Below are 72,089 nucleotides of genomic sequence, written 5' to 3' on the forward strand. Positions count from 1 at the left end.
AAGAATCCGATAAATTGGGAGCAGGTAAATTTAAGTCTTTATGGATGGGCCCCTATATTGTTAAACGAGTGTTGGCAAAAGGAGCCTACGAGTTAATGGATTATGACGGAGTTCCACTGGCGCAACCTCGTAATGGGTTGTACCTCAACCGTTACTATGCTTAAATAGTAACCAATATTCTTTTGTTATATTTTGTTTTCGCTAAAATGTTTGTTTTAGTTGAGTAATCCACCTTTTTACATTTATTGCAGATGTCAAACCTTTTGGAGACATGTGTTGGATATGTCGACGGAGCGAGTCGTAGTTCGCGGAACATGTCCTCCGCAGCCTGGGCCATTTTTGATCCAAGCGGCGAGTTAGTAAGTTTCAGGGGTGTATGTATTGGTCAATCAACGAATAACATCGCTGAGTATAGCGCGTTGATAGAACTTCTCTCTGATGCCATCACCCATGGTATACGCCGACTAATTGTCAGGCTAGACTCACAACTCGTAATACTACAACTCAATGGTATATATTCCGTCCGAAACCCAGCTATTTATCGCATGTTCCTAAGGGTTAAGATTTTCAAAAGACAATTTGATCTTATTCAATACCAACATATTTCCATAAACTTAAACACATTAACCGACTCATTAGCAAACTATGTGTTAGATAGACATTTGCAACATTTATAAAAAGAAACACATCATCAATGTTTTACATGTGGATCATATAGCTCAACCAAAATAAAACCCCGAAAATCAAAATATATATAGCTGTTTATGGTTTACATATAATGTTCTATAACCAAGACAAAATCGGTCACATGACCCAAAAACTCAAAATGCTAGGGGGCACCCTAGTCTAATGATGCTCGTGATAGCAAGTCACAACCTGTGTGATCATGCGTAAGAGACGAGTCCATCGTCTGGGCACACCAGTAGTATGTCGTTGTAACTGCAAAGGTAGCTTGTCGATCCTCACATCTGGAATACCGAGAGTAAGGCTCTCAACCTGCTCCTGCACAGCTGTGAGAGTCTCGGCCACATCGAGGTCACGAAGAATAACCCTCCCGGCGGCCTCTCCTGCTGGGGCAACGGCTGGCACTCTCAGGCGAACTACTGGACGAACAGGACCAACATCTGCATGTACACATGAGTTTGATTAAAGTCTTGATAGAATAAAGCACAAGGACATTATAAATAAAAAACAGTAAACAGTGATATGGTCAAAGATTTTACCAATAGCACCCCACTGCTCGCCATCCAGCAGTACTAAATCTGGATCACTCCGGAAGTCCATACCAGCATATGGATACTCGGCATAAACCATCTCCTGACGATCAAACCACCTAAAGAAGGTATCAGGAAATGAAATCTGAGACTGGCCAGCATGCCTAGACATATGGTCAACCCATCTCTGCATACATGGTTCAGTAGGAGAAGGTAAGTCGAGTGCAATGTACTGCGGTTGAATCAGTGGTATCTTCTCCAAGGAAAAGGCGGTCAAAATAGAACCGAACCCAAAGTTCTTCAACCTCCCGTCCTTTATCTTGGTCAACTGATCTTTCATCACAAGAAGTACTGCGTCGCACCAGTTGAATACTTTCGGTTGGAGACATTCTAAGGCATGTTGCATATAGGATCTGTTGGCTACATGAAGAGACGCACTACCGGCCATCCTACCAAAAGTAAACAGGATAGACCTAAGGGACCTATCAGTGACATCACGGATGATGATCTTGCCGTCTTTACTCGGCTGAGATCCTTCCCTACAATACTGGCGAACATAATCTCTCACAGAGTCACCTCCTCGGGCCGAACCTGACAAAGAGATGGGGGCACCCCACCTCGACAAGCCAGTCAAGAAGTAAATGTCTACTGCAATCAAGGGGATAGATTTGCCCCTAATCTGGAAAACTTGATTGATAGGATCCCAAGCATCGAGCAAATACTGCAGTAGGATGATCTGCTGTCTCATGTTAGAGATGCGGAAGAACTTCAGCAAGCCACAGTTCCGCAGCGCGTTCACTGTAACCGGATCATGTAGGGCAATCATGTCCTCTTCTTCATGTTCTCGTTCTCGCCATGTAAGGGTCATCTTGCTCCGAGATCTCTGAAAAACAAACAAGAGAGGAGTTAGATCCTGATTTTGATGAGAAACAGGAAAAAAAATCATCAAAAACTGTGCAACAAATTCCCCTTCTGCGCCCAACGCACCTGCAGCAGTGTTCCACCTGCGTTGAATGTCAAACTGCCTTCATACTGGCCAACATTCAGCGCAGGTTTCGATGTACTCAGGGTGCGTTGATGGCAGAACGAACCCATCAAACCCCAAGGACTCAGAAAAGCAGGGAATGAAGCACAGAATGCAAAAAGGAAACCATGAAATGAAAGAGCTTGGGTTTAGCTCCTACTTGGTCCAGACAGCGCCGAGAATCGTCCACAGAATCTCCCGAAATCAGCTGATGAAAATCAAGGGGGAAAAGGCACCTCCAAAGCTCCAACAAACCAAGTTCAAATGAAATGGTAAAATGAGAGGTAAAAAACACTTTTTGATTTCTTTTACGTAGTTCAAAGTAAAATATTAGCGTTTTAATCTCATTTTCAAGCAAATATTGTTCATTTCTAACTAGTTTGATGAAGCAGTTGAAGATACAGTACTATCTTTGGAAAGACAAAGCTATTTATGGTAAAAATCGAAACAAGACCATCTAATCGAGTAGTTTTAGCACATAGTTCAAGATCGTTAAAAAATAAACATAAGACATGAGCAAGTGTTTCCACCCGCGTTTAAGCTCATTAAAAAATGAACTATTCCCCGGTAGATAACCACCGTGAATGAATATTTCAGCCATTAAAGCCTTGGTCGTGTTTGCACCATCACCTCCACTTTTCCATTGGCCGATCATTCACCTCCATTTGATTGTTTACCCATTTTGAGGAACAGCTGCGAAGAGTGATTTCACTAGCCATCCTTGTGACACTGCCGTGATTGGAAAATTCCAACCATTACCTGGAATCAGATGCTACCCATTTTATCACTCGTTCCTCAAAAGACGAGTCTTCTTTAAGCTCTTTTCAACTGACTTGTAAAATATGAAAAGATTGTCGAGTTTTGGCCTTCCAGCTCGTTAAAGCGACCGGAAGTGCTATCCCTCCTCTAGATTTTAATCTTTTTGGACCTGAGGGATTATTGCACAAAAAGATCGAGCGCTTGTTTTGTTCGGCTCGTTAAAACTATCGAAAATTCATCCCTTCTGTATTGTTTTATATTTTTTTCGGACTTAAGGGATTAGATGACGAAAAACGAATTTCGGAGTTACCTTTACGTACCTTTTCAGACTCTCTAAAATGAAAAGGATCGAGTTATCTTTGTCGTTAAACTCGTTAAAAAGATTAATAGCGACAAACTTGTCTTTAGACGAGAACGAGTTTCACTATCGCTAGGCTCGTTAAAACATAGCGATGGGTTTGCCCGAAGGGAAAATTATAGAACAAGCATATGTTATCCTCCTCAAGCTTGACAAAAATAAAGAGGTACTGGTCAGCAATGACTGGGGAAAAATTGGGAAGAAACTCAAAGAATCTTTATTGGTAGCAAGTCGCTCTTGAACATGACACTTCCACTCCGTGCCTGAGTCGGGTTGGGTTGTTTCATTCACCGGTCACATCACCATGGTCACGCCATACCATCCACATTTGGGATAAATGCTACCAATCCATCACATAAGTGTCGCTGACATGTTCAAGAGAAGTCATCCAGAGAAGTCACCCGTGTCCCATCCACTACCATACATTATACTTCATTCCTTCATGACCGCCATCCTGAACCATATATCATCAGATCGTTTTCACCTCCATCAAAATCATTTGCTCCGTTCCGTGTCATTGATGTGGGATTCATCAAGGCCCTCCTTTGACGGATCGCTTCTTGTCGACATCAGCTCATTATCCAAGAAGTTGATCTAGGAACACCCCATTCAGTACTTTGAAGCTTGCATGCCTCAATGGCAAGTTTCTCACTTCTGGCGACAGGTATACATCAATGACCTTCGACCGAAAGATTTTGCGTGGTGTTCGACGCCAAGTCCTTTATTCACACCACATGAATTGTACTGCAGTACCTTGAGGGTCATCATCATTATCGGTGATTCCTCTCGCGCTTGTTAACAGTTTACATCATCGACTGGTAATCAAGCGATGTCTTTCCATGTTCGACTTCAAAACATTTCTCACATGGATCGACTTGTACTTCGAGTGAAGATCGGACGAGATTGAAGACCCCAGATCTAGTTTCATCCATCCGGGCTGTGATATATATTCAGGAAAAATAAAAACATTGACATGTACAGCATTGCAGCACAGATAATCATCCTACCAAAAGGATGATGACTTCATCAGAATCATCAGTCTACCATCATACGATTGTCTGTCCTGTGTACATAAAAATGAATTTATAAAGCTGAGCATGGGAATGCCCGCCTCAGCTAGATCATGAAAACAGTATGAAGATAATGTATTGTATTGTATCTTATTACAGGTCTCCTCCCAGCATTGAAAGAACTTCGGATCCTCCTAATAAAGCATTTCACCCAATAAACGGCCTCATACTTTAGGGGGCAACTGTTATAGACATTTTTGTGCCTTACAGCTCTAAGCATGAAATGTCCATAAACCAAGGGATCCTAAGTCCCTAAAACTGTTGTTCCTACCCCTAGAGGAACAAGGTCAACCAATTACAGCTTCTCCCAGAAGTTCTCCACCAGAAACTGCTCAGAATCAGTCAAATCAGGATCATTTCAGCTGCTCCACTAGCTAGCTGCGTTGCATAGCACCCCAGTACACTAGCTAGGTGTGTTGCAATGCACCTAAATGCACTACCAGGGTGCGTTGAGCGGGAAATGACAAATGGCAGTGTCATTCCGCGAGGTGGACAGACAATGGAAGCTTCCAGAATCTTCCCCAATGACACTTGCCTCATTGAGTTCGACCAAGGATGAGTAAGAGGCTCTCAGTCTCCAAGTGGAAGCAAGAACTGACAGAGAGAGGCCACTAGTCAAATCATAAGCTGACTCATCCTCTTTGCATACATCTATATATGGATCCCTCACCCCAGAGATCCAGAGGCTGGAATTTTGTACATTGCAGAGAATTGTTGTTGGTTTTGAGATAGAGATCAGTGTATTGGGTGATTTATGCTTTGTTGGAGGTGAAGAGGGGATTCCTTTGTTGGGGGGTTGATGCTGGATCAGGAATCATCGGTTGTAACTCCTCCAGGACCTTCTTGTTATATCAATAAAACTATTTGAGTTTCTCCTACATGCTTGTGTACCAATGATGTTTTGTTATATTTGCATGTTTAGCTTAAATCTGATCCTAAGCTATTTATGAATATAAATCCATGTCTTTGTGTAGTTTTCCTCTTCTGTGATCTTGCAGGAACTTGGTGAAGCTGGGCAAGTAAGGGAGCAGGTAGCTGGAAGCTGTCAAAGAGGAGAGAGATTGGATCAAAGGACTAGCGCAAGACACAGGTTGGTTCATCCTATTCCTCTTCGTTTATAGTTCATAAAGAAGAATACGAAAGTAGTTTTCCTTGTTTGTTTCTAAGGTACTGTCACACCTTAGTGGGATAGGGGAGTTATGAGTAGACAATTTTCCCGTTAACAGTACCTCCTCACACAGAGAAGACAATGGCAACCACGAGGACAAGGTATGAATTCTAACATGCCATTTAATCGTTGGAATAATCATCCTCCTTTTCAAGCAAATTACCCAACCTTCAATCAAATGCAGTACCCACCCTTCAATCAGATGAATTTCCCACCCATGCAGCAACCGAATCCTCCTTTTGTTGATCCCACAATATGGAATCCCTGGGCTTTTCAGCAACCCTATCAATGGAACCCAAGTTGGACAGCTCTGCAGATCCCATTTCCAAACCAATTACCTCAATATTAGCAAACTCTCTCCTTATCATCAAATGCCCCACCTAATAATCAGACAATAAGACCTCAGCTGCCTGTACAACCTAACCCCAACCCGAATAATAATAAAGCTCTGCAAGTAATTGATGTTCAAAAACCAACTAGTTTCCACTCTGCAATGCAATGAAATTCATTTACGCTCAGGAAGAATACTTGAACCCATTATTGATGACATCTCTTCTGATTCAGATAAAGAAGAAATTAGAAAAGAAAAATCATCTAATGCTAAAACAGTTGGATCATCCTCTAATAATAAGGCCGAAACAGTTGAAACATCTTCTAAAAAGACTGCTGAAGCAGCAGAGCCACCATTCGTTGAACGTTTGGCTCTTACCAAAACTCTTGAGCCACCTGCTTTTAATTTGTTAGGAGAATTACAGAATTTGTATGTTAAAATTCCACTTTTACAAGCATTAAGAGAAATACCGATTTATGCTAGAACTATTAAAGATATTTGTATTAAGAAACCTGGAAGAAAAGCTAAAGACCCCCTCACAGTTCATGTGATGGGTGATCTAGCTGCTCTCATGTCAGAAAAAAACCCCCCTGTAAAATATGGTGACCCTGGTCACCCTACAGTTACAGTCCAGGTTGGTAAAACCTTTGTCTCTAGAGTTCTGGTAGATCTCGGTGCTGCAATAAACATCATGACACTTGAAACAGCACAGTTATTGCAGTTAAAAATTTTTATTAGGGAAACCCCAACCATTCTAGAGCTGGCTGACCGCTCCACAATTAAACCAGAAGGAGTCATTGAAGACCTGATAATTTCAGTAGAATCTTGGAACTACCCAGCTGATTTTGTCGTATTACAGACCAAAAATAAGTTGGGGGGTCATCCATTGATTTTAGGAAGGCCTTGGCTGGCTACAGCAGATGCCTTCATCAGCTGTAGGTCAGGATCAATGACAATCTCTAATGGATCTAAAACCAAGCAGCTTACTCTGTACCCTCATGCCACACCTATGATCAACAATGATAATTCAGTATGGTTAGATTATGAGGATGATGAAACTCAACCCATTTTGACTGTCGGACAAACCCTAACTTTTAAAATTCGACCAAAGATGAATTAATTAGTAGTTTTATTTCTGAACCTTCTTCGGTTAACTCTGAATTACATGACCACTTGACTGCAATCTTGGAATCTGAATCACAGCAGAATTTCAAAACTGAAAACCTGTCTCAGACATTAGCTGACACTCCCTCCAAAAGTATAGCAGTCGAAATCGAGCCTGGCAAAACATTAAATATAAACCCTAACCTAACAGATGCTGAAACACAACAGTTAATGAAGTTACTCCATGAAAATAAACAAGCATTTGCATGGGATTACACAGATATGAAGGGAATTTCTTCTGAATTATGTACTCACCGAATTTATATTAAAGAAGGGTCCCGCCCAGTCTGCCAGCCCCAACGACGAATGAATCCCAATCTAAGGGAAATTGTGAAAGAGGAACTTCAAAAACTGTTGAATGCAGGATTCATATATCCTATATCTGATAGCGAATGGGTTTCACCATTAGTGATAGTACCTAAGAAAAATGGAAAATGGAGAGTATGTGTGGACTATAGAGCTCTGAATAAGGCTACTCAGAAAGATCATTTTCCCTTACCATTTATTGATCAGGTGCTAGATAATTTGGCAGGTAAGAGGTTCTTTTCCTTTTTGGATGGGTTTAGTGGTTATAATCAGATCAAGATTGCACCCCAAGATCAAGACAAGACCACTTTTACTAGCCCCTGGGGAACTTTTGCCTATAAAGTTCTTCCATTTGGACTATGTAATGCCCCAGCAACATTTCAAAGGGCAGTGATAGGAATTTTTTCTGATATGCTTAATGATTCCTTAGAGATATTTATGGATGACTTTACTCCTTATGGTGTGACTTTTGAAGATGCCTTACAAAATCTTGAAAAAGTACTTAAAAGGTGTATAGAAGCACATCTTGCCTTAAGTACTGAAAAATGCCATATGATGATGAATCAAGGTATTGTTTTAGGACACTTCATTTCATTCCTAGGAATTCAAGTTGATCCAGCTAAGGTACAAGTAATTCAGACTTTGCCTATCCCAAAAACACAAACTGATGTAAGAAGTTTTTTAGGACATGCTGGATATTATAGAAGATTTATCAAAGATTTTTCTAAAATAGCTTCTCCCTTGTTTGTGTTACTTATGAAAAATGTTGAATTTAAGTGGACTGATGATTGTCAAAAAGCATTTAATGAACTCAAACATCAATTGTCTACAGCTCCCATTTTAAGAGGACCTGATTGGGCACTCCCCTTTCATATATCCTCTGATGCTTCAGACACTGCAATAGGAGCTGTCTTGGGTCAAGAAGAGAACAATCTTCCCTATGCAATCTATTTTATTAGTAAAAATATGACCCCTGCTGAACTTAATTATACGGTCACCGAGAAAGAATTCTTAGCAGTCATTTATGCTATTAACAAGTTTCGACATTACATTACTGGCTATACTACTTTTGTGCACACTGATCACTCGGCCATTAAATATTTAATGAACAAATCAGTTACAAATGCTTGAGTTACCATATGGTTATTATTATTACAAGAATTTGATATCACAATTGTAGATCGGCCAGGTAAACAAAATGTAGTTGCTGATTTTCTTTCCCGATTAAAGACTGATGAAAACATTCCAGTAGATGATTCTTTTCCTGATGAATACTTATTTGCAGTATCTGCTCACTCACCTTGGTATGCAGACATTGCCAATTATTTAGTTGCAGGAAAACTACCATCACATCTATCGCATAGAGAGAAAAGGAAGATCATTCAGCAAAGTACAGCTGGATAAGTGGGTGTCTCTTTCATACATGACTTGATCAGAAAATTCGAAGATGCATCAGAGAAGATGAAGTTTATGATATACTAAAGGCTTGCCACGATGGCCCTTGTGGAGGCCATTTTGCAGACAAAAGGACAGCACATAAAGTTCTCATAATGGGTTACTATTGGCCCTCACTTTTTAAGGATGCAAGGAAATATGTCAAGGCTTGTGATAGCTGTCAGAGAATGGGCCAGCCTAATCATAGGGATGAAATGCCTCTTAATCCCCAGGTAATACTTGAACCTTTTGAAAGATGGGCACTAGATTTTATAGGTCCCATCAATCCTCCATCCAATCAAAGAGTTTATATACTGGTTTGCACAGACTATATGACTAAGTGGGTAGAAGCTAAGGAACTTATCAAAGCTAATGAATAATCTGTGCTAAATTTTTTATTTGAAGAAATCTTTGTTAGGTTTGGTTTGCCTAGAGAGCTAGTCACAGATGAAGGACCTCCTTTTAATTCTCATGGCTTCAAAGATATGCTTCAGAAATATCACATTAAGCATAAGATGACTACACCTTATCACCCCCAAGAAAATGGGCAAGTAGAAAGTACAAACAAAGTCATAGAAGCCATTTTAACAAAGACAGTCAAGGAGAATAGGAGGGATTGGTTTCAAAGGTTTCCTGAGGCATTATGGGCTTACAGAACCACTTGGAGAAATACTACCGGTTTTTCACCCTATGAATTGGTCTATGGTAAAAATGTTGTTTTTCCTGTGGAATTTGAGATTAAAACCTTAAGGACTGCTTTAGCTGTTAACCTTGATTTGACATATGCACAAACAGCCAGGTTGCAGCAGCTTCAGGAATTGGATGAAAAAAGATTGGATGCCATCCATCAGACAACCATGATACAACAGCAAAGAACTAGGTGGCATGACAAAATTATTAAGCACAAGCAGTTCCAAAAAGGTAACTGGGCCTTACTATACGACTCCCATTTTGAAAACTTTCAAGGGAAATTAAGAACAAGGTGGCTAGGACCTTATGAAGTAGATGTTGTTTTTCCAAATGGAACAGTCAGACTCCTAATGATTTATGATAGCAGAACACCATTATTAGTGAATGGGTATCGACTCTGTTTGTATCAACGGCCTATTTCTAAGGAGGATTTCAAAGCCACTTGCATGACAGAGATACACTATACCTTTTTGGGGGAGTCTGCTATTCCTCAATGCACTTAATTTCCTGTTTATGTATTTATTTTTAGATTAGATTCTTTTTCAAACTAATAATCCCTGTCAAGTGTTGCCATGTTACAATTAATTATTTTGCAGATTTTAGTTTCGGAGGATCGCTGAGAACGAAAATTCCAAAAGAATCACTTTGCAGCCTGGGAACATCTTTCAGATCATAAATCGTTTCTCTCCCATTTTCCTGTTGCTGCAACACCATTTTCCCGTTGCTGCAACACCACTTCCTGTTGCTGCAACACCACTTTCCACTTCCTGTTGCTGCAACACCACTTCCCGTTGCAACACTATTTTCCCGTTGCTGCAACACCACTTCCTGTTGCTGCAACACCACTTTCCACTTCCTGTTGCTGCAACACCACTTCCCGTTGCAACACTATTTTCCCGTTGCTGCAACACCACTTCCCGTTGCAACACTATTTTCATGTTGCTGCAACACCACTTTCCGTTGCAACACCATTTCCCGTTGCTGAAACACTATATTCTAATGCTTAACACCAATCTTTTTCATTCTTTTATCAACCTCCTTATTTGTGTTCCCGAAAAATGAACCATTATTCTAATGGAACATATCATTCATCATCAAAGGAACCAGTCATGCACCCCGATAATTACATTTCCCTATTATCACTTCCTACCAATAATAAAGACCGCCCGTATTTTTATAAGTTTAGACCCTTTTTAATTATTATTGATCCAGCAAAAGACAAGATAAGACTTTATGACGCAAACAACTAAAGGTAAATATAAAGGTACACATGTTTAAGTGTGGGTATTAAATTATAGTTAATGTGGAGATGTTGATACGACTACCGAAATCATTGTACTACCAATCAGATCATTCGGCCGTAGATTTGGGGGGATTACCAAAATATTGTTATGATAACAAAACACGTCAACCACCGTCGCCCCTAATTCTCCCGATATTATCTAACTCACCTCGACTATACTGTACCGTGTCATAACCTCATTTGCAACGGTTTACTCTGTCTCGATCTCGGCTACTCGGCTCTGTACTGTGTTTGTGTCTGAACTAGCAAATATGGGAGGAAATCTAATTACGTATGAACCTGGTTCAACAGTATTGCTGGAACTCTACCCGGAAGCCTATCAAATTTTTCTTCAAGCAGGATGGGTAGAATATTTCAGAAGACTGCCGGATTTTAACTCACAGCAAGTTCTAGAGTTCGCATGCAACTTAAGAGAAGGATTTTCCATCGTCCAGGGAGTGCAAATTCTGGTGACAGAAGAAGCTATAGCCCAAGTCTCTAGGTTACCAACCAATGGTACGCGCTGGTTTAGTAGAAAACATCTTATTCTGAATGCGCAGCAAGACTTTCTCCTACTAGGCGAACATGTTGAAGCCAAAGGCAGAGGGGTTGCACTTCGGTCACTGCCACCACCGTGGCCAAAGGTTGCAGAGTTCGTTAAGCAATATTTGACAAGCGAAGGTCGTTATCAGGTAATTTACCAACACAAATTAATTTTGTTAAATCATTTGAGGCATGGTCAGTTAATAAATATGCCTTATTATCTATTGGGTTGTCTAAAAAATATGTCACGTTATACTGTAAATGCAAAGCATCAGCTCCTTTCCATGAAACACCATCGCTTAGCCCAACTTTTGATAAATAGAGGCTTTGCTCTAAACCACCCACCCCCCTCGTTAATCAACCATAGAAAATACCCCAGGAAATTCCCCAACAACCAGAACAAATACCCCAGGAAATTCCCCAACAACCAGAACAAATACCCCAGGAAATTCCCCAACAACCAGAGCAAATACCCCAGGAAATTCCCCAGCAATCAGAGCAAATATCCCAAGAAATTTCCCAACATGCGACTGAAAATCAACAATCAGCAGCAGAAACACCCCTGCAGAGGACCCCATCCCCCAATGAAGCTCAACCATCCACCCCTGTACTCCATATTTCCACTGATGATTCCAATGATAATAAACCCATCATCTTTCGCAAAAGGAAAAAGCAGCAGGAAATTGTAACCCCACCAAAAAGAAGAAGAACCAGGGCTTCACTTAAAGAAGCTGCTATTGCCGATAGTTCTCCTATTTTAAAAGAAAGTAGTGGCAAGAGAAAAATCATTGATTTTCCTATCTCCTTACCAAGACGACGGACAGGATCGTCTGTAGCAACTGAAACCATTACTCCTAGTTCCCCACCCATCATCCTAAAATCCCGCATCCTAACAAGCCCTGAACATTCATCTCCCTCACCCTCTGCGGCTGAAATGCAGAGCATTGACAGTTTTGTGACATTATTTTCTTCAAAAGAGGCAGCTGCTACACAAGAACCAGCCACTAACCCAACAGGTGATACACAAGAACCACATGTTGGAGAACAAGAAGATAATGACCTGCATGTGGCTGATACACAAGAACCAGCCACTGACCCAACAGGTGATACACAAGAACCACCTGTTGGGGATGCCAATGACCAAATTGATGATGAACAACAACCCCCGCCTCCACTTGAATCTGCAGATACACAAGCCCCGTCCACTTTAGCCTCCCCGCAGGAAGAAATTGAGTTTTTAAAGTCTCAAATTAAGGATTATCAGCAGGAGATAATAATGGTTAAGGAATCTTATCAAAATGAATTCAATCTGCACACCTTAGCACGGGTAGCCTCTGCAGCCGAAAAGAGCCAATATAATGAATACATGTGCAATGAGTGTGGTGAGCTTTACACTCAGGCGGGATACAAGATAGTCGAAGTTCCGATGGCTGGAACCAGCTCACAAACTCCCCCTGTTGTAGTCAAAACAGAAAAACCTGTTGTTACACAAGAACCAGCAGACCCTCTAAGAATGGCAAAACAAGAAATAGAACAACCTGCTGCTACACAAGAACCAGCAGACCCCTCAAGAATTGTAGAGAAGGATATAAAACCACCCCGGCCTACCCGAACCATTACAGAACAGAAATCCTTTACTGATGCCTTTACACAGACTGAATCTCCCAGTGTCAGCAATGCTCATACGGAGACCTTTAGTTTTCAAGAACTAAAGGATACATGGAGAACAGAATATGAGCTTTCACAAGGGAAAGCATTCCAACAGCAAAAGTCAACCTGGTTCAGCTATGCATACAAAAACTGGGATGCACTTGAACAGTTCCGAGCTCAACGCAAAGAAAACAGGAAATTAAAAGAAAAGTTGTCCAATATCTTTGACTTGGTCTAGAGGGTACTGGCTACAAGAAAACCCTCTTTCAACTATGCAACATTTTTAAGAGAACGCTTAGCGTTCTCACAAATAAAGGCAATCAAAGATGGAAGACCTTATCAAGTTGCTAGACCTGATCAATTTATTGAAACATTCACAGAAGCACTAAATAATGATCAAAATTTGCTCTGTGAACTCTATCTTCACAATGAGGCTATGCCTGAAGATAGAGTGATGAATATACTCCCCATCGCTGGTGATATCCAAATAAGGGCTTTCATCTCTTTCCTTGCCAACCAACTCACCTGGAAAAATGCTTTTATGTCTGCAACACATAATGAGCAGAATTTCCTCCTCTGGATTCGAAGTGAACCACGGAATGCAGCCCTCTTTATTGCACAACATCAACAGAATCTGACTAAACCCTGCATGCTTGATCATATGAGGCAACTACAAATAGCAGTCTTACAGGACTGCCAGCATTTTGTGAAAACAAAGGGAGATCTGGCCATCAAAGCAAACAATTTATTTTGGGAGCATTGTCTGAAAGAGAGACAGGAATATCATCCTTACAATCCCCTCAATCTTCCAGTAGCAATGTCACGAATACCCCATTATGTCAGATGTATGGAACAGTGTGCTGAAAAGTGGATTGGGTACTGTTTTCATTTTCCGCTCTTATGGATACCTGGTCAGCAATATAAGGCTCATTACAAACTGACCAAAAAGGAGGAGGTGGCAGTATGGCAGCAAATACAGAATGTCTGTGGGTTCAGAAGTAAGATGGACAACACCTTCTTTAGCTACTGTATCAGCAACTTACACTCTTCATCCCAGTATTCCGACTCTGATTCAGAATAAACGTTGTATGAGGACATGCAACCATTTCAGCTGGGGGGATGTTAGGACTCCATATTTGTCTACTTTTGACCTTGTATTTTGTTACTATATTACTCTCTTTAGCCCATAAGCTGAAAGCCTTGATAATATTTTGACCTAATTATTCCAAAGGTATGAAGTAACTCTCCTCATTACTATAAGTTTAATTATTCAACACATATTCATGTTATTTTTATAAGTAATCCTTGGAAGTTGACTGAGTTGTTTAAAGCCTGCATAATTATAATTCACAGTTGCTGGAACACCAGAAACAGCAACTGACTAAACCGAGTAAATCCTCATTTTGCAAAAGGCCGAGACATCTGGAACAGCAATTGCCCAGCAGGAGCAGTAACCATCTGAAGCGGCCAGAACAATACGTTGCAGATGCTGATATAGCATGATCAGCCACTGTCCAAAATTGACAAAACACAGTCGCAGATATTGGAACACCAGGAGCAGCACGAGAACTTCACGTGAACAGTTAAGATCTACTGGAACAGCCAAGGATTGTACGAGATCTCAAAGGGACGGTCGAAATCTACCAGCTTTGCAACAGCAAAAGGATCCGATTAACAAAGATGATAAAATTACATACTGTTGTAACAGCATGCTGTAACAAGAACCGATTTCCTATTTTTGTACAAAAGGGTCAACTAAACGGGTAACGACAATCTATTGTAATAGATGTCTCCTCTATAAAGAGGAGACATCTACATTAGGGAGGGGGGGAGTAACAGGGATATTGTATTACAGAGCAAGTCTAAACCTTTGTTGTAACCTGACATTTTGGCAGATGAATAAAGCATTATTCTGAGCATTTTCACTTAGTATCTGTGTCCTGGGGAATCTTGTGAGAGCGACAGGGCCCACCTTCTTCACAAGATTCACCCATTTCTTTTCTATTGAGTGTGTGTGTGAATTTTGTGTGGCATTGCTTCTGATATTTTCGTTTACTAATACTCTGTTTCCTTAATCAATTGGCGCTGTAAAAGAGTGTGTCACCGGTGATTAGGAATTGCAGTGTGCATTGGCAAATTGATCACAGGGGCAGGTGCTAAACATCCTTACCCTGAGGATAGGGTCCTGATCCTCTGTTACAGGACAACCATCATTTCTTTCAGCAGATTTGTTACCTTTAGTTTATTGTTTTCATTTCATTTCTGCAATAGATCATAACTATTGTAACACAGAGTAAGGGTTTGATAAAAAGTAGATTTATTCATACTACAGCTTTTAATACTTTTAGAATTAAGTGCATATAGTACGAGGTCACCTTTGAAATAAAAGGACTTTCCCGGGTTGACAATTCAATGTGGTACTCGACTGTTTAATAAATAAACAATTCGAGCAGCCAATAGTAGGAAGTCTCAACTACCTAACTACCACCAGACCAGACATTTCATTTGCTGTTGGAATCCTCTCCAGGTTTATGCAAAAGCCTTGTGAGGGACATTGGTCTGCTGCAAAAAGAGTTCTAAAGTACTTGAAGGGAACTCAAGACTTTGGAATCAAGTACACACGGGTGGATGACTTCAGCTTGATCAGATACTGATGAGCCCCAATTTTTGGTACAATTTGGGCTCATATTGGCCTACTTACCTTGTTCAACCATTCATCTTTTACCACTTATGCATTCATTTCTTAGTATATTCGTGTTGTTTGTAGGAAGAAGGGCAGGCATTATATCTATGTGACTAATACATGATGATTTCAGGTTCTTGGCATTAAAGAGAGCAAAAGACCACGCAAAAGGAGACAAGGAGACAGCAAAGGTGGCATTGCATGTTTATAGGGAGGTTGTCTACAGCTTTAAATGACTTCCCTTGTGCTTTTCACCTTAACTCCGAGCTCTAATAGCTCTCCCCACCGAGCTCAAAGGCAGCCAACACGTTCTACAGGATCAGCAGTTTTACAGCAGTTTGAATTTCAGTTAGACAGCCAAGCTCCACGAATGAAGGTAGCCAGCTTGATCCTCATTTTGCATAAATATGGAGGCCATAGCCTTTGTTAGAAGCTTTTTTGACTTTTGGAATTACGATTGTAATCTCTGAGCACGAGTTACAGCTCGGTTTTTGTTATTTTGTAAGCCAGTTTTGGCATGACATTAGACTTTTAATTATGAATAAAGGCAAGCAGATTTGGATCTAATTCTGAGTTTTTAAGGGAGCTATAGCTCTCAGGTTAGGGCCCAACCTGAGAGCAATAGACCTCCTCTGTTTTTGTAGTGTTATTTGCCTTTCGTTCCAGCACTTTGTTTCTTTACTTTGACATGCAATTCGAATTTACAGTCTGCTGATTTAGTTTTCGTGTGATTGAGTAGGATTAGCTTATGGTTACTTTGCTTTCAGTTGTTTAGATCAGAATAGGAGGTTTATAATCACTGGAGCTCCAAGAAAAAGGTTGTTAGAGATCACTGCCATCTCTGTTTAGGGATTGGGGTGTAGTCCATACCAACCACCAAAAAGAAACGCAGTCTTTTACTTCCATGCAAGCTGCAACATAGTCATTTTCGTTGAAGATCCATCCATGCACTTTTGATATTGAACCATACTTCTACATTTTTCATTCCATGCACGGCTTCTTTTCTCGGTTTTACATTGCTGTTCATAGGTTTTGTTATCACTGACAAAATTCCAATGCCAAATGTCTTACATTTGTTTGATGCTAAAGGTCGGTGCTAGTCTAAGTTTGAGTTTTTGTTTGCCTTAGAGTCTGAGTCTTATGAGTCAACTATGTATTCTCGTTCATCACCGGTCATTCTCATTCATCCCCGGTCTCATTTCCATGTGTCAACTCTGTTCAAAGGTTATTATGTGCTACAAAGCCCTTTAGGTAATTTCGTAGCGCATAAGTCAGTTTTAAAGTGATTTCGTAGCGCATAATTCATATTGTGTACTCGCTGCGCTACGAAATTGGGAATTTGTCTTAATCCACAGCCAATCTTACACAGCTGTCATATCCATCAAAATTCATTATCAGTGACTAGCTTATACCCTTTGCCTATCAATTCGATCGCCTATCCTTATCATTAGGTCATTAGGTGTCGTCGTAAGCTCAGGTTGCAAAATAGGTTCAGACAGATTTGAGAGAGATGTTGCAAGTTTCCAGGTGTGTTACATTTTTGAAGAATGTGAACAGGTTGCTAAGGAATTGCGGCAACGTGGTATATCGGCGGAGCATTATCATGCAGATATGGATGTTAAGGCTCGTGAAAGTGTTCATCTGCGTTGGAGTACAAACAAGTTACAAGTTATAGTAGGCACGGTTGCATTTGGCATGGGTATTAACAAGCCAGATGTTAGATTTTTCATTCACCACAGTCTTAGCAAATCATTGGAAACATATTATCAGGAAAGCGGCCGAGCAGGTCGTGATGGCCTTCCATCACATTGTTTACTATACTTCAGGCCAGCTGATCTTCCTCGACAGAGTTCGATGGTCTTCCATGAGCATGCTAGCTTGGAAAATCTTTATGCTATTGCTCGTTTTTGTCAGTCAAAGAGTAGGTGCCACCGCGTAGCATTTTTTGGTCACTTTGGGGAGTCATTACAGGAATGCAATGGAATGTGTGATAACTGTTCTTTTCCGAAGGAGATAAAGCATGTTGATGTCACTCCTCATGCAAGGTCTCTGGTATCCTTGGTGAATGAAATTCAAAATAATGACCAACGGGCTACTTTGCTGAAATTGGTTGATAACTGGAAGACAAAGTGCCGACAAGCAGGGACAAATGCATCTACAAAATATCTCGTCAAAGATATGCCCGGCTGCGCCACTGCGAGGAGGCTTTGAATCTATTCATGTAAATGCAACAGGCTAGCGTGAAACCCAGTAAGTTTACATATGCGAATGCACTATCTGCATGTGCTCACCTTACAGCTCTGGAATGGGGTATGCAAATCCATTCTCATATCATTCAAACTGGGTTCCAGTCTAATGTAATTGTTGGGAGTGGCCTTGTTGACATGTTTTCTAAGTGTGAGAGTATAGAGGAAGGTTTCTAAGTGTTTGATGGAATGCCAGAGAGAGATGTAGTTGCCTGGACTGCAGTGGTTGCGGGATATGTGAAATGTGGAAGCAGGGGATGCCAGTTCGATTAACTATTCCTTCATCTATTCACCGAGAAGCCCAATTCAGGGTAGACTTCCTCTTCGGCCTTTGGACTCATTTCCTTGAAAATTTACCATCTACATCTATGCTACACTGTCGTTTGGCTTTTGAATGCATAGCGCCGAACCCAATTCGGAATTTGAGAGCAGCAGGTAAACGGCAGATTTGATGTTATATTGTGTACTGGAATTTGAGGTTTCAAAGATTTCAATGGACAGCAAAATTGACTGGGAATTCGAAGCCTATCCCGAGGTTGGTGACCTTGCTATGGTGCCCATCTTCGTTGTTATGTTTCCAGTGGCCCACTTCTTGCTTGACAGATTACTATTTGAGAGATTGGGTAGACGGCTTGTGTTGAGCTCCTTTGAAGGCCTACGTCACAATGAACAAAAGCATCGTAAGAAACAGCATGTGAAAGCAGATCATGTAGTTTGCCGAGAAGGAGAGCTAATATTACCCGAAGCATCTCGCATACTACATTTAATGGGTGTTCAAATGGCTGCATTCCACCTCAACCTTGTATGCCGGTGGAGTCCTGATGAGTTTGAGAAATTAACAGGGGTTTAAGGCTTCGTCAATCTACTCAAATCTATAGTAATTCCATGCACGCTGATAAGCATGCCAGGTATGGAGAAAAAGTTGAAGAGGCTGTTAAATCCGAGGAGTGGAAGTGTCCAGAGTGCAGAAATATCTGCAATTACAGTATTTGCATGAAAAACAAGGTTGTGCTCCTATTGGAATGCTTGTGCATGCAGCTAAGGCTACAGGATTTGCTTTTGTTGCTGATTTACTCAAGTGTCAAGGTCTTTCTAAGGAACATGTCAATTCTTTGAATGTTTCCACAATTAACTGTCTTTTGAAACTTATTCGTTCTGGAAATGTTGATGTGAAAGACCTTGTCAAGAAATTGAAGCTTGTTCAGAGTTTCATGGCTTCTGAAGAAGCAACTGAAAGTTGTCCTCTAAAGGAGCAAAATAGTCCACCTCCCATGTCTCCATCAAAGGCTGGGAAATATAAAAATTCATTGGTCAAATCTTTCACTCCTTCAAAAGTTATCAAGTTGCAAAAGCCATTAGATGAATCCTCTACTCTTCCAAGAGCTGTTTCACAGCTTAAAAAAAGCAAAAACTCGAGCACTAGCTCTAAAACCATAGGTGACAAAGGTCTTGATCCACATAGAGAATCTGTTCCAGTTCTGAAAGGGGGAAAGAATCATAGGAGAATTAATATGGTAAACACGTAGGCCAATTTGAATGAGGGAAATCTGGATTGTGATATTGGCAAGGATGGGAAGAGGATATCTGATACACATGCTCTGAATGGCAAATTAATAATTACCAAAAGTAATTCCAAGAGAAAAAGCAATGTCAAGGCTGACACAGATCTTCCAAAAAAGGGTCTTTGTGAAAAAGGGGCAATTGGCAACTAACATTGTAAATGACAAAGAGACAAAGTCAGATACAACAGAATCCCCTTGCTTTACAAAAAATACAAATGATAACGTTAAAGATAAGGCCCTGTCTGCAAGTGAAGATGCACAAAATTTTTTGGCTATTCATGAAAGCACACAGGTGTATAATAGAAGAAAGGTTTCCAGAATGAAAGTAATGATAAACACATGCCATGGAATGAACATTCTGCACCAGCTGTGTGAAGTGAATTTTTAAAGGCAGGAGCATGAAGTACAGGAACTTGAGTATTAAGCAGAGTGATATCCAAGAATTCAACAAGCATGATAAGGACCTTTTCAATCTACTTGAACAAGTTTTTGGCAATCAAATGTTTGGATGATAAAAGTCTCGGGTCAAAGGCAAGCTGTTTCAAATGATTCAGCAGTTTCGTAGCGCGCTACGAAACTGCTGTAGGTGATGATTTTTGCGCAAGACAGGCAGTTTGGTATTATGAGCGGGAATTTTGAAAGAGAGACACCTAAAGGATATGCAAGATATCAGATGGAGCTACAATCACCATTCAGATCAAGACAGGTGTACTTTAAAAAAAAGGTGGAATATTTTAACTCAAGTTTAAATTTTTGTTATGAAGCCACTTTATCACCGTTCATAGGGTATTAAATGAGTTGCATACAAGGAACTTTGGCCTGCACACTTGTCCATCGATGAAGCCTCCAACACATCAGGAACATGGTAGTGTTCTATATTTTTGGGTTATTAAAGGCTAGAAGACATGTTGTTGTATATTCGAACAATTTGAGGAGAACTGGAACCGAGAAGCAAGGGACATCTCCTAACACCACTAAGCAGTTAAAGGATTCAGCGTTCAAGGTCGATATGGAGTATTAAACACCCAGCTCAGCCAAATCAAAAAGGGACCAGGTGTCAAAGAACAAGGAGAAATCGTTATGCATGGAAGATAGAGTTATAGTCATAGTCAAATTAGAACTCTTTAAAACTCCAGTTAGCACTTTATTGTATTTAATAGTTAGTTGCATAGCAGATAGGTGTCATCAAAAGTAGTTATCGAATTCCCCTCGTGCTGGAGGAGGAATCTCGAATTAGGTAGAATAAGAATTCTATATATAGCTAAGACAGTGATGTAATGGGGGTTGGATATTTTATAAAACAGAGTAATGTTTTGGCTTATGAAAAGACAGAATTCAGTAATATAAGTTGGCTGTTTTTCTTCTCAGGATTCATGAGGGATTTCCATGTTTAGAATGTGTGATTTTGTTCTTTCCTGAAAGTCTTTTACAGTTGCATATATGTGTAATCACTCAGAATTCATTGATCATGCTCTGACTTCCTGTATGCATGTATGAACTATGGTTTAATATGAGTTGTGTTCTGAACATCTAAATGCTAAATGCCTTGAATTCTATGTAAAGGCAGTCTCATTATTTACTGAAATATGATTGACTCCATAGGCCCGATGGAAACTAGTTTAATGTTTGTCCAGCCTTCATATTTGTCAATGTTATTCCACAAGAGTTAGCCATCTTATTATTAGTCAAAATCAATAACCCTTTGAGAGAGCCCTCTCAGGCTAAGGAGGCTAAGCCTTAGTCAAAAGATTGGTTTGAAATAGTTACTTGAAATCTTCCTGGTTTGCAGCCTTCCAGGGCCTGATTTTGAGATAACAGGTTTAATGTCACAGGTATCATAGGTTAATGAATTCTCGTTTTTGGTGCAAGACATAAGTCATTTGTTTCATTTACACTGCTCCATATCATTCCACTTCCTTCTTATTCTTCTTGACCTCTCCTCAAGCCACCTACTCGGCCTCTGTCCAGCTCGTTTACCCTCCAACTCATCCATTGCCACGTAGCTTCATCTTTTTGACCTTTCGTTGCTGCCATCCTTCTATCCACCAACCAACTTCGTGCACTCATTCTCTGTCCTATTTCTCTGCCCCTGAGTCATCACAAGTTCCATCTCCACCTCACCTATCCACCCAAACCATTCCATCCCTTCACCATCACCCAAAACTTCCACTTACAGCACATCCTGTAGAAGTTAGCAGACTTCCTGTAGAATTCCTTAGTTTCCTGTAGGATCCCCTGCAGACATCTTGTAGAAGCCTGCAAACTTGGTTGCCGAGCATCTGAATGTTGTAGACCTCTGTGGACTAATGCTAGGGACCCTCTGGGACCTCTCCTATCCATCCTGACCTTTCCCAAGCTTTCTCTCCCTTCGCACCACCTCTGCACAGCCAAACCCTAATAAGAGACAAATTCATAATCACTCCATCCACTTAAGCAAAAATACAAAAACAATGTTCTTTTCAATGGAATTAGTTTGAGTTCATGCATTTCACTTCACTAGAAGTAATGGCATCCTTTTTAGACATTTGCACTTCCACCATTGCATCATAGAGGTTAAACTAGTCAGATTAGGGTTTACTAGGGTTTCCATGCTTTGGTTGGCTTCTAGTTCATTGTTGCAAAGTAGATCAATTTCCCTTGAGATAGCCTTCGTCCATCATTTAGAAAGCTTCTTCTGAGAGCATATAGAAGTTGGCTTGAGCCCTAGCGGACTTGTGCCAGCTGACCAAGTGACAGCTGCGACAAGAGCTAGTACTTGTGCATACAGCACCGTCGCTTCCAAGTTTGTACGAACTACCGGGTTGCTAAAATTAGAGATAGGGAGCCCCAGGAGTTGTAGCATTATTGCTACAATACTGGAGCCCACCATCTTTTTGGCACCGTTGCCGGGGAAGCGTCAGAGTATTGGTGATTGTCGCTTTTCTTCTATTTTCCACTACAATCTTCTGCTATGTAGTTTATTTCATTTCCATTCTGCAAAAGTAGCATAGACATTTCTTGCTTTCATAGATTAGCATTTCCTGCTTTCATAGATTAGCATTTCCTGCTTTCATAGATTAGCATTTCCTGCTTTCATAGATTAGCCTTTCATTTCTGCAAGCGTAGACTAGTGTTTCATTTCTGCAATTTCATTTGAGCAGAGTAGATTAGTTCTTTCCTGCTTTCAGTTTAATTCTGCATCTTTATAGTTAGCTGTAGATCAATCTGTTTCAGTTTTGCAGGTACAAAAGAAAAAGAAAAAACAATCAAAAATAAAGTCTTTTCCCTTTCATGCCTCGTAGGAACCGAGATAGATCAGGCAAATTCCTACCAAACACCCCCACCATATCACTGAGTCACCCTTCTCTCTTCTTTGGTGACAGTGACCCAGAAGAACCTATAGGTGAACATCCAGAGATATACAAAGATCCTATAGTAGAAGAAGAGTTAGAGACCACTCCATCTGAAGCTATGGTTGACAATAGAAGAGAAGATGAGAGAATAGAAGGTGCCTTCCCCATCCGAGAGACCAATGGAGAACATTAGCCCCTCCGCCTTACCTCACTTCCATGGACTGACTACTGAAGATCCTGATACCTTCCTGTTTGAGTTTGATGTCCTTTGTAGAACCTATGACTATACTGAAGATGAGCAAAAGCTGAAACTCTTCCCTTCAACTCTTAAGGATGCAGCATTACACTGGTTCATGGGCTTCCCTGGGAATAGTATCACCACTTGGGCTCAGATGCAGCAAGCTTTCAATACCAAGTACAGGGATTATTGTAGGTCTAAAGAAACCAAGGGAGAAATCTTTAGGATGACCATGGGAAATGATGAGTCCTTAGAGGATTATGAGGAGAGGTTCCAACTAAGCTATAAGCGGGCCAGGTGCACACTTGACCTTGAATCCCTCAAGTTGGTCCTGCTCCGAGGAGTCCCTGAAGACCTCTTAGATACCCTTCACATGTTAGCTAGGGGGGACATTTACCATCTGCCTTATGAGGACATCAAAACTGTGTTTAGAAACCACTCCAGGGCAGCTCGGAAATGAGGTAGAGGAAACCTCCCCTCAACTAATGTCCCTTTCTCCAAACATGAGCTTGCAAATCAATTAGAAGATCTCAAGAGTGAGGTGAGACAGACCATTGCCATGCAGCTGGACACATTCAGAATCCAGCAGAAGAAAGAAGAAGCTGAGAGAGCCTTGGCTGTCTTCTTCCCTAGGTGCACAAGGAGACACCCTAAGAACGAATGCCCATTGCATTCGGTTGAAGTATGTTTCGTTTGTGAGGAGGACCATCCCACAAATCAGTGTCCAACCTTACCTGGGTTTAAATCCATGTACCAAGGGACAGAAGCTCCCACTGAACCTCTCTATTACCTGAACCAAAGGAGGCCACAAGGATCTAGACCTTATCAGCAGGGGATGCAAGGGGCACCTCAAGCTTATTACAGCCCCAACCAATCGACTCCTATGCCTTCCTGGGGTCCCCCTGCTCATCCTTCATGGTCCATGCCTCCTCCATGGTCTTATCCACCTCAGTACCCCACTCAACCTACTTCTCATTCATATCATTCACATGCCCAGCCACAGCCTCAATGGAATGCACCTCAGTCGGGGTGGAGGCCCCAATACAACACTCCTCCTGCCATCTTGCCTCCACCACCAGTTCAACCTCAGCCATTACCTCCTGCTCCTCCAAGGCAACCTCAAATGCCTACTCAACCGAACCCAAACCCCAACAATAGACAGGCCCAGCAAGTATACACTGGGGAAACCTCATGCCCTACCTATGCTATGGAGATCCAGGAGATCAATCTTCGATCTGGAAAGACTCTACCAGATCGCCAACCTCCTCCCCCAGAGGATGAGGAAGATAAACAGGAAAGTGAACCAAAGGCTATTCCACCCTTTCCTGAGAGACTAACAGCCACCACACAACCCAACCCAGAGGAGGATGAGCTTCTGGGTGAGCTCAAGCAGTTGTGTGTAAAAATACCACTTCTCCAAGCCATCAAGGATGTGCCAATGTACAACAAACTAGTTAAGGAAAAGTGCTTCAAACACCCAGGCAGGTGGAAGAAAGATGCTTCAACCATTAATGTCATAGGACAACTGTCTGACCTGATGCTAGGACAAGTCATCTGCCCAAAGTACCTAGATCCTGGAAGTCCTGTAGTAGATGTCCACATCAATGGCACCATCATACCTCACACCTTGATTGATCTGGGGGCTGCCATTAATGTGATGACCAGGGATACCATGCTCAAACTCAATCTTCAGGGTTCCTTGAGGAAGACCTCGACAGTACTGCAATTAGCAGATCACTCCACCGTGACTCCCGAAGGGATTGTGGAGGATGTCTTGGTCTCTATTGACTCTTGGGAATACCCTGCAGATTTCCTAGTTCTGCAACCAAAGGCAAAGCTTACTGGATATCCTCTCATTTTGGGAAGGCCTTGGTTAGCTACTGCAGATGCTTACATAAGTTGTCGTGCAGGAAACATGACCATCAAAAATGGTCCCATGTCCAAGCAGCTAGTCCTATACCCTCCTGCCCAACCCTCCTTAGAGCATGACTTACCACTCTGGTTGGAAGAAGGAGAGGAAGACGAGGTGTACTCAGCACCTCTGTGCACCTTAGATACCACTAGAAGAGACCCCCCAACCGAGGATGACTTGATCGAGACCTTGATCCAGAATCCACCTTCCAGTGCACTACCCTTAGAGAAATTGGTGGAGGATGCCCAAGCTAGCACCTTAGTGGATCTTTGTACAACCAACTCTGTTACTTCCAGAATCAAGAATGTGGAGTTCGGCCCTGAGAAAGCATTGAAGATCAGCTCCTCCCTATCTCCTTCCCAGGAAAAGGAGCTGTGTAGTCTGTTGGCCAACCACCAAGATGCCTTTGCTTGGAGCTATAAGGAAATGAAAGGAGTCCATCCTTCGGTCTGTACCCATCATATATACATCAAAGAGGATTGTAAACCGGTTAGGCAACCCCAGAGGAGAATGAATCCAGCTCTTAAGGACATTGTCAAGGAAGAATTGCAAAAACTGTTGGATGCAGGATTCATCTACCCCATCTCAGATAGCGAATGAGTGTCCCCTCTGGTGTTGGTTCCCAAGAAAAATGGGAAATGGAGAATCTGTGTGGACTACCGAGAACTGAACAAAGCTACCAAGAAAGACCATTTCCCTCTACCTTTCATAGATCAAGTGTTGGATGGACTGGCAGGAAAGAAGTTCTTCTCTTTCCTGGATGGGTTTAGCGGGTACAACCAAATCCAAATCAGCCCGGAAGACCAAGATAAGACCACCTTCACTTGTCCTTGGGGTACCTTTGCCTACCGAGTTCTTCCCTTTGGGCTATGCAATGCCACTGCTACCTTCCAGAGAGTTGTCTTGAGCATCTTCTCGGAGCTGGTCCATGATGCAGTGGAAATCTATATGGATGACTTTACTCCTTATGGGGCCAACTTCCAGGAAGCATTGTCCAATCTGGGAAAAGTCCTAACCAAATGCATCGAGATGAACTTGTCCCTTAGTCCTGAAAAATGTGAATTCCTAATGACTGAAGGGACCGTGCTAGGCCATACCATTTCTTGCCAAGGGTTACAAGTGGATCCTAACAAAATTGCTCTCATCAAGAAGGTTCCACCTCCTCAAAAGGTAAGGGATGTCCGGAGTTTCTTGGGATTAGCAGGATATTACCGGAGATTCATTAAAGATTTCAGCAAGCTAGCCTCGCCATTGTTTGGCCTGTTGGCAAAAGATGTGGAGTTTAAATGGACTGACGATTGTCAGAGGGCTTTAAATGAATCGAAGGACAAGTTGGTGTCAGCCCCAATCCTGAGAGGTCCAAACTGGGCCCTACCTTTCCACATCCACACTGATGCCTCGAACGAAGCCATAGGCGCAGCTTTAGGATAGGTTGAGCAAAAACTTCCATATGCCATTTACTTTGTTAGCAAAAACTTGTCCAAAGCTGAGCTGAATTACACTGTAACCGAGAAAGAATTCTTGGCTGTGGTCCATGCACTGAACAAGTTCTGACATTATATTACTGGTTACCAGACCTTTGTACATACAGACCATGCTGCAATTAGATATTTAATGAATAAACCAGATGTGAATGCTCGTATTATTAGATGGTTACTTTTATTGCAGCAGTTTGATTTGACCATTGTTGACAAACCAGGTAGAGAAAATGTTGTTGCTAAATTTTTATCTAGATTGGATTTGTCTGCAGATGAGGATGGAACAGTGGATGATCAGATGCCCGATGAACATCTGTTTGCTATTTCAGTACTCTCTCCATGGTTTGCTGATATAGAAAACTACCTTGTTTCAGCACAGTTCCCTCCGCACCTATCTTCCAGAGAGAAGAGCAGAATCATCAGAAAAAGTGCCTCATTTACTTGGATCGGGGGCAATCTGTTCAAGCTTGGCCCCGATCAGATCTTAAGGCGTTGTGTAAGGGAGGAGGAAGTCTTTGATATCCTCCTCACTTGTCATGATGGGCCTTGTGGAGGACATTTTTCAGCAAAGAGAACTGCCTTCAAAATCCTGCAGGCAGGCTACTATTGGCCCACACTTCATCAAGATGTCTGAAGATATGTCAGCCAGTGTGACCAATGCCAAAGAATGGGGAAACCGACCCAAAGGGATGAGATGCCTCTCCAACCTCAAGTGACTCTTGAGCCATTTGAGAAGTGGGGCATGGACTTTGTGGGCCCAATCAACCCTTCTTCGAGGCAAAGGTCTTACATCATTGTGTGTACTGACTATTTGACAAAGTGGGCAGAGACTAAAGCAATCAAAGCAGCAACAGAAGAAAAGGTGGCCGAGTTCCTAAGAGAAAACATCTTCTATAAGTTTGGCTATCCAAGAGAGATGGTCACCGATCAAGGGAGCCAGTTCACATCCAACCTGGTTGAAGATCTACTAGCTCATCACAAGATCAAGCATAGGACTTCCACCCCCTATCACCCTCAAGCAAATAGGCAGGTGGAAGTCACCAATAGAGCATTAGAAGGGATCTTGACTAAGGTGGTGAGCAGCAGCAAAAAGGACTGGGAAGATCGCCTGGTTGAAGCCACATGGGCTTACAACACCACTTGGAAGACCACCACCGGCTTCACACCTTATGAGCTGGTCTATGGGAAGAAAGCTTTGTTGTCCATTGAGTTTGAATACAACACTTTGAGGATGGCAGCTCAGCTGGACCTAGATCTCAGCCATGCACAACAAGAAAGGCTATTGCAGCTGAATGGCCTGGATGAGCACCGAATGCATGCCCTCCTTCACTCAGAAGTGGTTCAACTTCAGAGAAAGGTGTGGCATGACCAACATCTCCATGACAAGCAATTTCAGCCGGGAGATTGGGCTTTGTTGTATGACTCCAGATACAAAGATTTCAAAGGGAAGCTGAGAACCAGATGGCTAGGGCCATATTCAGTGGAAAAATGTCATGACAATGGATCTTTGCTTATTAGGACCATTGATGAGGAAGCCATCCCCATGCTTGTCAATGGGCATCGATTGAAGATCTACAGGAAGCCTCCCTCAAGACAAGAGTTCATCAAAACTATGGAGAAGGCAGTGTTGGTCATAGAGAAGGGTTCTGCCTCTGCTTTGGGCATACCCTGAAGAATCTAAAAAAAAAAAAAGGAAAAATAATAATAAAGATCCTTGGGTGAAAATCTTTCTGAGGCGCCCAAGGCAGGTAATAGGGGTGAAAACCTCATTGAGGCGCCCCTATTGTCTTTTCAAAAAAAAAAAAAGAGGAGATTGGAAAAAGATCCTTGAGTGAAAACCTTTTTGAGGCGCTCAAGGCAGATGGCAAGGGTGAAAACCTCAATGAGGCACCCCTGTTATCTTTCAAAAAAAAAAAGAGAAAAAAAAAAAAACAAAAGAAAAACAAAGTCAGCAGATTCATTATGTAAAATTGCATGCAGGTGTTCTATGGAGGAGAGGAAGCCTCTCAACTCAAAGCCAAGGGTCCTCATCATGCAGCAAGGACACCTTACCAGCACCTCCTCCAAGAATCCTCATTTTCTCCAAGGTATGTGCAATTTTATTCCAGCTTGAGTCTTCTACAGGAAGACGCAGATTTTCTACAGGAAAATGCAGAGTTTCTACAGGAAGATGCAGATCTTCTACAGGAAGGTGCAGACTCTCTACAGGAACGCACCCTTTCTACAGGAAACGCTGTATTTCTACAGGAAGCTTCCTGTAGAAGCTCAGAACGGGCCAGAATTCATTTCATGAGGCGATCTAACGGCTAAGGATCGGTTTGGACGCATGCATGCCACGGTTGTCAACCATGCACATTGTTGTTATCTTGCTCCACCGTCCTTGTCGACATGCAACCAAGTACCTGCACCAGCAAAGCAGATCGATGAGTCTCGAGGAAAAAAAGCAACCTGTAAATGGAAAAAGCGCTAGAGATCTCACACCATATTCATCACAGTCAGCCCGAGGCTCTAAGAGCATGATCGTGAGGCCATCCATAGTCGTGCAGCATGCACCCAAGGAGGAAGAATTGTTCCAAGACATCCCGCGGGAGTCCTGTAACAGTTAAACCTGCTAGAGTGGATACCATTCACCGCGCATGCCATCTGAAGGGAAACGTGGGCACATGCAACTGAAGCATCCCATCCATCGACGGAAGCTCGTGAACATAGACCTCCGGGCCTGTGTAAGTTCGCCAGCAGCAGGTAAATCAACTCATCAGCGTCCAAAGAGCCGAAACAACGTGTACAGCCACGCAGGTAAGTGTCTCGACCCTTCCTTCCATCACACTGCATGAATGTTACTTTGATTGATTGCTAAGTGTAAAGGTGAATTGGTTGAGCGACTGTGTGGCCATTTGGCTGGCCACGTCGGCCAGTTAATGGTTTAGTTGGATGTGTGGGTGGCGGCCATGACAAAGAGAATGGGTAGCATGCACGTGAGAACGATCCCGTCGAGGAAACGAGTTCAACAGGAGAGGCGGTGGCAGATCCGCGGGAATTGATGCGGCAGCAAGTGAACGCACAGTTGAATGATGGGGTGACGTCACCCAACGGTCCGGCGGGGACAGCTCACCCCCGCGCCACGGATTCCGCCGAATTTGAAATCTAATCGGCTCGATCGCATTCATGCATTTATCACCCACCGGTTTGAACTCGAGCGGATATCCTGCTCCTTTTGCAGTGTGATACACCGAGCCTTTGGCTATCAGAGCGATTGAGAAGCACGCCCAAGGCGCAGACCGACTGCAATCTCTCCCGAAATCCGCACGTTGCATTCTACAGGAATGCTGTCATTCTACAGGAACGTTGCATTCTACAGGAACACTGTCATCCTACAGGAACGCAGTTTTCTACAGGAAAGCGGGTGCCTCACGTAAAAAGGTGGCCAATTAAAGAGGTAACCCTGAACTCTTCATGCAACTGGTTATTAAAGGTGGCAAGATTTTCGTCCACAGTCTGGTCATAGAAAAATGGTGAAATTGTTGTCTGTTGTGCCTATACTGTCATTCTACAGGATGGCGAGTAATTAAATTGTGTCAAAGTTCCTCAAGGATAAGTTTGTGGGTTATGTGCATGATATCCTACGCTCTGTCTCAGTAAACCAAAACCTCTTCCACAATCACCACCTCTGGTTAACAAAACTGTGTTATCATGCCGGGTGGGTTTATTAGACGAGAACCCACTGATTCAGCCAAATTAAGGGAAAACCAGGAAGTGGTAGAGCTCTTCACACGAGCACAATGGATGTCTTTTTGTGATAAGCTGCAGGGTTACGATGATGAAGTGGCCGAAGAATTCTTGCAGGCTCTGAGGCCGAAATCCAAGACACTGGCCACGGTGAATTTCAGGGGCCTAAGCCTCAAGCTCACCCCGCAATATATCAGTCGAATCACTGAACTTCAAATGGGCCTGCCGTGGGATAAGGAAGAACGGAAGTTGAGCCAGCAGGCCAAGAAAGAATTCTTTCCACCTGAGGAGGAATTCTCGGAGGACAAAAATGGGGTGCAAAGAACGAGTCTATTGCCACCATGGAATGAAGTCAGTTTGCAAATCATGAAATATATAACTTGTGAAGGCCGTTTTCGCATCGTGTATGCATATCACTTTCGGTTGCTCACTGAATTGAGGCACCGGATTGATCTTCTTGTAGAACAAAAACTGAGCATCCCTTATTTCCTGTTGCAGTCTCTAATTGAGTGTGCCACAAAGCTAAAAGAGGGCATACCAGATTAGATAGCCCACCATGGGTTGATCAAGCTTCTTGTGGAGGATGCGCTGCATTCATATAAGGTTCCCCTCTCATGGGAATCCTTCCGGAATTTGACAAGAGATGGAGACATTAAAATGTTGATTGAAGAAACGGGTTCTTCCAGCAGTGAGGAACAAGAAGCAGTGGCCGAGGGAAAGAGAGAAAAAGGCCAGAAGACCCCGACCACAGTGCAGAAGAAGGAACAAAAGAAGAAGCATGAAGAAAAGGATGACAAAGAAAAAGGTGGCACACCCATCTTGTCAGCAAGAGAAAAGAGGTTGAAGAGCAGAATGGACAAAGCTGAGGTAGTCCACGTCAGCCCAAGTACCTCATCAGCACCTGCAACCAAAGAAAAAAGAAAAACCCATGCGGTTAAGCAAGAAAAGGTGGTGACACCCGTGTCTACAGGAAAGCAGAAACAGGCTTCTACAGGAAGCCCGAAAACAGAGACAAGGGCTTCTACAGGAAGCCCGAAATTGGAAAAGGGGGCTTCTACAGGAAGCCCGAAAATCATTGAGAAACAGGCTTCTATAGGAAGCCTGAAGACAGAGAGAGGGTCTTCTACAGGAAGCCCGAAAATTACCAAAGCAGGGGCTTCTACAGGAAGCCCGAGAGTGGCTAAAACCGGGTCTTCTACAGGAAGCCCAAAATTGGTAAAGAAAGGATCTTCTACAGAAGGCCCGGAAGTGGGCAAAGCAGGGTCTTCTACAGGAAGCCCGAAATCTGAAAAGAAGGGGCCCTCTACAAGGAGCTCTGAAAAAGCAAAACGCAAGAAAGAGAAGGCTGGTATTCTTGAAAAGGAGGCGGCAGCTGCGCTGGCCGCCCTCAGTACACCTCCAAAGCCGAAGGAGAAGAGAGAGAGGGAGACCCCTCTACCCTCTGAAGCCAGGAGAAGTAAGAGGATAAACACGGGCAAGCCGCAGCCTCCACCCAGTAGCCAAACCATTTTAGGGGATGTCCCTACTTCACCCAGTGCAAGAACCCCCTCTAAAACATCAGCCACCCCCGAGAGGGGAAGCCCAAAAATAACTTCCTGGACACGAAAAATAGGCCAATCGCCTTCCGAAGCCCGGCTCAAGGAAATGGAAAAGGGGGAAGAAGCGCCACCCTCGTCACCACCAGGGGCAGAAAAGGCAGGGCCACCAAAAACAGGAAAGGGAGAGCATGCTCCGGGCTCTAGTTCTCGGCCAAAGACGAGGAGCCAGAGCAAAGTTGCTCAAGGATGAGCAAATAGTTTAGCTGGGGGGTGATGATGAGCCCCAATTTTTGGTACAATTTGGGCTCATATTGGCCTACTTACCTTGTTCAACCATTCATCTTTTACCACTTATGCATTCATTTCTTAGTATATTCGTGTTGTTTGTAGGAAGAAGGGCAGGCATTATATCTATGTGACTAATACATGATGATTTCAGGTTCTTGGCATTAAAGAGAGCAAAAGACCACGCAAAAGGAGACAAGGAGACACCAAAGGTGGCATTGCATGTTTATAGGGAGGTTGTCTACAGCTTTAAATGACTTCCCTCGTGCTTTTCACCTTAACTCCGAGCTCTAACAGCTCTCCCCACCGAGCTCAAAGGCAGCCAACACGTTCTACAGGATCAGCAGTTGTACAGCAGTTTGACTTTCAGTTAGACAGCCAAGCTCCACGAATGAAGTCAGCCAGCTTGATCCTCATTTTGCATAAATATGGAGGTCGTAGCCTTTGTTAGAAGCTTTTTTGACTTTTGGAATTACGATTGTAATCTCTAAGCACGAGTTACAGCTCGGTTTTTTTTATTTTGTAAGCCAGTTTTGGCATGACATTAGACTTTTGATTATGAATAAAGGCAAGCAGATTTGGATCTAATTCTGAGTTTTTAAGGGAGCTATAGCTCTCAGGTTAGGGCCCAACCTGAGAGCAATAGACCTCCTCTGTTTTTGTAGTGTTATTTACCTTTCGTTCCAGCACTTTGTTTCTTTACTTTGACATGCAATTCGAATTTACAGTCTGCTGATTTAGTTTTCGTGTGATCGAGTAGGATTAGCTTATGGTTACTTTGCTTTCAGTTGTTTAGATCAGAATAGGAGGTTTATAATCACTGGAGCTCCAAGAAAAAGGTTATTAGAGATCACTGCCATCTCTGTTTAGGGATTGGGGTGCAGTCCATACCAACCACCAAAAAGAAACGCAGTCTTTTACTTCCATGCAAGCTGCAACATAGTCATTTTCGTTGAAGATCCATCCATGCACTTTTGATATTGAACCATACTTCTACATTTTTCATTCCATGCACGGCTTCTTTTCTCGGTTTTACATTGCTGTTCATAGGTTTAATGGCACAGGTATCATAGGTTAATGAATTCTCGTTTTTGGTGCAAGACATAAGTCATTTGTTTCATTTACACTGCTCCATATCATTCCACTTCCTTCTTCTTCTTCTTGACCTCTCCTCAAGCCACCTACTCGGCCTCTGTCCAGCTCATTTACCCTCCAACTCATCCATTGCCACGTAGCTTCATCTTTTTGACCTTTCGTTGCTGCCATCCTTCTATCCACCAACCAACTTCGTGCACTCATTCTCTGTCCTATTTCTCTGCCCCTGAGTCATCACAAGTTCCATCTCCACCTCACCTATCCACCCAAACCATTCCATCCCTTCACCATCACCCAAAACTTCCACTTATAGCACATCATGTAGAAGTTAGCAGACTTCCTGTAGAATTCCTTAGTTTCCTGTAGGATCCCCTGCAGACATCCTGTAGAAGCCTGCAAACTTGGTTGCCGAGCATCCGAATGTTGTAGACCTCTGTGGACTAATGCTAGGGACCCTCTGGGACCTCTCCTAGCCATCCTGACCTTTCCCAAGCTTTCTCTCCCTTCACACCACCTCTGCACAGCCAAACCCTAATAAGAGACAAATTCATAATCACTCCATCCACTTAAGCAAAAATACAAAAACAATGTTCTTTTCAATGGAAGTAGTTTGAGTTCATGCATTTCACATCACTAGAAGTAATGGCATCCTTTTTAGACATTTTCACTTCCACCATTGCATCATAGAGGTTAAACTAGTCAGATTAGGGTTTACTAGGGTTTCCATGCTTTGGTTGGCTTCCAGTTCATTGTTGCAAAGTAGATCAATTTCCCTTGAGATAGCCTTCGTCCATCATTTAGAAAGCTTCTTCTGAGAGCATATAGAAGTTGGCTTGAGCCCTAGCGGACTTGTGCCAGCTGACCAAGTGACAGCTGCGACAAGAGCTAGTACTTGTGCATACAGCACCGTCGCTTCCAAGTTTGTACAAACTACCGGGTTGATAAAATTAGAGATAGGGAGCCCCAGGAGTTGTAGCATTATTGCTACAATACTGGAGCCCACCAGATACTTTGATTCAGACTTCGATGGAGACAAAGAAGCTGGGGTATCTACTTCAGGATATGCTATGAGTCTTGGATCAGGGGCTGTCTCCTAGATATCACGCAAACCACCAGTTCCAGCAGATTCCACAACAGAAGCAGAATACGTGGCAGCAGCTGAAGCAACAAAAGAAATTGTGTGGCTCAGGAAAATTCTTGAAGATTTGCAGGTAAAACAAGTACAATCAACTCCACTCATGATTGACAACACCTCTGCAATAAATTTGGCCAAGGACCCAAAGTTCCATGATCGAACAAAGCACATCAATACTAAATATCATCTGATTCGGCATCATGTTGAGGCCAAAACAATCCATCTCCGTCATTGTTCCACAAATGAGAAAATTGCAGACATCTTCACCAAAGCGCCTGGAAGGGAAAAGCTTGAACGATTCAGAATGATGCTTGGACTCACCAACATCCCTTCAGATTAAGGGGGGGAATGTTGACACCTAATCTTCATGATTGGGTGAATTTATGTAAATAATTAAATTAGGAATGTGAGCAATCATCGAGAGATGAACTAAATAGTCACTCCCTATTGTATATAACAAAGACCTACCTAATGGAATAATACACGAATCAGTTTTTTTCCTAGTGGAGTTATTGCCTGGCCTGACAGCCACTGCCAGTTAGGTCCTTAACCGTCGGCGGGAAATGTGCATGTGACCGAGAATCTTCTTTTTGGTGGTTAACTAGTGGTTAAGGAGCGGAGCTTCTGGTTCCTCGCTCCATGTCGTATGGGTGGGGGTTGGCCCCCTTTTGGGGCCTGTCCAAATGTCATTTAAACCTTATATACACCTTTGCCCGAGGTCATAACAAGTCTAACCGCGTGGATCAACGGTAGAACTCCGCAGTTGCTAATAGCAGGTCGTGTGTTCAATCTACAATCTGCCCCAAAATATTGAAATGCGCCCAACATATGTTGATGTCACCCTGGGCCACGTGGCGGCCTCCGGGCCTGCCACATGGCAACATTACATTGGCTGCCAAAAATGGAATAATACCAAAATATTTTTTGGAATATTCTAAGGAATATTCCCTAGAATATTCCAAGGAATATTCTATTTTATTTTTATTTTTTTAATTCAAAAAATGGAGGATATTGGGAGATTTTGAAATTGAGATAACTTCTGCATACGGAGTCCGTTTTTCGAACCATTCACGGTGCCAGAATTAGGAGGACAAGATCTATCCAGTTGTTTAGGTTTGAACTAGTTCTGAGCACTTTCATTTTTGAGCATTTTTCAACACTTGGTCTTGAGCTCCTAATCACACCAACATCCACCTGGATCATTCCTCCCCCCTTAGTAAGCAATGGTCCCCATTGCGTTGAGTTCCTCCCTAAGATGAGGAAGCTTCTGCTGAGTTGGGTCTCTGGTGAGTTGTTCTACAATCTCTGATGTGTCCAGTAATGGTGGGATGCAGGGTCGGCGACGGTCCACATTGAACACTCATTGCAAGCGAAAGAATGGAGGAATGTTGTGCTCCAAAGTATTATTTCGCACAGCCTTGGTAATGGCGTAAGGACCATGTTGGCATGGTCAGAGCTTCTGTTGGGCTCTTGTAAGGTGTTCTTTCTATAGATGCAACCAAACTTTGTTGCCCAGCTGAAGCTTGTGTGGTACCCCTATGGGTGAGGAGAAGTTGTTCCTGTGTTTTGTCATGACCATATCCCTTTGCTGCTACTGTTGCGTGGAAGAAACCTTCACGGGGGTTATGGATGTAGCAATGATCTTCACCTTCCTTTGGGTGTGGACCAAATAGAAAACGAATTTCCTAGTCTGGGAGATGAGCTTGCTGCCTTTCTTGCTAGTGATCAAAGAGGTGGCGGTAGCTGGGGCTACCTCCAGTATCCTGTATAATGAATTACCCAAAGAAATACTGACAGCGCGCGGCCTTGACTCATACACAGCATGTCACCTCCACAAGTATGGTTGGCCTAATAGTACATCACAAACATCCAGAGGTGTAACATCACATAATACCTCATCTTTGAAGAGCTTGATGTTGTAGGGAAGGCAGCACTACTGGCGAACTTTGAGATCTCATCCTTCATTAAGCCACCCAATACTGTACAGTTGCGGGTGTGGTGTAGTCGGTAGGCCCAACCGCTTCACAACCTCTGCTGAAATGAGGTTCTTTTAGCTGCCACTGTTGATAATGAATTATAGCGGCAAACCCTTCACCCACATCTGTGAGTGGAAAAGACGTTCACCCTCCCCGGGATCTTCGGGATCATTCTTCTGGATCTTGGCGATGGCAACAGTGATGCTGGGCTCCACGTCAATGATCTGCTTCCCTTTGCCAATTCCCTTGTCGGGTTCTGACTCAGGGTCGGAACATGGATATGATTTTGTAGGGGTCCAAGTGGGATAGGTGGGTGGCCACCAACATCCACCTAGATCATTCCTTCCCCCTTAGTAAGCAATGGGCCCCATTGCTTTGAGTTCCTTCGTGGGATGAGGAAGCTTCTGCTGAGCTGGGACTCTAGTCAGTTGTTCTGCAATTTTTGATGTGTCCAGTAATGGTGGGAAGCAGGGTCGGCGACGGTCCACATTGAACACTCGGTGCAAGCGAAGGAATGGAGGAATGTTGTGCTCCAAAGTATTATTTTGCATAGCCTTGGTAATGGCGTAAGGACCATGTCGACGTCGTCGAAGCTTCTGATGGGCTCTTGTGAGACGTTCTTTCCGCAGATGCAACCAGACTTTGTTGCCCACCTGAAGCTTGTGTGGTACCCCTGTGGGTAAGGAGAAGTTGTTCCCGTTTTCTATCATGATCTTATCTCTTTTTTGTTGCTTTTGGGTGCAGGAACCCTTCGCGGGGGTCATGGATGTAGCAACTTTCTTCCCCTTACTTTGGGCACGGACCAGACAGAAAATGAATTTCCTAGTTATGGAGATGAGCTTGCTGCCTTTCTTTTTAGTGATCAAAGGCGTGGCAGTAGCTAGGGCTACCTCTGGAATCCTATATAATGAATTACGCAAAGAAATAATGACAGCGCGAGGCTTTGACTTATACACAGCATGTCGCCTCCACAAGTATGGTTGGCCTAATAGTACATCACAAACATCCAAAGGTGTAACATCACACAATACCTCGTCTATGAAGGCTTGATGCTATAGGGAAGGCGGCACTGCTGGCGAACTTTGAGATCTCATCCTTCATGAAGCCACCCGATATAGTACGGTTTCGAGTGTGGTGTAGTCGGTAGGCCCAACCGCTTCACGACCTCTACTGAAATGAGGTTCTTTTGGCTGCCACTGTCGATAATGAATTGCAGCAGTGAACCCTTCACCCACATCTGTGAGTGGAAAGGACGTTCCCCCTCCTCGGGATCTTGGGGCTCATTCTTCTGGATCTTGGTAGTGGCAACAATGATGTTGGGCTCCGCGTCAATGATCTGCTTCCCTTTTTCATTTCCCTTGTCGTGTTTTAACTCAGGGTCGGAACATGCATCTGATTCTGAAGCCTTCAACTCGGCCACCAGCGACTGCTTGGTCTGACACTCACTTGTGTCATGAGTGGGACTCTTGTGGAACTCACACCACTTTCCTGTGTCCTTCTTCAACTTCATGGTGTTGTCTTTTCTCGCGGCTTCGATAGGTTGTCTTGGGTCACCTGGCCTTAGCTTTGTCCTTTGGTCTTTGAATTTACAGATCCAAAGTCTCGCTTCTTCTGTTTGAACTTTTGCTCGATTTTGACAGCGTATCAGTATGTTGTGCCGAGTGAGGAGATGTTCAAGAACTCCATCTCTTCCTGGATGTATCTGTGTAGGCAGTCACCGTATTTGAGTACCAAATGTAGCTCAGAGTCCTTGATACCCAACTTTGTGTGGAGGGTATCAAAAATGTTTGTGAACTTCGGCACATCTTGGTCCCTTCCCTGCCACAGTGTGGTCCATTTGATGTATTTATCCTCATATCTTTTGACAGGGTAGTATTGCTCCTTGAGGCATCCCAGAATGAATCCCAAGTGGGTGCGACTGAAAATAGTGAGCCTGTACTTTCATTCTTCTGCTCGCAGTAGGTTTCCCACCAGTCCTTGACGTGGGGGGCTGCTTTGAGAAGAGCAAAAACAATATTTTCCTGACTCGAAAATTCATGAACAAAAAAATACCCATCTAGCAAATTTAACCATTTATCTACGGCATCTGCATCTATTTGACCCTCGAAGATGGGGATCTCAAAATTAACTTGTACCTTAAATGGTGTGGCATTTCGAGAGTAGCTATTGGAAGCCGATGCGTCGCCTCTAGGTAGCCGCTGAAGGATTTGGGAAAAGTTGTCCATCGTTGCGTTCCCTTGTCGCTCGAGGGCTTCTTCGAGCAAGATCTTGATAGGATCTCCTGCCCCCTCATCTTTATTTTCATCCGCCATGGGAGATCGTCGGGATTTGCGAGGCTGGTCATGCAAAGGTTCGACCAGTTCAAGCCCTAACTCCTTTTACCCCGACCTCGTTGGGGACATGCAAAGAAAAAACAGAGAAAAAGCAGACCACTCTGATACCACTGATCCAGATTTTAAACAGGAACACAACAAAATACAGAGATAACCATATACACAAAGATGCAGCAGCAATAATACTTCATTTCATTAATGTAAAATACTGAAATATGTTTACAAACAGAAATGGAAATAAACCAGCTAGGGCGATGGTAGCTTATCTCTGAGAAGAGATGTGGCAGCTACATGCCTCTGAAATGTGTTACAATGAGGCTCGAAGGCCTACTTATTGTTGAGAAACAATGGAAACCCCTTAACATCCCAAAACCTAACCCTAGAAGATGAAACACCAAATTGTGGGCCCCATTTTGGGTAAGTTGGTACATCAACTTCCCGAGGTCGTAACTTTGGCACCCGATCTTTGTTTGACGCGTACAATAGCCAGTTAGAAAGATCTGTCCGAGCACTAAAACTTTGGGATGAGCAACATCAGTCCATGGACCCATGTTGCTCCCAGATTTCCCAAAAAACGTCGTTTAGGGCTTCAAAACAGCTCCGGAAGTTCAGGACCTAAAAAACTGCTAAAAATAGTAAATTGTGCTACAATTACGGAAAATGAAAAACTGAAAGAGACAATTGTGGGGGTCCAAGAGGGATAGGTGGGTGGCCACCAACATCCACCTGGATCATTCCTCCCCCCTTAGTAAGTAATGGTCCCCATTGCATTAAGTTCCTCCCTGAGATGAGGAAGCTTCTGCTGAGCTGGGTCTCTAGTGAGTTGTTCTACAATCTCTGTTGTGTCCAGTAATGGTGGGAAGCAGGGTCAGCGATAGTCTACATTGAACACTCAGTGCAAGCAAAGGAATGGAGGAATGTTGTGCTCCAAAGTATTATTTCGCACAGCCTTGGTAATGGCGTAAGGACCACGTCGGTGTGGTCAGAGCTTCTGATGGGCTCTTGTAAGGCGTTCTTTCTGCAGATGCAACCAGACTTTGTTGCCCACCTGAAGCTTGTGTGGTACCCCTATGGGTGAGGAGAAGTTGTTCCTGTGTTCTGTCATGACTGTATCCCTTTGTTGCTACTGTTGCGTGGAGGAACCCTTCCCGGGGGTCATGGATGTAGCAACGATCTTCCCCTTACTTTGGGCAGGGACCAGACAGAAAATGAATTTCCTAGTTTGGGAGATGAGCTTGCTGCCTTTCTTGGCAGTGATTAAAGAGGTGGTGGTAGCTGGGGCTACCTTCGATATCCTGTATAATGAATTACCCAAAGAAATAATGACAGTGCGAGGCCTTGACTCACACACAGCACGTCACCTCCACAAGTATGGTTGGCCTAATAGTACATCACAAACATCCAAAGGTGTAACATCACACAATACCTCGTTTGTGAAGGGCTTGATGTTGTAGGGAAGGCGGCACTGTTGGCAAACTTTGAGATCTCGTCCTTCATGAAGCCACCTGATACTGTACAGCTGCGAGTGTGGTGTAGTCAGTAGGCCCAACAGCTTCATGACCTCTGCTGAAATGAGGTTCTTTTGGCTCCCACTCTTGAAAATGAATTGCAGCGGCAAACCCTTCACCCACATCTGTGAGTGGAAAAGACGTTCCCCCTCCTTGGCATCTTCGGGCTCATTCTTCCGGATCTTGGTGGTGGCAACAGTGACGTTGGGCTTTGCGTTAATGATCTGCTTCCCTTTTCCATTTCCCTTGGTGGGTTCCTGACTCAAGGTCGGAACATGCATCTGATTCTGAAGCCTTCAACTCGGCCACCAGCGACTGCTTGGTCCGACACTCACTTGTGTTGTGAGTGCGACTCTTGTGGAACTCACACCACTTTCCTGTGTCCTTCTTCGGCTTCCTGGTGTTTTTCTTTTCTTGCAGCTTGGACAGGTTGTCTTGGGTCACCTCGCCTTGGCTTTGTCCTTTGGTCTTTGGATTTGCAGATACAAAGTCTCGCTTCTTCTGTTTGAACTTTTGCTCGATTTTGACAGCGTATCGGTACGCTGTGTTGAGCGAGGAGATGTTTAGGAACTCCATCTCTTCCTAGATGTATCTATGTAGGTAGCCATGGCATTTGAGTACCAAATGCAGCTCAAATTCCTTGATACCCAACTGTTTGTGAAGGGTATGAAAAATTTTTGTGAACTCCGGCACATATTGGTCCCTTCCCTGCCACAGTGTGGTCCATTTGATGTATTTGTCCTCATAGCTTTTGACAGGGTAGTGCTGCTCCTTGACGGCATCTTGGAATGAATCCCAAGTGGATGCGACTGAAAATAGTGAACCTGTACTTTCATTCTTCTGCTCGCAGTAGGTTTCCCACCAGTCCTTGACGTGGGGGGCTGCTTTGAGAAGAGCAAAAACAATCTTTTCCCGACTCGAAAATTCATGAACAGAAAAATACCCATCTAGCAGATTTAACCATTTATCTACAACATCTACATCTATTTGACCCTCGAAGATGGGGATTTCAAAATTAACTTGTACCTTAAATGGTGTGGCGTTTCCAGAGTAGCTGTTGGAAGCCGATGCGTTGCCTCTGTGTAGCCGTTGAAGGATTTGGGCAAAGTTGTCCATCATCGTGTTCCTTTGTCACTCGAGGGCTTCTTCGAGCAAGATTTTGATAGGACCTCCTGCCCCCTCATCTTTCTTTTCATCTGCAATGGGAGGTCGTCGGGGTTTGCAAGGCTGGTCTTGCAAAGGTTCGACCAGTTCAAGCCCTAACTCCTTATATCCCGACCTCGTTGGGGACATGCAAAGAAAAAACAGAGAAAAAGCAGACTGCTCTAATGCCATTGATCTGGATTTTAAACAGGAACGCAACAAAATACAGAGATAACCATATACACAAAGATGCAGCAGAAATAATACTTCATTTCATTAATGTAAAATACTGAAACATGCTTACAAACAGAAATGGAAATAAACTAGCTAGGGTGATGGTAGCTTATCTCTGAGAAGAAATGTGGCGGCTACATGCCTCTGAACTGTGTTACAATGAGGCTTGAAGGCCTATTTATAGTTTAGAAACAATGGAAAACCCTTAACATCCCAAAACCTAACCCTAGAAGATGAAACGCCAAATTGTGGGCCCCATTTAGGTAAGTTGGTACATCAACTTCCCGGGGTCATAACTTTGGCACCCGATCTTTGTTTGACGTCTATAATAGCTCGATAGAAAGATCTATCCAAGCACTACAACTTTGGGAAGAGAAAAATCAGTCCATGGCCCCATGTTACTCCCAGATTTCCCAAAAAACGTCGTTTAGGGATTCAAAATAGCTCCAGAAGTTCAGGACCTGAAAAACTGCTAAAAATAGTAAATTGTGCTACAATTACGGAAAATGAAAAACTAAAAGAGACAGTTGTGGGGGTCCAAGTGGGGCAGGTGGGTGGCCACAAACACTCACCTGGATCATTCCTCCCCCCTTAGTAAGCAATGGGCCCCATTGCATTGAGTTCCTTCGTGAGATGAGGAAGCTTCTGCTGAGCTGGATCTCTGGTCAGTTGTTCTGCAATTTTTGATGTGTCTAGTAATGGTGGGAAGTAGGGTCAGCAATGGTCCACATTGAACACTCGGTGCAAGCGAAGGAATGGAGGAATTTTGTGCTCCAAAGAATTATTTCGCACAACCTTGGTAATGGCGTAAGGACCATGTCGGCGTGGTCGGAGCTTCTGATGAGCTCTTGTAAGGCATTCTTTTTGCAGATGCAACCAGACTTTGTTGCCCACCTGAAGCTTGTGTGGTACCCCCGTGGGTGAGGAGAAGTTGTTCCTGTGTTCTGTCATGACCGTATCCCTTTGCTGCTGGTGTTGTGTGGAGGAACCCTTCGGGGTGGTCATGGATGTACAACGATCTTCACCTTACTTCGGGTGCGGACCAGACAGAAAATGAATTTCCTAGTCTGGGATATGAGCTTGCTGCCTTTCTTGGCAGTGATCAAAGAGGTGGCAGTAGCTGGGGCTACCTCCGGTATCTTGTATAATGAATTACCCAAAGAAATAATGACAACGCGAGGCCTTGACTCATACACAGCATGTCACCTCCACAAGTAGGGCTGGCCTAATAGTACATCACAAACATCCAGAGGTGTAACATCACACAATACCTCGTCTATGAAGGGCTTAGTGCTGTAGGGAAGGCGGCACTGCTGGCGAACTTTGAGATCTCGTCCTTCATGAAGCCACCCGATACCGTACGACTGCAGGTGTGGTGTAGTCGGTAGGGCCAACCACTTCACGACCTCTGCTGAAATGAGGTACTTTTGGCTACCACTGTCGACAATGAATTGCAGCGGCAAACCCTTCACCCACATCTGTGAGTGGAAAAGACGTTCCCCCTCCTCGAGATCTTCGAGCTCATTCTTCTGGATCTTGGCGGTGGCAACAGTGACACTGGCCTCCGCATCAATGATTTGCTTCCATTTTCCATTTCCCTTGTCGGGTTCTGACTCGAGGTCGGAACATGCATCTGATTCTAAAGCCTTCAACTCGGCCACCAGTGACTGCTTGGTCCAACACTCACTTGTGTTGTGAGTGGGACTCTTGTGCAACTCACACCACTTTCCTGTGTCCTTCTTCGGCTTCGTGATGTTGTTCTTTTCTTACAGCTTCGACGAGTTGTCTTGGGTCACCCCACCTTGGCTTTGTCCTTTGGTCTTCGGATTTGCAGATCCAAAGTCTCGCTTCTTTTGTTTGAATTTTTGCTCGATTTTGACAGCGTATAGGTACGCTGCGCCGAGCGAGGAGATGTTCAGGAGCTCCATCTCTTCCTAGATGTATCTGTGTATGCAGCCGCGGTATTTGAGTACCAAATGCAGCTCAGAGTCCTTGATACCCAACTATGTGCGAAGGGTATGAAAAATGTTTGTGAACTCTGGCACATCTTGGTCCCTTCCCTACCACAGTGTGGTCCATTTGATGTATTTATCCTCATAGCTTTTGATAGGGTAGTACTGCTCCTTGACGGCATCCCAGAATGAATCCCATGTGGATGCGGCTGAAAATAGTGAGCCTGTACTTTCATTCTTCTGCTCGCAGTAGGTTTCCCACCAGTGCTTGAAATGGGGGGCTGCTTTGAGAAGAGCGAAAACAATCTTTTCCCCACTCGAAAATTCATGAATAGAAAAATACCCATATAGCAGATTTAACCATTTATCTATGGCATTTGCGTCTATTTGACCCTCAAAGATGGGGATTTCAAAATTAACTTGTACCTTAAATAGTGTGGTGTTTCCAGAGTAGTTGTTGGAAGCTGATGCGTCGCCTCTAGGCAGCCGCTGAAGGATTTGGGAAAAGTTGTCCATCATCGCGTTCCTTTGTCACTCGAGGGCTTCTTCGAGCAAGATTTTGATAGGATCTTCTGCCCCATCATCTTTCTTTTCATCCGCCATGGGAGGTCGTCGGGATTTGCGAGGCTGGTCTTGCAAAGGTTCGACTAATTCAAGCCCTAACTCCTTATATCCCGACCTCATTGGGGACATGCAAAGAAAAAATAGAGAAAAAGCATACCGCTCTGATACCACTGATCCAGATTTTAACAGGAATGCAACAAAATACAAAGATAACCATATACACAAAGATGTAGTAGAAATAATACTTCATTTCATTAATGTAAAATACTTAAATATGCTTACAAACAGAAATGGAAATAAACCGCTAGGGCGATGGTAGCTTATCTCTAAGAAGAGATGTGGCGGCTACATGCCACTGAACTATGTTACGATGAGGCTCGAAGGCCTATTTATTGTTGAGAAATAATGGAAAACCCTTAACATCCAAAAACCTAACCCTAGAAGATGAAACGCCAAATTGTGGGCCCTGTTTTGGGTAAGTTGGTACATCAACTTCCAGGGATCGTAACTTTGGCACCCGCTCTTCATTTAACGCGTACAATAGCTCATTAGAAAGATCTATTTGAGCACTAGAACTTTGGGAAGAAAAACATTGGTCCTTGGACACATGTTGCTCCCAGATTTCCCAAAAAACGTCGTTTAGGGCTTCAAAGCAGCTGCAGAAGTTCAGGACCCGAAAAACTGCTAAAAATAGTAAATTGTGCTACAATTACAGAAAATGAAAAACTAAAAGAGACAGTTGTGGGGGTCCAAGTGGGATAGGTGGGTGGCCACCAACATCCACCTGGATCATTGCTCCCCCCTAGTAAACAATGGTCCCAATTGCGTTGAGTTCCTCCCTGAGATGAGGAAACTTCTGCTGAGCTGGTTCTTTGGTGAGTTGTTCTGCAATCTCTGATGTGTCCAGTAATGGTGGGAAGTAGGGTCAGCGATGATCCACATTGAATACTCGATGCAAGCGAAGGAATGAAGGAATTTTGTGCTCCAAATTATTATTTTGCACAGCCTTGGTAATGGCGTAAGGACCATGTCGGCATGGTCGGAGCTTTTGATGGGCTCTTGTAAGGCGTTCTTTCTGTAGATGCAACCAGACTTTTTTGTCCACCTGAAGCTTGTGTGGTACCCCTGTGGGTGAGGAGAAGTTGTTCCTATGTTCTGTCATGACCGTATCCCTTTGCTGCTGCTGTTCCGTGGAGGAACCCTTCCCGGGGGTCATGGATGTAGCAATGATCTTCCCCTTACTTTGGGTGCGAACCAAACAGAAAATGAATTTCCTAGTCTGGGAGATGAGCTTGCTGCCTTTCTTGGCAGTGATCAAAAAGGTGGCGGTAGCTGGGGCTACCTCCGGTATCTTGTATAATGAATTACCCAAAGAAACAATGACAGCGCGAGGCCTGGACTCATACACAGCATGTCGCCTCCACAAGTATGGTTGGCCTAATAGTACATCACAAACATCCAGAGGTGTAACATCACACAATACCTCGTCTGTGAAGGGCTTGATGTTGTAGGGAAGGTGGCACTGCTGGCGAACTTTGATATCTCGTCCTTCATGGAGCCACCTGATATTGTACGGCTACGGGTGTGGTGTAGTTGGTAGGCCCAACCGCTCCACGACCTGTGCTGAAATGAGGTTCTTTTGGCTGCCACTGTCCACAATGAATTTCAGCGGCAAACCCTTCACCCACATCTATGAGTGGAAAAGGCATTCCCCCTCCTCAAGATCTTCGGGCTCATTCTTCTGGATCTTGGCGGTGGCAACAATGACGGTGGGCTCCGCGTCAAATATCTGCTTCCCTTTGCCATTTCCCTTGTCGGGTTCTGACTCAAGGTCGGAACATGCATTTGATTCTGAAGCCTTCAACTCGGCCACCAGCTACTGCTTGGTCCGACCCTCACTTGTGTTGTGAGTGGGACCCTTATGGAACTCACACCACTTTCCTGTGTCCTTCTTCAGCTTCGTGGTGTTGTTCTTTTCTTGTGGCTTCGACGGGTTGTCTTGGGTCACCCCACCTTGGCTTTGTCCTTTGGTCTTCGGATTTGCAGATCCAAAGTCTCGCTTCTTCTGTTTGAACTTTCGCTCTGTTTTGACAGCGTATTAGTAAGTTGTGCTGAGCGAGGAGATGTTTAGGAACTTCATCTCTTCCTAGATGTATCTGTGTAGGCAACCACGGTATTTGAGTACCAAACGCAACTCAGAGTCCTTGATACTCAACTGTGTGCGAAGGGTATCAAAAATGTTTGTGAACTCCGGCACATCTTGGTCCCTTCCCTGCCGCAGTGTGGTCCATTTGATGTATTTGTCCTCATAGCTTTTGACAGGGTAGTACTGCTCCTTGACGGCATCCTGGAATGAATCCCAAGTGGGTGCAGCTAAAAATAGTGAGCCCGTACTTTCATTCTTCTGCTCGCAGTAGGTTTCCCACCAGTCCTTGACATGGGGGACTGCTTTGAGAAGAGCAAAAACAATCTTTTCCCGACTCGAAAATTCATGAACAGAAAAATACCCATCTAGCAGATTTAACCATTTATCTACAGCATCTGCGTCTATTTGACCCTTGAAGATGGGGATTTCAAAATTAACTTGTACCTTAAATGGTGTGGCGTTTCCAAAGTAGCTGTTGGAAGCCGATGCGTTGCCTCTATGTAGCCGTTGAAGGATTTGGGCAAAGTTGTCCATCATTGTGTTCCTTTGTCGCTCGAGGGCTTCTTCGAGCAATATTTTGATAGGATCTCCTGCCCCCTCATCTTTCTTTTCATCTGCAATGGGAGGTTGTCGGGATTTGCAAGGCTGGTCTTGCAAAGGTTCGACCAGTTCAAGCCCTAACTTCTTATATCCCGACCTCGTTGGGGACATGCAAAGAAAAAACAGAGAAAAAGCAGACCGCTCTAATACCATTGATCTGGATTTTAAACAGGAATGCAACAAAATACAGAGATAACCATATACACAAAGATGCAGCAGAAATAATACTTCATGTCATTAATGTAAAATACTGAAACATGTTTACAAACAGAAATGGAAATAAACTAGCTAGGGCGATTGTAGCTTATCTCTGAGAAGAGATGTGGCGGCTACATGCCTCTGAACTGTGTTACAATGAGGCTCGAAGGCCTATTTATTGTTGAGAAACAATGGAAAACCCTTAACATCCCAAAACCTAACCCTAGAAGATGAAACACCAAATTGTGGGCCCCTTTTGGGTAAGTTGGTACATCAACTTCCCGGGGTCATAACTTTGGCACCCGATCTTCGTTTGACACGTACAATAGCTCGTTAGAAAGATCTATCCTAGATTTCCCAAAAAACATCGTTTAGGGCTTCAAAACAGCTCCGGAAGTTCAGGACCCGAAAAACTACTAAAAATAGTAAATTGTGCTACAATTACAGAAAATGAAAAACTGAAAGAGACAGTTGTGGGGTTCCAAGTGGGATAGGTGGGTGGCCACCAACATCCACCTGGATCACTTTGACATATGGAAAAGGGCCATACAAGCACTGAATTACAATACGAATAATGTGTCGGATGAGAGAAGGACTGCGCCTGTCATACACAACATCATGATGATGCAACCCATAGAAGTATCCTCTGGAAGATAAGCATGTGAAGAAAGGAAACCGACTGCCAAACCACTAGCTAATGATATGTCATCAATGAAGACTGAAACATGCTCCCCCTAAGCATGTAATGGAGATGCAATCAACACTCTTCATGTTGAAGCAACACATTTGTCAGTTGCAATAAGCCTTCTTGCCAAGTGCAAGAGACTACTCCTCATGGACCATGACTCTAACTGACTTTGGACATGATATACAATACATTACAACATAATGCTTCATGGAGAAAATACATGATTGTGACAAGTACATAGGACTGACATATGAATCCTCTACACCTATCACCAACCATGACTCTATGGACCCAAGTTTTGCATAATGCACCCAATAAAGTGGGGCTACATCAAAGATATACATTATGAAACATGTCTTGGACATCCATTAACCCATACATAGATAATGACAAGATATGTTAAACACCATGTGTCACTCCATGAGAAATACACCCAAAATATGATACAATGATAGTACATGGCTTTTACATCCACACACAATGGTGCTTCCATAAATATGTGCTCAAAATATGTAATACATGATCACATGGAAACAATGAGCATCAATATATGCTTTATATGAAAACAAAAATAAAATGATATACATGGCATATCCATCAAGTACAAGGCCTCCATAAGCTATGACATAAGCTCTTCAAATATAGTCACAACATAGAAGAACTAGCAATATCATGTGCTAGTACATGGCCACTCAACACCTTGGTCATCACCACCCCATCAACAAATATACTGCATCAAGATCTTAGAAACCACTAACAACCACCGCCATGCTCCACAAATGCATCAACCATAGCAATATGTCATAGAAGCAGCAACATTATACATCCTCATCATGCCAAAACATCATAGCAGCAACAAATACTTATCCTCATCATAGGTGAGCAACATATCATCAATGAGGCATAAGTAATAAATCAGTGAGCAACAAAACATGTATACTCCATATATGAGCAGCGAGACATAAAACATCATGAGTACACAAGATCTCATGCATCAACATACATCAAACCACCATGATCAGCAACAAGCATCTTCCTCGTGTTTTATCCATCCAAAAACACATGAGCAACAACATATTATCTCCATATATAAGAAGCCATACGAACAACATGATTCAACCATATGAATATCCACACATCATAAGCAAGATCATGCTCTCTCTCTCCATGAAATTGAAAAATATAATTAAATCATATAAAATATATCAGAAGCATACATGATTCATCTAGAAGTAGAAACATAAGCAATGAAGTACATAAATTCTAGATGATCTATCTAGCAAAATGTAACAATAGCTATAAAGATTACCCTGCATAAACAATGTCAACATTTTGCAAAACCATTAGGAAGAAAATATCCTCCACCTGAATGTGTGATTCTCCATCACACCTTGACCATATGCATGAGACAATCGTATGGATTTCATACTTCCAATACTATCATAAGAAACTCAACATGCAACTGCTCCAAAAACCATTAGTAACAATATAGCTGAAATATAAACAATGAATGTTGCAACAAGGTTTATACACATATTTTTTCCACTCATATACAATAAACACATTAGCTGTAAAAATAATGAGTGAAAAGAAATAAAACATAAAGAATAAAACCTTGAGAACTAGCTCCCCCTTTGCATGATACACCTCATATGAAGTGATACAGCTGATATGAAAGTGCATGAAGGAACTGGATCAAGCTGCCAACACTCCCCCTGAGACCATGCAAGTCTCATGCATACTACTATAGTCAAGTAGATCTAACATGTAAGAATGGACTGTAGTAGGGACTTATCTCATCTAATCTGAATCTGATGAGGAAGAGTACTCTCTTGGTCTCTTCTTACTCTTCTCTCTTCCCTTCAACACATACACATTGTCTGGTGTCTTGACTCCTCTAGCAATCACTCTCTTTGATCCTTCCTTACAGATGATGCAACCTTTGGAGTTGAAGATCACTTATTTTCCTCCATCAACCATTTGGCTCACACTCAATATATTATGCTTTAGACCTTTTGTGAGCCAAACATCTTCTGCATTTGTCCTCTTCTCACTAAGATTGGCTTTATCGCTTCACAATACTCTAGCGGTTTCACTACCTTCGAAGACAACACAACCATCCTTGGTTTTATTGAGAAAATTAATTTTTCTCCTATCTCATGACATATGGTGTGAGCATTCGCTATCTATATGTTGACAATGCAACAAGATGATGGAGCTTAGCGGAAAGAAGTCGCCTTCACTAAGTGGGCCCACAAGCTATTTTTGGCGCAAAGTCTATTTTTAGACATATGGATCATGGTCTATGAGTTGCAGGATGCTATTTGTGGATGATTGGTCATGTTGGTAAAAATATATGGACTTCTATTTTTAGACATATGGGCGGTTTCTATTTTTACACTGTCAGGCTAAAAATAGAACAGTCGAATATTATTAGCTCATAATAATATTTGGACTATAAACATTATCTTATCCTCTTGGAGCACTTCAGTTTGAGCTACGGATGTGGCACATGCAGCTGTCAGAAGGAAATATGCTTTTCTTGTGGGTCAGTTGAGCTATTGCATGCAAGACTTCAGTTAGAACTCATGTGGTTGAGTTTTGGTGGAGTTGATTGTGGAGTTGATGGAGTTGTGTTCAGTTTGACTTGGTTAAACTAGTTGTATTTAGTCTAACTGCAGAATACACTAGTGATGAGTGATGTGAATTAATTGTTAAATTAATTCACTAATTATTAACTCATAAAGCAACTAAAGAATACATCAGTTAACTCAGTGCAGTACAGTTCAGTGGAGACAGGTGTTAGAGGTTGAGATTGCTATCAGTTGTGACTATAGTTGTGCATGATATCTTGCACAATCAGTGGGATTGAGTAATGCCAATGAGGATTGCGTGGTTCAGCCAAGGAAATACAAGTTTGCTTCAGCCATTCATCATCATTCTCTTGCGAGATTGCGCAATGGAGCAGGCAAACAGTGGAGGAGATTTGAGGCATCAGATTTGAGCTAGTTTGTGTGTAACAGGTGGAGATAGTACTGAGTACTTGAAAGGAGTATTGTACTATGTATTGTTACATGTTCTCAATCAATATAATATACAGATAGTGTGGGGTTTTCAGCTGTATTCTTTCCCGAGGTTACATACTCTGTTAATGTGCGCATGCGATTGATGTTTCATTGTTTTTAATGCTGCTTAATTGATGATCAACGTAGAGGAGGTTATGTATTATGCATTTATTCCACAATAGTGTATAATCAGGATAATCTCTGTGAATAAGTGTTTAATTATTCAAAATTTCTACATGGTATCAGAGTTGTTGATCATCAGATCTATTATTCAAAAAGTGTTTACATTTTATTTCTTCAGGCAGAGTCTGTAATCGGACCAGGTAGCCTTTGGATTCATCCTTCCTTTGGAAGGTGAGATATCCGGTAAAAGCCCATATAGTCAATCTCTGTACGAGAAATACTTTGTTCTCACGAATTCTAGATCAGAAGCGGTTGAGTTTTGAGCTGGTGGAATTCGAATTTGCATCAGTGTTTTCTTGGTGTCAACGTTGTGTCTTTCAACGGATTGCGATTGGAGTATGCTCTTAAGGGTAGCTCGAATTATATTGCATGGAAAGACAGGATGGAGGCAGTGTTATATGATAATGGGCTGAAGGATTTCACAGAGGCTGAGGTCCCAAAGCCTATTGATACTGCGCAAGTTGATGCTTGGCAAAAGAAGACAGCAAAGTGTCAAAGGATTCTGTTGGAGGGCGTGAAGGATCACATTGTGTCCAGCCTGCATGGAAAGGCTTCTCCATACTTGATGTGGAAAGTGTTGACAGATCTATTCCAAAGCAAGAGTGATCAGAGGAAGCTGGCGCTCAAGGATAAACTCAGAAACGTTAAGTGCGAGAATGGAGACAGTATGCCGAAGTATCTCACGAAGTTCACTCAGTGCAGGGATGAGCTAGGAAGTGTGGGGGTGACTGTCGATGATGAGGACTTGGTGAGCTTGGCTCTCCTTGGTCTTCCAAAGAGTTGGCATTCCTATCAGGACATTGTCAATGGTCAGGAGAAATTGCCAGGATGGGAGAGACTTTGGTCAGATCTTGTGCAGGAGGAGATCAAGCGGAATACCAGGGACGGATCTTCATCAAAGGCAACTGATGAAGAAAATTGCGCTTTTGCTGCCAAAGCAAAGAAGGGGAAGAACAAGAAATCTTCTCATTCCAGTGCGAAAGGTAAGAAGCAGGACATGTCCAAGGTGAAGTGCTTTCACTGTCACCAGCACGGACACTATGCCATAAATTGTCCGCAGAAGAAGAAAAATAAGCAAGTTGTTGGATCTACAACAAGAGAGGCCTTAGCCTCGCAGTTTGAGCTTGATTTTTCATTGATCGCATGCTTGGTATCAAGTGTGATGGGATCGGTATGGTTCTTGGACAGTGGTGCGTCTTTTCACATGACAGGGGATCGAGATTTGTTTTCTGATCTGGAGGAGAAAGATCTTGGAGTGCACATCGAGATGGGCGATGATGGTAGATACAGTGCGACCAGTATCAGTACCATTTCCTTTGAGAGGGAGTCTGGTAAACCCTTCATATTGAAGGAAGTGATGCATGTTCCAGGATTGAAGAAGAATCTTATCTCTGTGGCAATGTTAGAAGACCAGGGATATGATGTTGTTTTCAGTGAGGGAAAGGCTTTCCTGGGCAGTAAGACAACTGGAGAAACCCAGAAAATAGGGGTTCGAGTGAGGAACCTTTATCAGTTGCATGTAGATGGCTACGCAGCAATGGAATGCAAGGCAGAAGGATTGGTGAGACGGAATGATGGCGAGCTGTGGCACAGGAGATTGGGTCACCTTCACCATGGAGCCTTGAAGATACTGCAGCAGATCACTACTGGGCTTCCTAAAGGCACTCTTGCGCAGTCAGATCAGTGCAAGGGGTGTACTTTTGGAAAGTTTGTGAAAGCCACCTTTCACGAGAAGGATAGTCACGCCACGATGATCCTTGAGAGAATTTACACAGACGTGTGTGGACCTTTCTCAATAGCTTCGACAGCAAAGCATAGGTATTATGTGATCTTTGTTGATGATTTCTCTCGAAAGTGCTAGATCTTCTTCATGCAAAAGAAGAGCGAGACATACTCAAAGTTCTGGGAGTTCAAAGCACTGGTCGAGAAGGCGTCGGGGAAGAAGGTGAAGGCTCTTAGGAGCAACAATGGTGGTGAATTCATCTCTGGCGAGTTCAAGGACTTCTGCATCGCAGAAGGGATTCGAAGAGAGCTCATAGCTCCCCATAACCCAGAGCAGAACGGGGTTGCTGAGCGAAAGAACAGAATGATCGTGGGTGTTGCACGGGCGATCTTGCATGATCAGGGCCTACCCCTTCACTTGTGGGCGGAAGCATGCAATACTGCAGTATATGTGCAGAACCGTTGTCCTCACAGGATACTTGGCATGAGTACACTCGAGGAGGCTTATTCTAGTAAGAGGCTTCATATTTCTCATTTGAGGATTTTTGGTTCTAATGTTTACATGCATGTGACGAAGGATGCCAGGAAGAAGCTGGAGCTGACCACAGAGGTTGGGATATTTGTGGGGTACACTGATACGCCCCACAACTATCGTGTGTATTTGCCAGACAGTGGCAAGACTGTTGTGCGACGGGATATAAAATTTTAGGAGGAGAAAGCCATGAAGTGTTCGCTTGAGAGGGAGCCACACTTGCATGCAGATGAGGAGCTATTAGTTCCTAAGGATGAGCTTCAGGACGTGGATCAGCCACAGGACGAAGTTCATGGAGTGGAAGAGACCACTCATGCAGTGCCAACCATCAGAGGGCGAAAGCGCTTGACAGAAGCTGAGCGACTGGCTCAAGATGTAGAGAAGGTTGTAGGACCACCTATAGCTCAACGTAGACAGAGACAGTCACCTGATCGGTATACTAGATACATGGCTCTTGTGAGCAAATGTGTTGTGACTGAGCCATCCTCTTTCAAGGAAGTTGTGGAGGATCCCGCGTGGGTAGATGCCATGGTGGAAGAGTATGATTCGATTGTCAGAAATAGTGCATGGGAGATTGTCCCAAGACCGGAAGGGAAATCAGTAGTGGGTTCGAGATGGATCTACAAAGTTAAGCAGGCAGCTGACGGGAGTGTGGAGAAGTACAAGGCAAGATTTGTTGCCCGAGGCTTTTCACAGATAGAGGGGATCGATTATGAGGAGACCTTTGCACCTGTCGCAAGGTATTCTTCCATACGGACGATTCTTGCTCTCTCAGCGCAGATGGGGTGGCACATTCATCAGATGGATGTGAAGATTGCGTTCCTCAACGGAGTCATTGAGGAGGAGGTGTACATTGAGCAGCCCGAAGGTTTCGAGATCTTCAGCAACGAGTCGCATGTGTGATTGCTCAAGAGAGAGTTGTATGGGTTGAAACAAGCACCACGTGATTGGTACACACGGATAGACAGTTATTTCACTGGACTTGGATTCTCCAAGAGTGAGGCAGATCCTAACCTATACCAGATTGTGGTGGAGGGTAAGTTGCTTATCATTGTACTTTATGTAGATGATTTGATTCTAACAGGTGATGAGCTGTTGATACTTTCATGCAAGGATGATCTTGCTAAGGAGTTTGAGATGAAGGACTTGGGCCTCCTTCATTATTTCCTGGGATTGGAAATTTGGCAGTGCAGTGATGGACTATTTGTTTCTCAGGGTAAGTATGCTCGGGAGATACTGGAGAAGTTCAACATGCATGGCTGCAAGCCTGTTGATACTCCTCTTCCTGGAGGTTGGAGGAAGGAGAATGCTACTTCAGCAGAAGTAGTGGATGCCACTGTTTATCGACAGTTGGTGGGGTCACCTATGTATCTGGGCAATACACGACCCGATATATTCTATGTTGTTAACCAGCTTTCACAAGCTATGGTTAAGCCAACCAAGATCTTCTGGAAGGCAGGCAAGCATGTATTGCATTATCTTAGAGGCACATCGAGATATGGATTGTGGTACAGACAGGAGGATGAGGTGAAGCTATGTGGCTTCATGGATGCAGACTGGGCAGGGAGCCCAACGGATAGAAAGAGCACATCCGGAGGGGTCTTCAATATCGGGTCGTCAGAAGTTTCTTGATACAGTAGGAAGCAAATATCCGTGGCACTTAGTTCAGCAAAGGCCGAGTATATGGCAGCAAGTTTGGCTGCATGCGAGGCTATATGGATGAGGAAGATCCTGGTCGGGTTGTTCGGTTCATACTTGGAGCCTACTTGGATTTATTGTGATAACCAGAGTTGCATTAAACTCTCGGCTAATCCAGTATTTCATGATAGATCTAAGCACATTGACATCAGGTACCATCATATCAGAGATTGTGTGCAGCGGAGAATCATGTTACTTTCATACATTCCAACGCAGGATCAGGATGTTGATATCTTGACGAAGGTGCTCACCAGGAGCAAATTTGAATACCACCGAGGCAGGATAGGGGTTGCTGATAATCCATATCTTATTGAGAGGGAGTGTTGAGAATGCAACAAGATGATGGAGCTTAGTGGAAAGAAGTCGCCTTCACTAAGTGGGCCCGCAGGCTATTTTTGGCGCAAAGTCTATTTTTAGACTATGTCTATTTTTAGACATGTGGATCATGGTCTATGATTTGCAGGATGCTATTTGTGGATGATTGGTCATGTTGGTAAAAATAGATGGACTTATATTTTTAGACATATGGGCGGTTTCTATTTTTAGACTACCAGGCTAAAAATAGAACAGTCGAATATTATTAGCTCATAATAATATTTGGACTATAAACATTATCTTATCCTCTTGGAGCACTTCAATTTGAGCTACGGATGTGGCACATGCAGCTGTCAAAAGGAAATACGCTTTTCTTGTGGGTCAGTTGAGCTATTGCATGCAGGACTTCAGTTAGAACTCATGTTGTTGAGTTTTGGTGGAGTTGATTGTGGAGTTGATGGAGTTGTGTTCAGTTTGACTTGGTTAAACTAGTTATATTTAGTCTAACTGCAGAATACACTAGTGATGAGTGATGTGAATTAATTGTTAAATTAATTCACTAATTATTCACTCATAAAGCAACTAAAGAATACATCAGTTAACTCAGTGCATGTACAGTTCAGTGGAGACAGGTGTTAAAGGTTGAGATTGCTATCAGTTGTGACTATAGTTGTGCATGAGATCTTGCACAATCAGTGGGATTGAGTAATGCCAATGAGGATTGCGTGGTTCAACCAAGAAAATACGAGTTTGCTTCAGCCATTCATCATCATTCTCTTGCAGGATTGCGCAGTGGAGGCAGGCAAACAGTGGAGGAGATTTGAGGCATCAGATCTGAGCTAGTTTGTGTGTAACAGGTGGAGATAGTACTGAGTACTTGCGAGGACTAGTGTACTATGTATTGTTACATGTTCTCAATCAATATAATATACAGATAGTGTGGGGTTTTCAACTATATGCTTTCCCCGGGTTACATATTGTGTTAATGTGCGCATACGATTGATGTTTCATTGTTTTTAATGTTGCTTAATTGATGATCAACGTAGAGGAGGTTATGTATTATGCATGTATTCCGCATTAGTGTATAATCGGAATAATCTCTGTGAATAAGTGTTTAATTATTCAAAATTTCTACACTATATACCACATGTCATCCTCATCACGAGAACAAAGTGCAATGCCACATCTTCCTAACTGCTTCTTTTGAACAAATGGCCTCAATGGTTTAGGAATTTTACAATCCTTGGCCATGTGCCCAAAATTATGGCACACATAACACTCTATGTGACCAAGATATGTAGCCAAAGGATCTAATCTTTTGTTGCTCATATTAGACCTGCAGCTTTTCACACTAGATCTGCAATCAATGGATTTATGCCCAAAAATGTTACAAGCAAAACAATGACCATTGAAATAATTTTTATACCTGAATGTAGGTCCTCCTTTTGGCTAATCAAACTGCTACATGGATGAGTGCATTCTCCTCCTACAATTAGCTTCCACATGACCAAAATCATGACAATTGAAGCACTCAATCTCACCCATTAAGGGAGCAAAGGAGTTTTGAACTCTCCTTTCAAAATTGCTACCTCCAACCATACGAGAAAATGGCCTTCTAGATGTGAAAGCTCCTTTTGGTTGTCTATTTTTTTGTTGCTTGTGGATCACATTCTTTTCTACAAGTTTCTTTGGTTTTGCTTTGTCATTCTTTCCTGCATGCAAACTTGTCTCACCCTTTTGAAGATTGTTGCCAATTTTGCTCACTAGTATGGTGCTCTTCACTTTCTCCAACTGTTGGTTCTTTTCCTCAAGCTCCTTTCTCAATTTGTCAATCACACCTTCAAGCACTTCAACATAATATTTTCTATATTTTTTCTTGCTGCAATTGAATTCTTCTAATCTTTTCGATTCTTCCAGCTGTGTTCTCAAGGTATTAATTTATTCCTTGAGATTTTTCTCCATTTGATCACAATCCTGCAATTTCTTCTTATGCTCCTTGCATACATTTGTTAGTCTACCAATTTCACTAGAAAATTCTTCAATAACAACCATGGAAGATTCATATTGAGCCTTAAGAAGCATATAATTGTGATCATCATCTCTATCACTAAACAAATATGAATCATTGTCATTACCGCTATCCGAAATATAACTCAAAAGAATATCATTACGGCTTATACCTTCAGATTTGTTGTTCTTCTTCATAGCTGGTTCATGTGGAGCTTCCTTCTTCTTTTTGCTTCTCTTCTCAATTTCTCCATCACTATTGTTGTTACTGGATCCATATAGGATATGCAATCTATCCCAAATTTCCTTTGCAGATTTTAAATCTCCAATTTTCTCTAAATCTGCACTATGGAGATTTTTGAAAATAATTTGCCTTGCTTGAGCATTTTGCTTCCGTATTTTAGATGCAAGCAAATCTCCATCATTTCCTTCACAAACCAAACTCCAAATGTTAGAACCACAGAGCAATAATTTATTTTTCACATTTTCTTTCCATGCTTTGAAATTTGTAGCAGTAAGAACCAATTTCTTTGGAGAACTCATTTCAGAAAAAATATGCATTTTTTTGTGCAAATCTCCAAGATCCACTCTCTAGCAATCAAGTTGCACCTGAGAGCCCCGCTCTGATACCAATTGTTGGAAACTATATCACTACTGAGAGGGGGGGTGAACCATTAGTGTGGCACTTTTAAACTTTTCCTGTAATTACTTAATTTTTATACCATGCACAAACTGAAACACAAAACCATAGATCAGAGCACCAAATACAAAAATGCAACCATAAAAATAATAAACACAAAATACACGTATTTCTGGTGGAAAACCCATCTCGGGAAAAAGCCACCCTGTTGTTGTTGCGCTACTCAGTTATTTTATTAATTTCTGAACAAATTACACATGGATCAACTCACTCCCCATAATACTTGACTTCTTTCATAGTATTTTGGTCCTTTCAGACAGGAACATGTTTCTCTCTCATATCTACAGACTACCATCCGCTGAAGGCCACCACGATCAATGATCCTTGCCCAATTTCCATTAGACTATCTAACTCCTATTGGATGGAGAAAACTCTTCCTTCTACTAAATACACCAAATCATTATCTACTCAAGGCCTCCATGGCTTCACTTTCTCCATGTCAGCCTCGTTTCATATATTTTTTGGTTGGACTCTGAAAACTTGCTCAACATGAGCTCTACAACAACATAGAGTTAAAGCTCAATCAAATATCAAATTTGTAGCTCTAAGTGCCATCAAAAACTCCACACCCGCTGGAAAACAATCTCCTCAAACTCTACTCAAATCCTCACTGCATCTTCTCATTCACTCCACAAAATCATATGGTTGAAATAATATTCAACTATCTGTTGCTACATCTTCAAACTGCTTCAAAAATTATGCACTAGAGAAACATGCAACTTGCATACTTTTCTCCAAGCTCATTGTCTACACACACACAACTCATCCAACCATAATAAAAATGAGCTTTCACCAATATTTGGATGAACTCAAGTGCTCAACTCAAAAATTACAGTTAATTACTGAGCTCAACTATCTTATTCATATGCTTGATTTGATCTAGATTCAGCTCATTAACTCTATAAAACCACTAACTCCACTTGTCTTTTGATATTTTCAACTTTGATCCACTTCTGGAGGTCCCACAAACTTTTCTAACCATAAAATGAAAATTTCTGATCAAGGATGTCGCCATAAACCAAAAATTAGCTCAACAACATGAGAAATGTAGAGTAAATCTAGTGTTTTCCCCCAGTCGCACCCTTGACACTGACTGAACTCGACTGGGGCTATAACCTCTCCCATAGGTTGTGCTCCATGCGACTGGAGGCTTTTAGTTGCTCTCACGGGCCTTTGTACATGCAACTAGGGCTAAAACTAAGTAAAATCATAAGTCCTTCAACCCAAAACCTCTACCACCTGTTGGAACATCTTCTCCAGTGCCTTAACACTCTTTCAAGCCATTGAGATAAGTCTACAAATGATGAATAGGCAAGGAACAAGTCAATGACATGCATGACCTATTATGCAAGCCTTAGAACCAAGACCAACACCTCCATCTCCTCAAGTAGCAACCACAACATCTCTAAACACCTCCAACATTTGTAGCAGCATCTCTAACATCTGTAGCAGCATCTCCAACTCCTGCAGCAACAACATCAAGGAATACAATTGCCTCCATCACTGGTAGAAGCACCTCCAACACAAGCAACCACATCTCACACATGTAGCAGCATATGCAATGTCTCCAAGACATGTAGAGACATATGCAACATCTAGAGCAACACTCCAATCACTTGCAATAGTAACATCTCCAAGCTACAACACAACATCAACACTCATAGTAGCAATCCAATCACACATGAGGAATCCATCTCTACTCATCAGCCACAACATCATCTCCACTAGGTCTAGTCATAAGTATGTTGACATCAATGCCAACTAACAACACCATCACCAATCATCCAACACCAAGCACTCATCACACATGAATATGACCAACAACATCTCTATCATGTTGACATCAATGTCAACATTATAATGCGAACAACTAGGTTGTCACAATTGTTCCCCTCAAACTGAGCCTATGTAACTGGAAACAATGGAGATTAAATAGAAATTGCACCAGCAAATGATGATGTTCATAACCCTCCTTGAAGAACTTCAATCCTTGAAATGTAAATTAGCCCAACAAGAGGACAAAATCGATGCTCTCAAACAACAGATAAAAGAATTGAAGATGCATCGCCCAACCAGTGATAGTAAATCCACCAAAATAGTGCCTCTAATTAGTTCATGGGTATACCTCTGACAAATCTTAACCAGATTCCAAAAGATAATCCTCCAATTCTCTGATGTATTCTCTCCACAAATTTGTTTTTCTCCTCGACCAATTTTCCAAAGTTTTTACATGTAGTCAGTTAGCAATAGTTGGTTTCTAGTATAGTATTTTTGTAATTACATAAAGCAATTTTAGATTTAAGAAATAAAAAATAGTTCTCTTTATTAGGGTCTTATAAAACAGATGCCCTATAATGGATCTGCTCATGATTATTCTTTCTATGAACTACAGAGGGCTAGCCAATCCCTCCAAAAAATTGGTCATGAAGCAATTGGTGGGTTTCCTTAATCCATCAATCCTTTTCTTGAATAGACTATGTTGGATGGTGACAAAATGATAAAATTCCTAACTCCACATCTAAAAGGTTGAGATTGTGTTGTTATAGATTCCTAAGGCAGATTAGGGGGACTCATAATAGGTTAAAAAACAATTCTATGGCTCTTACAAAATTTTGGCCCTTCCCTTCAAGTCTTGGAACCTCTTTATTTTCCAAATATCTTTCCAAGGATTTCATTCACATCAACATATGGTCCTTATGTTGATAGACAATGTTCTTGGGAAAATAATTGGCAAAAATATTCATTTCATTGTTATTTAATCCTAGTAGGAGAGCACTTAAATTTTACCCTGAGAGATTTGCAAATTTGGGGATCAGTTTCTCAAATAGACGCTCTTACAAACCTTCATCTCCAAATTATATTTAGAGAGGTTGTTCGATATATAATGCATAAAAAAAATCTCCCAAACTTAGAGGAATATGAGAATAAAGGAAGCATGGGTTGCCAAGCACTGTGATCATTTTTCGATTTATAAATCCTTTCTAGATGAAAATATTCAGTTTAGGTAGTGAATATCTTCAAGAGATCACTTAGACTACAACCCAATGCTCTTTTAAATTAAACACAACCTTGATGGAAGAGAACTTCATTCTATAGAGAATAAATTAAATCAAAAGACCTTTTAATCCTTCCTCACTAGAATCACCTCTTATTCAATTTCATTAAAACCTTAAAAGAGTGAAGCAAGTGGCTATTAGCTGGCACAAAGAGAAAAGGAATAAGGATGAGGTGTTGTTGGAGGAAACAGAGAAAAAGTTAGTGGAAAATAAAGAGCAAAGCAATCTAGGTATAAGTAGGAGATCAAAATACAAAAAAAAATCACCACTTTGCAAATAATCAAAATAGCATCAACACAATCTGAGGAATTAAGAAGCATATGGGACCAAAGTTTCTTCCTTATTTGATATGGTAATAGAAGGTGCACAATGCACTCCTTTGTTAGAAATATTGAGAGGGGGGATGAATCAGTATTTCATGTCCAATCAATTTTTACTTAATTTATACTTTTCATTTTCAAACTCATATGATCCATTATTTCATTACCAACACAATGTATTATAAATATGAAAATATTTAGTAAATTATGAGCAATAAACATAAGAACATGTAAACCATAGAATGAAATCACATCAACACATGGGGACAATATATTCTTAGGTGGAAAGCCAATTTGGGAGAAAACCACCATTGTTTTCGTCTTTGTCTTCTTTCTTATTATGAAAAAAATATTTTACATCTTGTACTGGCACAAAATCTTACCAGTACGCAGGCTCCTACCCGCAGGAGACTACAACCTCTACAAATTCTCCAGCTCCCCTAGAAGTAAGCTACTACTCCCTGATCAAGTTTACCAACTCCTACTGGAAGGAAACTCCTACTCCCTCACTAAAGGCTCCAACCCTCAGCATCTTTGTGGACCACATTTCAAAATATTTCACATTGGATCCATCTGTCTCAATCAACCATAAAAAAAAATTGCAGACCATGTTTCATCAAATTTTCAAACTAGACCCACAATCACCATTATTTTCAATCACTTAAGAACCTCTCACAAATCACTAATAAACCAAGCCAAATATCAATAATAATCAAGTCAAAATTCTTTATTTATCATCAATGTCAATACCAAGCCAAATATCAACAACACTATCAAATATCAAGTCAAACTTCCTTGTTCATCAACTAAGTAACTACATTTCTCATCATATGCAAAACCTTACACTATACTCAAATCAACACTTATAAAGTAGTGAAACACCTTTCAACAAATCCAAAACCCTCTCTTAATATACAACAAGATCTACCAATCTCAATCAATATGCAATATCATTGTCAAACAAATAGCAGCAAACTTGAAGTATCGAGTTCCTCCAACTAGAAACATCAAAGTACCATCATCATAAATATATGCAATACCATGCTCATGAACCTTAGAAGACAAACAACTTCAATAGAAGACAAGCAGCATTATTATGTAGATCTTTGTCCTATCTTCTTCATAGACCACTTTCAAACCCTTGTCACAATATGAGGAAAAACTTTCAACATAAGAATCATTAATTATGTCACCAATACAAGCCCTGAAGAGCTAGGGTTTATCTCTACAAAAAACAAGTAGTAGAAAGCACTCTGTTAATATACTTCTAGACCATACAATAGTCAAACAACCTCTACTATACATATCCTTTAAAATCAAATGTGTGCCCAATAGACTCATATGACAAATAGCAACATAGATAGATCTCATGTGGATCATCCAATCTCTATTTACTGAATCACAAGTGTACATATTATAAGTAGACTCCCGCAAGAAACTTCTGATTTGTTCATTCATTTATCCTTGCATAAACATTGTACATATATCTATGTCATGTGCGCACAACCAACATTAAACAAACATCATAAGAAAACCATTAGCATACATATATCTTTGTTATATTGATTTCTGCATACAACCCTGAAACTTCACTAGTTATAGATCCCTACATAAATTATCAAGTCACTGCTACATACAAGTTCATTATCTCTGCAAAACTCTAGTCACAAATCACAACCAAGGATTGATCTTTGTAATGAATTATAAATAGTTTGATCATCATAATATTTTGTTCTACAATCAGCAGTGTGCCCTCATGAACACTGAACTATACTATCCAAATGCATAACATCAATCTATAAACTCAGGCACATAAGAAGAAACAAGATCCATAAACACATTTTTCTCATATCTATGCGTACACAACCAACACCACACCATAATCACTGCAAATATTGTCCTGCATACATTGTCAAATAACCTCTGCAACATATCAACACGTGTATCTTTCTAGAGTAACACCAACTTAACAATGTAAATCATTAAATTTGTTCTCTATGCGTTTCATAATCAAGTCTGCAGTAAAAATTATGTTAGGGCTTTAAAAAATTTATCAAACCATCATATCTTCAAGTGATATGCCAACTATTGAAGATATCCTTCAAATCTCCTTCAAATTTGTCATTGATGAGCCTCATCTCGTGCCCTGGTACACACATGTTCGAAACAAGACACAAGCAACTCAAGCAATGCACACTCAACTGGTTGATCTCCTTCTCCTTTTATAACCTTTTTTCCTTGACAATACCAAGATAAAATCCCATAGATTCATTGATAGGAAACTTTGACATGATCAAATGGACCTTTCGGAAGATTACCTTGGGAAAAAAACCATGGTTTGGCCCCAAGTTTTTCATTTTTTGTGCTCACGGGAAGTGACATGCCACTCCATTCGGAAGTGCATTATAACTCATGTATTGAACACATAACATGCATTAACCTAGGTGGTAACGTTCCTCCAGCAAGAGTAGCTAACGTTACTCTGTCTCCATTCCCTTAAATCTGTCAAAACACATTCAAACTTTGTTCAATTTTTCTCCAACTTATAACCTTCCTTTTCCAACACCTAGGGGACCTATCAAACTTTGATAAAGCTTCAATAATTCCGTATGAACCTCAGTAAATCTTCTCCAATCGGACAGCTATGTCTCCTTAGTCTTCTCCTTCAAGTAGCTCCAATCCTTGTCCATCGTTTTGCAACTAATCTAGACCTTGTGCAAGCTTTTGCAACTCATATGCAATCATCAAGACACCTTTGTAATCATCTAACACCAGCAATACCTTTCCAATCATGAGTAAACATCCTCCATCCATGACCCAACTAGGCACATTTATTCTGTATGCATACCAACAATATCATAATGCGACCAAACCATAATGACATGATGTGACAAAACTGTGACATAATGGACAAGTTGACATCCAGGTTGACGTCAAGGGAAAGATATTAGCCATAATGCCAACATCCTTTTAAAGAATAATCTAGAGCTGCCATTGATGTTATTCTAAAAAATTTAAAGCTTCTTTCTAAGATTCATAGATTTACAAGAAAACATATTGCTACTGGAAGAAATTTCGAAAAAACTCCTTAGTACCTTACAAAGTTTCCAAAAAGATAAAATCCTAGGCCCAAATGGGCTTATATTTGAGTTTTTTTGGGACGTTAAGATTTTATTGAAAATGAATTGTGAAGGCAGTTGACTATTCTCACTCCAGTGGCCAAACTTTGTCTGCTTTTAACACCACTTTCTTATCATCAATTACCAAATCAAATAACCCCTCAAATTTTGAAAATTTCTAGGCTATTTCCCTTTTGCAATAGCATGTACAAAATTATATCCAAGTTTATTTCCAAAAATCTTAAAAGCAGCCTCTCAAATCACATTTATCTGGAGAAATTTGGGTTCCTAAAATACCGACATATTCATGAAGCAATTTGTATAGCTCAAGATGGGTTGCACCCTATCAAAATACGGAATCGTAAAACTTTTACCCTAACACATTATCTCTCCAAGGGCTTCGATTGAATAACATAACTATATCTCAGACTTCTACTTATACATATGGGATTCAATCATGCCTTTGCAACTTGGACCCTAGGCTGTGTCAACTTGTGCCTTTTGAAATTATTTTAAATGGTTAAACCACCTCATTCTTTAAATTTGAAAGAGGGATAAGCTAGGATTTTCCACTCTCTCCTCTTCTCTTTATTCTAGTAGTTAAAGTTCTTAGTAGATTGTTAAAACCACCATGGATTGGTATCTCCTATTATCTGAGGGATTGATAAACAAATTGAAATGGCAATTGATTGGATGGAATTACCTAGAGGCGACTTTGATGGAAATCGCTCGCTTGCTGGGTTTTCCAGTGGATGTTAACCAAATCGCTTTTCTCATTTAGGAATCCCCATATCCTTTAAGAAGGCCTTAGGGAAGGATTGGGAATTTGTAATGCATAAAACTAGGAAAAGAGTGCAATCCTGGGGAGTAAGGTGGCTCAACCTGGCGGGGAGAGTTATTCTCATCAAATTTGTTCTCTCCTCTCTTCCGGTGTACCTGGGAGGTGGCCTTTTAGCACCAAAGAATATAAATCAACAAATAAGTAGGCTAATTCAGAAGTTCTTATGGCAAGGGGGAAAAAGTAATGACCACAAATTCCACCTTGTCAATTGGAATTTGGTAAGACAACCAAAGAGCTTAGGCAGATTAGCAATCAAGGACCCTGAATTTATGAATCTGGCTCTTGGGGAAAAATTGGTATGGAGACTCCTCTCGGACTCCAATGAGTGGTGGAAAAAGGCTTTCACAAGAAAGTATTTTCACAAAAATTGTCTTATTAGACCGGAAGGAGAACTATGGGAAGGTAAAGGCTCAAAAATTTGGAGATTGTGTAAAGCTTTGTCATCATTTATGCTGGAACATCTGGGTTGGAAACTAGGCAATGGGAAACGTATTAACCAATGGAAAGATCGCTCTTCCCTATCTGACCTCGTCTTTAGTCCTGGGTTTGTGGATTTCTCTAAGTGGATGGAAGATCGTGGTTAGAATTGTCTTGCAGACATCTCCCGATGGGGTAATCAAGGTCTATGGTGTGGGTGGTTAGCTTTAGATCTTCCCATCCATTTGTTGAATTATAGCATTCCATGATCAATCAACTAAAGGGGTTTGCACCTATCATTACAAGAAAACTGGATAGTCGGGTATGGTTGTGAGGCAAGAGTAAAATTTATACAGTCAAAGATGGTTACGCTCTCCTCATTAAGAACCTGTCCTCCCCCACTCCCTTTAATATCTGGGGGAAGATTTGGAATATGGATGGGCTTCCTAAGGTCAATATATTTTGTTGGTAAATGGTGCATGAGAATATCATCACTGCAAAAAACTTAAGGAAAAGGAATATACATGGTCCCTCCTGTTGTGTGCTCTATGGAAAATCGGAGGAAACTATTACGCATATTTTTTGTCAATGTCCTTTCTCTACAGAAACCTGGAAGTTTTCTTTAGCACCCTTAGATCATTCTCCCTCAATTGCAGAGGATTGGAATGAGATGTTTATACATTGGAAGCACAAATTCCCCTACTCCAAGAATTCCCTCTTAATGCGTTGCTAGATGGCGATTCCCAAATATCTTTGCTGGTCAATTTGGCTCTGTCAAAACCAAGCGATCTTTCAAGATAAGTGTTGTGTTCCAGAATCTGCAGCAATCAAAGGAATGATGCTTCTTTTCGAGGTGATTTCTTCTAGGGGGTTTGATGATTCAGACTTGAATGTTTTGACTACTAATGAAAAAGAGTGGCTCGAGATTTCTAGTTCCAACTCCCAAGCTCTCAATTCAAAATCTCATGTGGTTTCTTCTTTCTGTATTAGGTTGATCAGGGCGGCCTTTGATGAATGGAAAAGAAATATTGGTCAAGTCCAACTCTATTTTAATGGATCTTCGAAAGGTAACCCCGAGGAGGCTGGAGCGGGAGGGGCGTTTTTAAACCTCAAAGAATATTGAATTAAAGTTCCCATGGGGACTCAACAAAGCCATGAAAAATCAAGTCGAAGCGCTCTCTCTCTTTGGAAAGGATTGAAAATTATCATCTCCAAGGGCATCAGGAATCTGATCATTGTTGGTGATTCAATGGTGGTCATCCAAAAATGTTTGAGTCTTGCCAAGAATGAGAACCTAATTGAGTCTAAAACCTCTCCAATACTCATAAGGATTATGTATCTCCTTAGAAAATTTGAAAAAATCAAAATTTTCCATGTTAAAAGAGCCAACAATCAAATGGAGGATTGTTGACACCTAATCATAGGGATTGGGTGAACAACTGTAATTAATGTAAATAAATAATAGAAAAGATGGAGAGTCACCGGGAGATGAACTGAACAGTCACTCCCTCTTGTATATAATAATGAACAACCTGAATGAATAACATGATTTGATTTGAGGAGTTACCTCCTGGTCTGACATGGTATCAGAGCCAGCTCCATTTTTGTAACTCCCTTCTACCATTTTTTCATAAATTTGTCTTGCATTTCCTGCCATTTTCCTGGTGGTCTGACTCTGTCCCTCTGCCTCCACGCTGGATTGAACACTGCCAAGAGTAATAATTTGTGAAGGAAATGAAGCGTTTTGAAGCGTTTTTCATAAGTTGCTCTGGTGGTTTGTAGGCTGCGCCGAAGGATGCAATTGGTATGCTCTAATTCACTCTTGTAATGCATTGAATGTTGCATTGAACTCCTGAGTCCTGTGTATGGTATTAAACTATGGAAGTTGTGCGATTAAGGGAGCGTAGCATAAGCATATACTTCGTGTTCATGTGATATGCTAACAATGACCATCGATAGTCCATGCATGGTAGGTCGCCATGTATGAGGGAAGTGGTGTGAACCATCTCCAGCGCACAAGCCATCGGCAGAGCAGCATATTTGGAAACAGTTTCAGGACTGGCCCTCTCCTTACACTCGACACCAGGGGTAACCATGCTCGGCTTCAGTAGAATGCCTTCGAACATCACGTTGTTCTCTGCTAGGTAGAAGAATACCTCTGGTATTCTTTGAACAAATCTATTTATATATATTTTTCATGAAATATGGTGAATTCCCTTAAAGGCATAATGGTGCAGTGAGCGTGGATACATACATTGTAACGCTAGCCTCCTCCCACTATAACGCATACCTTTGGTCACTATGGTCAACCTTCTCCCACAGTCACACATACGTTGGCCTCCCATACATAGTCGACTCACTGTCTTGGCCCACCCTCCCTCCATTGAAAAGTTGGCCCTCACTCTGTGCACTGTCTTGGTGATCTCGGCCCTCTCCACTCCAGCAATGGTGGCCTATGGTGGCTCCCATACATAGTCGTATTAAATTCTCTCCCCTTTTTTTATGGTGGCTCCCACAAGTTAATGCTCTTCTGACATAGTATATCACATTCCCAAAATACCACCTTCCCCACATAATACCTTTGTCTTCATATATCAAAATCAGATTATTTTTTAGGAGTAAAATTTTGCAGCAAAAGTATTTTTTTTCCCACAGTACACAAATTTCACAATGCATTCAATCATATCTATTGTGGGAGTAGTTCTCACTAGCAAGGAGAACTATCCTAAGTGGTCCCGGAAGATAAAACACACCCTCATTTTCAATGAGTTGTGGAAAGGAGTGTGTGTTGGAGACGAAGACAAAGAGCCAGAACAGCCTACCTCAAACAAGGAGTTCGCCATTTGGGAAAATAAGAACAACAAGGCCTATGCATTAATTGCAGCATCAGTAAATGAAGAGGTGAGTCACTGTATTTCGCCATTTTCAAATGCTTTCGAAGCCTGACAAAAATTGAAGGAACTCTATGACTCACACTCTGCACTTGAATTTGTTCAACTCATGATTCAACTCTTCACCCTTGAATTACAAAATAATGGTCCTCTTGCTCTTGCATCAGAAGTAAAATCTATAATGCATGATATTAAAGTCACTAATGTTGAACTGGATATTCCTCTTATAGCTTTTCTCAAGGCACTTTATCCCACTTACTCAAATTACCTTGAGTCATTGCAAGCAAATGGAAACCTAAAAGATATTACCTTTGACTCCCTTGTGAAAAAATTTGCTGAAAGAGAGAAAGCTTTTGGCAAGAAGACAGCGCCTGAATCTTTTGAAGAGGTTGTGTGCCTTGCTCATAGAGAAAAGAAACTTGCTCAAGATTCTTCCAGAGGAAGAGGTGGTCGAAGAGTAAGAGGAAGAAATTTCAGAGGCAGGGGGGGCAGACACTCTCAAGGAGAAAAGCCAGATTTACACTGCATACGCTGCAAAAGAGATGGGTCACATGATGCATCCACATGCAAGTTGCCTTGGGACAGAATTGAGCAGGAAAGAAACCAAACCAAAGGTAAAACTAATGACAAAGAGAAAGGTAAAGCACCTGAATCCACTCACTATGTTGGGGCACACTATAATATTGGAGTAAATGAAAGCTTATTTAATGCTTCACTTAATTCAATCTTGGAAAAACGATTGGTTTCTTGATTCAGGAGCAACTTGCCATGTGACTTTTAGAAGAGATTCTTTTGAAGAATTTACTGACAATGTTGATGGAGTAGTATACTTTGTAGACAAATCAAAACTCAAGCCATCAGGGCTTGGCACAATCAGGCTTAAATTGCTTGGTCTTCCAGACTTTCTTCTGCATCATGTTCTATATCTCCCATAGCTGAGGAGAAACTTGTTGTCCTTGGTCCACATCTGCCAGCAAGGACACTCCATTCATATGTTTGATGGCAAGCTTGAGGTGAGAAAAGCATTAGACCACTCACTTGTCATGACGGGGATAGAAGAAGAAAGGCTTCTCAAGCTGCAGGGTACCTCTGCTCGTGCACAAAATTTCTCATACAATTCTCATTATGAAGAAGGTACATTTCCATCAAGTTTATTATGGCATGCTAGATTTGGACACTTGAACTATGACAACCCCCGCTTGTTAAAGAAAAATGGTGTTACTTGTTTACCTATAATTCTTAGGAAACTTAAGCAATGTGATGCTTTCATTCTAGGAAAGCATAGCAAACAGTCTTTTCATGATTCACATTCAAGAGCACATAGAAAACTTGAACTCATTCATTCAGATTTATGTGGTCCAATGCATGTTCCTTCTGCAAATGGAAATAAATATATGATGACATTTATTGATAACTACACCAGAATGTGTTGGGTTTATTTATTGAAGAACAAATCTGATGTTTTTCAAACATTCAAGAACTTTCATACATGGATTGAAAATGATGCACAATCTCATATTGGCTCTATTCGCACTGATAATGGAAAATAATACACTTCAAATGAATTTGAAAACTATCTTCGCCAACATGGGATCAAACATCAAACAAATGTGCCTTATAATCCCCAACAGAACGGAGTAGCTGAAAGAATGAATAGGACAATCTTAAATATGGTACGCTCCATGATGTTTTTCAAAAATGTAAAATTGATGTTTTGGGCTTATGTAGTTCTATGTGCTGTATATGTAAAGAATATATGTCCATCTAATGCTATTAGAAATAAGACTCCTTATGAAATGTGGTATGGGCACATTCCTTCGATAAAGCATCTCAAGGTCTTTGGTTCCACATGTTATGCCTTGATACCAAAGGTACATAGAAACAAACTTGGTGCAAGAAGTCGTAAGTGTATCTTCCTGGGGTATTCAAACACCTCCAAAGCATACTGGCTCTATGATGAAGTTAATAAAAAGTTTGTTGTATCTAGAGATGTAATCTTTCTTGAATCATCCAAAATTGACAATGTTGTTGAGCGGCAACTTGATCACTTGGATAGATTCGCAAATGCAAAATCATTTCAAGAATTTGATAATCAAATTCCACATCTTGAAGGGCAGATTCCTATACTAGATCAACCTATGGAATCTTCTTCTAAAGCACTTTCTCCCCGCATGAAACTCCAACAATGGATGATACTTTGAGTGATGTGATTGACAGAATTGGGAGACTCAATCTTGATTCAATCCCAATCAATCAACGGAGCATCCTGGACCATCTGAGAAAGGTCCCCCAAAGTGGCTGACAAAGACACTTGAAAGTGTTCATCCTTATGAGGTTTGAAAGACAGGAACTAGAAATTCAAACCGGCAAAATGGAGGTGATGTAGATGACTCTGATTCACTTGTTGATATGGATGTTTCTTATGATTATGAATTGAATTTGTCTACATATTTTGAACCAACTTCCTTCAAAGAAGTTGCTTCTCATGATGAATGGAAAGAAGCGATGCAAAAGGAGTATGATGCCCTGATAAAGAATGGCACTTGGAAGCTGGTTGATCCTCCATTGGGAACCAAACCAATTGGCTGCAAGTGGATCTACAAGAACAAGTATAAAGTTGATGGCTCACTTTACAAGCACAAAGCCAGGCTTGTGGCAAAAGGTTTTGCACAGAAGGAAGGGGCCGATTATGAGGAGACTTTTGCCCCCACAAAAAAATGGGCTACCATCTGGACACTCTTTGCCCTAGCAGCTCAGAACGGTTGGAAAGTCCATCAAATGGATGTAAAAACTGCTTTCTTGAATGGAGATCTAAAAGAGAATTTTTTTATGTCCTGGCCTAAAGGATTTGCTGTGAAAGGACATGAACATAAAGTATGCAAACTTGTGAAATCCTTGTATGGCCTCAAACAAGCACCGCGAGCCTAGTATGAAAAACTAACTAAGCATCTTCTGAAACTCGATTTCAAACATTATGATCTTGATGATGCAACTTTGTTTGTCAAGAAGGTTGGCAAAACAGTTGGATATCTTGTGGTATATGTAGATGATCTTTTGATGGCAGGAAACAATGAAAGCTACATTGCATCCATAAAGAAGGAATTGAGGAAAGGTTTTGAAATGACTGATTTGGGCTATGTTCATTACTATCTTGGTATTGAAGTAACTCAACATCCGAAGTCCATATTCCTTTCTCAAAAGAAGTACATTGGAGATCTATTGAACAGGTTTGGCATGACTGAATGCAATCCTCTGACTACTCCAATGGAACAAGACTTTAAGCTCACACCCATTGAAGGAAAAGAATTTGAGGATGCAATAAAGTATAGACAACTTGTAGGAAGTCTCAACTACCTAACTACTACCAGACCAGACATTTTATTTGCTGTTGGAACCCTCTCCAGGTTTATGCAAAAGCCTTGTGAGGGACATTGGTTTGCTGCAAAAAGAGTTCTAAAGCACTTGAAGGGAATTCAAGACTTTGGAATCAAATATACATAGGTGGGTGACTTCAGCTTGATTGGATACTCTGATTCAGACTTCGATGGAGACAAAGAAACTGCGGTATCTACTTCAGGTTATGTTATCAGTCTTGGATCAGGAGCTGTCTTCTGGAGATCACGCAAACAATCAGTTCCAACAAATTTCACAACAGAGG

This window comes from Pinus tabuliformis, chromosome 6, assembly GCF_031772625.1.
Source record: "Pinus tabuliformis cultivar Carrire ecotype Pingquan chromosome 6, CPIR1, whole genome shotgun sequence".
NCBI classification, from domain to species: Eukaryota; Viridiplantae; Streptophyta; class Pinopsida; order Pinales; family Pinaceae; genus Pinus; species Pinus tabuliformis.